The 72,089-nt window shown below is 43.8% G+C and overlaps 1 protein-coding gene across 3 annotated transcripts; it reads right to left on the bottom strand.

Moving 5' to 3' along the window:
• Window positions 1–27,179: 27,179 nt before the first annotated feature.
• On the bottom strand, window positions 27,180–64,188 carry LOC142768479 (uncharacterized). Of its 3 annotated transcripts, none has more exons than XM_075870465.1 (7): window positions 63,837–64,188; window positions 42,946–43,038; window positions 39,716–39,839; window positions 38,875–38,931; window positions 34,427–34,560; window positions 29,515–29,586; window positions 27,180–27,414 (listed from the first exon to the last, which is right to left on the bottom strand). In XM_075870465.1, the coding sequence occupies exons 1-7, from the start codon at window positions 63,924–63,926 to the stop codon at window positions 27,232–27,234; spliced, it is 753 nt and encodes a 250-aa protein (XP_075726580.1). In that variant the 5' UTR covers window positions 63,927–64,188; the 3' UTR covers window positions 27,180–27,231. The 3 variants fall into 3 exon arrangements, with proteins under 3 accessions (XP_075726580.1, XP_075726582.1, XP_075726581.1); XM_075870467.1 differs by lacking the exon at window positions 63,837–64,188 and adding an exon at window positions 57,405–57,559; XM_075870466.1 differs by lacking the exon at window positions 29,515–29,586.
• Window positions 64,189–72,089: the final 7,901 nt, after the last annotated feature.

Here is a 72,089-nt window from a genome sequence, read left to right as displayed (position 1 = left end):
TAATAACTTCGTTCGTGTTTTTTTTTTTTGGTTGCAACAGAGACTATTTAAAGTAATAAAGTTATACCTCGATCGTTTTGTTCTCATGCCAGTAAACATTACGTCTGTTTTTTTACAACTGCGTGTTGGTGAAACTGTTGGGAAAAGTAGTATAATGAATAAATAAAATTACCAGACATATTCTTGAATAGCCTTCTTAGTGCAGGATGATAGCTTCGATTTGTTTTGGGCACCTTTGTTCAAAGTGCTCATAAGGTTGCCATGATTCTTAGAACAATTCTCTGCTTCTTCTTCTCCATCATGTACTGCTCCCAAACTGAAAAAAGCATTTAAATGCGTCTTTAAAGCGAATCAAACAGTTTAATTCTCTCAAGCAGCGGGAAAACGCGCGAGAGAGAGAAGTAAACGTTTATTTTGAAACAGGGTTCCGAGCAATGCCCGATGTCACCCTGAGGTGGGAGGGCTCCTTAGTCCAGGAACCCTCTGGCTTCTACTGTCCTCTTGGCCCTGGCGACGATTTGTTGTTCGGGAACTAGACCAACAGGGCGGCTTAAGCGAAGATTGCGCAAATGAAGTTTCACACCATGAGATTTCCATTGGGTTTAGTACGTTGCCCAGGTATCTACAAGTAAAAGAATGTGGGATGTGCCTCCATGGTCACACAATCTTCTATTCTTTGGAATCACTACTTTATCGAAGCTGTTAATTCGAATGAATGTGAGAGCACCACAGGTAAAAAAAAAGTGTATCTTTATAACACGGCCACGATTGATGCCTCCTCAAGTAGTCACTTCCTATATAAAGCGCTCTTTGTTTTTTTTTTTCAAAGAACGCAGTAATTTTTTTGCTATTACTTGGTCTTAGAGCCTCAGATAAGTGAAGTGTAAATGAACATCATAAATATATTTGCTCACCAGTACATATTGTATAAGCAAAAATACACTTCTGCCAACAGAATATTGATAGAACAATTGAGTCAGTGAGTATAATTAGAAACGTCAAGCTTTCCGGGTTTTATTTGGGGGGGGGGGGGGTTGTAGCTACTAGCCGAGCTTGTTTAGTAGAGTTCACCTACTACGAGAGCAGCTTCAGAGAATGAAAGCTGCCCAAAGGTCAAAATACATGCTTCATTTTGTTGCTGATGTCTGTTTTTGTCAAGATTACACAAGAAAAGACACTGCACATCCCAGTTATTTGTACAAACCTGCATGCATGGTCAGCAGAGATTGTGGGTAGCATGAGAAGTGTTCTACACCCGTGGGTTTTCAGCCATGCACTTATTGCACGTGCTCTAAGTTTTGTGAAAGGGTGCCTAGTCACCTAAGGCTTCTTTGAGGGGAGGAGGAGGCTGCATGCTGTGGTTAGCATCATCCCAAGCTATATGTGCTGACAAAACCTAAAGAGAAGCTAGTGCAAGTTCGGATATTTATTTATTTATTTATTTATTTATTTATTTATTTATTTATTTCAGCGTACTGTTCTCTTTCCCCCCTTTAAAGGGATGGGTTACAGTTGTTTTGCTATACAAAACCATACCAACAACAGTTAAAGCAAAATGTGTATAACACGTCGCAATTTTTAAGCAATGCAACACAATAAGATTAGATACAAACAATACAAAATATTACATTACACCTGTGCACTGTTTACAAGGTTTTTGTTTAGCGTTAACATAGCTGAACTTCGAACATAGCAAAATTACCATAAAAAAGTCAAAGCTTCAAAACTTTACAGTACATTTTGTATTTTTAGTTCAGGCTCAGCGAAATCTTGCTGGAGCCTTTCCTCGAAGTTCTCCTCTGCAGCGCATACGAGTAGTCATGAAAATAGCGAATTTCATTGCCGCATAGTTTTAGGGAATAATGAAGGGGCATATATATTGAGGCGTTGCAGAGATTTTTTCTTTGTATATTCGTTAGTTTCTCAAAGATTCCTTGCTCTGCGCGACTTTAAATAGTGATTTATATCAACGTTTAGTGAATTTTTCATCGTGGTAATCGAATTATACAGTGACGCATACCTATAAAATATCACATAGATATGCCTCTAGAATCCGCAAACCGAGATTGAACTGCCTGTGAAGTAATCCTTCTGTCACGCAGTGTCGCCTGCCGCTAACTCCATATTTCTGAAGTGAAAAAAAAAATAGCTTATATGTTTCTTTTCAAAATAGTAAAGGAATGAAGTACTGGTGACTCCAATCAACGTGAGCAGTTGCCAGTAATTAGCAGGTGTAATGCGCTACAAAAGAGGCTACGTATTCCGTTCCTGTCAGCATGTGTGGAGGCACAGTTAAATTTGTTTACCACCCTGAAGTTGTCAAGTTTCATTACGACAGGACTAGTCGAAAATTGCAAAGTAAGCACTGGGCCTTTTTTTCTGTGTTTTGATAAGTAGCGTAGACATCACCTGCGAAAATTGGGTCAAGTCAGAGTTGCGGTAACAGTTGATGACGTAACACTGCAACATCAATTTTTAGTGCTTCCTCGGTCACCTCCCGAGGGAGTTCTTCTTGGCGACGACTTCTTGCAGACCTCAAGAACCATCATCAACTGTGGTTCACAAAACTTTCATTATTCTGTTCCTGTCAGGCTACAAAAGTTATATCTGGTCAAGAAGCATGCATCAAGCAGATTGCAATGAGTACCACGAGGGGAAAAAAGTAGTTCAATCTTGCTGCATGTGTTATATTCTGCTACAACCCCGAATACCACGACGCAGTTCAGCAAACTCGATTCTTCTATTTATTTATTTATTTATTTATTTATTTATTTATTTATTTATTTATTTACAGTTTACTGCTAGCCTGGGTGCCAGGCTTTGAGCAGGTGTGGGCGATACAAAAGAAGAAAACAGGATAACATACAAGCATAACAATACACTTCTAAGGGTACACTTTGAACCGGAAAAAAAAAACCGGAACCGGAGTAGAGATCTGTGTAGAGATCCAGTCGTGCTACAAGACGCGGTCTACAACCAGAGGGAACTTAAGCACCCCAAAAGAAGAATCAAGCTGTTTTGCAGTAGTGCCTGAACGACTGTAATAATCTAGAAAGCTCGCTGCCAGGGACAACAGGCCGCCTGAATAAAGCAAAAGCGCCCTTTCACAAGAACCAAAAAAAAAAAAATTCCCCCACCTTCTCGAAGGGAATCCTCAGGAAATTCGAATGCATTGTGTAGCGTCTACAGCGGCATTTCGCACGTGAGATCCCAGCGGTAGAAGAATGTTGTTTTTTTTTTCTTACACCGTGCAGCCAATAGAGCCGTTCGCCGCGCGGGACGTTTTTCTGTTTCAAGAAATGCGGTATGCGTACCCACCTCTAGTACCTAGCGTGCGTGGTTAAAAATACTATGAAGTGAACAAAATAAACAGTGTTCTCAGCTCGACTTTGGCATCTACCAGTGGAGTCTTGAGCACACATTTCCGGATATTTTTGAGAGGCTCCAAGCCAGCGAGGGGACGAGAAAGTAGGATCGGCGAAGCATTGCACCTACTTTTACTACATTTTCTAGTACCACATGCTGCAGTTGCTAGGGGCGAGGATAAGCGCGCGTACCCGTAACTGTTACTATGAGAGAGAGAGCGGCCCCACGGACGCCGCAGACAACGCCAGATGCCTGACATGTCCAGACTAAGAAATCGGTTCGCAATGAAAAACATTCTGCTTGAGAGGGCAACTAGTGCTCCTCAAAAACCCAGCCTCAGCCCCATTGGTCAGATCAATCGACTTTACGTTTCGAACTAAACACAGCGAGTGGTCCACTCAGTGTGAATTATTCACAGCATTCGTATGTACTTTTCGTGCGTGAAAGGAAAAATACAAAGTTTTTCCTTTTCGTAAATAGCAATAACAAGCAGTTGTGTTTAAGTTAGTTTACCTATATTACAGCTACCTTCTGTTTTAGTATTACCCCTTGGGTTTTGTAATGCTACGCTATGTAGTGCATTATATTCACTCAGGACAACTAGTTTCAGAAGCTGGGCATGTTTAGAGCAATAGCAGATGACGCTCGTAACATACTCGGTGCATGTCTCGTTTTGACGTGTAGAGTACGTAGAAGATCGGCACCTAGCATACACACGTTCGCACAGCTGCGAGAACAAAGGAAAAAAAAGGAAAAAGGTCACATGCTAACAAATGCGCACGCGTGCGTGAGGTTTCACATTATATATATATATATATATATATATATATATATATATATATATATATATATATATATATATATATATATATATATATGAGTATGCGTGTGCGATATAATCATAGATTGCAAGAGGTCGAATTTAGGCATGTTTTTGAATGTGCTTCTTCGGCATTGAGCCTGTAGCAAAGTTATACTCGCCTTCGTTTGCAGCGTATAGTTTTGTAAGATGCACCTTGAAATGGCTTTTAATAATTGACCTTCATTAGAAAGAACATATCATGCCTGTTTTCAATTCTGAAGGTTAAGTTGCAACCAAAGCATTAGCGCAACCCGGCAGCATTCACTTTTCGAACATAATATAAAGACCGGGTTATTTTGGTACCATATTTCTAGACATGCCTAGGGTCCTATTTATTTTTGAACTATGAAGCTGCAGCATAAATATAGGTGATCTCTAATACCGCAGCTGTAACATACAAATCATCTTATTTACATGCTGTCATTCCCTATCAGACTTCACCTTGACCAAAATACTCCAGGGATATAAGTGTGTCGTTATTCTTGAATATACTTACAGATGGCCGAATTCATGTGCCATCGTAAAAATTCCGAGGAATGTTCCAGGTTTATCTTCTCCAATGGCATACTTTAGTTCATTGCAGACGGCACCTATTCTGGCATAACCTGAAAATTTCGCGAAGTTTTGTGTAATTATTTCACCGCAATCAACTAGCAAACGAATTGCAATCACATAATTATTGGGTCACGCTAGATACTGCAAGAAAGGTGCGTGACGGTGAAATCTTTTTAACACTATTTATTTATTTATTTATTTATTTTGGGCACTTTCATGGCCCAAAGACACTACAAGAAAGAGTGGTGTAAACAAAGTGCAGTTTAAATAAAATAAAAAGACAAACAAACAAAAAACAGGGAAAACATTTACAGGGCATCATGTACGGCCAGCTTGCAGTCTTTTAGTTCCGTTATACAGGTGACACAGAGTTTGTGAAAAATGTTGAGGCGAGAAGATTTGCGGCGCAATGAAAGATCAAGCAAGTTTAGGGTGCTCTTCATGGTTGTGACACTGGAATGAAGTGAATAATTCGATGAGACGGAACGTCCTGCGCGATTCTGAGGGGCTTCGAGAGATTGAGCGATAATGGCATGAGTTGTGTCCAATAAAGCGCGTGGATACTCTAACTTCGATCTTACCAATGTTTTACATAATGTTAATTTGAGTAATGATAGAGCAGAGGAAAAGTTACGGCGCAGATAACCAAGCTTGCGGTCAGCGTCGTTAATTACATATTCCGCTTGTTTATTCTAGAAAAGATTAGGAGATATGTGAATGCCAAGGTATTTATAAGTGCCCATGAATGTTAATGAATTGTTGTTTAGAGAATAACTACGCAGACAGAGGGTGATAGTGCGACGTCAAACTTGCATGCGCTTGCATTTCGATACATTATGTGTCCTTAACCATGTGTTACGCCATGAAATTATAGTGTCTAGGTCACGTTGAAGGTCACATTGATCCACATGACTGGTTATTTTGTGGTAGAGGACACAGTCGTCTGCGAAGAGTCGGACAGCGGAGAAAGAAACACAAGAAGGGAGACCATTATAGTTAATTAGGAAAAGCAACGAGCCTAAAACTTATCCTTGCGGTACACAAGATGTTACTGCACAATTAGGTGAACAGAAATGATGAGCTGTCTTGTACTGGCTGCGGTTAGAGAGGAATTCTTAATCTATGTAAGTACATTGGGGTTGATGTTCAGCTGAGTAAGTTTGAAAATGAGTAATTCATATGAAACACAGTCAAATTCTTTCTCGAAATATAGAAATATGCAGTCAGTATCAAATTCAATATATGCGTTAATCAACAAGTCGGTAGTAAAAAACAGCAACTGTGTTTCACATAAAACTGTTTTTCGGAAGGCATGCTTATAAATGCTAAAGAAGGAACTAGATTCAAGAAATTCAATTAGGTGTATGACATGCTCTAAGATCTTTACTGAAATGAATGTCAACGATATAGGCTGGCAGTTATTGGGGGTATGTACATCACCAAATTTATGCACAGGGACCACCTTCCCAGCATTCCAGTCAGATGGCAGCGTGGACGTGTGTAATGACTCTTCAAAATTTTTTTACAATAGTAAAGAACAGACTGGAGTACACTTCAACATTTTTGACAAAATTCAATCTGGACCAGCCGATGATGACACTTTCAAGTTTACAACGAGGCTTTGGACACCAACTGCATAAAAGATAAGAGGGTCCATTGACAAGAAATTGGCGCTTCTTGAATGTAGAAACATAGTGAGGATGCTGCTCTGAAAGTGTGCAGCAAAGGCATTACTTAGAATGTTGCAGCATTCGGTAGAAGTTACTGGAACATCAGACTGGGATACTTGAAAATCTCGCGTTTTTTTTTTGGCCTATTGATGCTCCAAAACCTACCTGGATTAGAGCGCAGCAACGGAGGAAGAATTTCATTGAAAAATACTTTATCAGCTTTCGAAAGCACAATGCAGAAATCTCTGTTATTTGTCTAATAGAAAGACCAAATTTCTGTTTTGGCTGTTGATTTTGCGTGTATGAATAGCCGCTTTTTTTTTATTGCGCATGCGTTTCAACGTGCTATAGAACCACGGAAAACGATGGTTAGAGAAAACTGCTTTATCAGGTACCAATTTGTCAAATAAAGCTAGCAGTTTCTTCTTACAATCTAACCAGTTCTGTTCAACTGATCGCTGCTTAAAACCAGCAAAAAATAGGTCAACAAAAGATTGTACGTTTGTATTCATTCCATCAAAGTCTGCTTTTCTATAGCCTCGAACAATTTTCTTTGTTTTCTTGATGAAAACCCATGCTTTTATTGTGAAGGTATTTATACAATAACTCACTAATTCCCGGTACATGAGTCGACACCTATCATTCACATGTGGTCACATGAGCCCGCCTCATCTGCTATGTGTCTCTGAATAACGTTAGCTAGAAAAAAATTCTAGCTGATTCCACCAACCGTGCGACACGGTGTGTTACGAAGGACTCAGCGACGAACTGACATAATGTTTGACTTTGAGCCGACTGTTATAATCTGAATAGTGAGACATGTTTCTGTAAATGAATGAGTGGTGTTTATGAGAATATGCGAATTGCGTTGACCAGACTCTGACACCAAGCTAATGACAAAACTTCAACACAAGGTTTCGTATTAACGTTCATAGTCTGACGCAGTTTTTGCACTGCATCGTTCAAGTGAAGACGTCATTTTCACCAAGCAGAGAGGCGCACTTGTGTGCACGTCATAAGAATGTTTATTAGGCCAATGTTTTTTTTGTGAAATTGCAGCTTTATACGATATGCCCCGCCGTGGTGGTCTAGTGGCTAAAGTACTCGGCTGCTGACCCGTAGGTTGCGGGTTCGAATCGCGGCTGCGGCGGCTGCATTTCTGATGGAGGCGGAAATGTTGTAGGCCCGTGTGCTCAGATTTGGGTGCACGTTAAAGAACCCCAGGTGGTCGAAATTTCCGGAGCCCTCTGCTACGGCGTCTCCCATAATCATATGGTGGTTTTGGGACGTTAGACCCCACATATCAATCAATCAATCAAAGCTTTATACGATATAGTCTCTAATATATTTTGACGCAGCGTGCGTGCTTGATCAATATTTGATCCTGACTACTATGGACACGGTCACTGGGCTCTGGCGTGCACATCGCATCCGGTGAACGCCAAGTCGCGGTTAAAAACAACCCATCCAATCACCAGCTTACCTTCGCCAAAGCGAGGCGAGACCACGTGATCCAACCCTGCACGTCAGATTGATTGCAGCGCTCGCGCGTCTTGTGGTGGACTTCGCACCTGATATGGCAGGCAGATCGGCGCTGGCGTGACGTCACCGGCGAGACGCCATACGCGACGAAACGAGCGCTGACGCGCAGGCTCGCCCGGTCACGTCGATGTGTATTGGCGTCTTAAGTGTGGCATGTAATTATGTTCTTACGTGACACTCATCTGATGATTATCATGTTCGCATCAGTCACATACCTTCGTCATCCATTCACGTGACGTGATACCAAATTTGGCTGTTGTGAAGCTAGCGAAATGGCCACGAGCGGATCAGGAGTGTGGCATGTAGTCACGTTGTTACATTACACGCATGTCATAATTATTATGATTGGATGTGTTATTTACCTATGTCGTCCATTCGCGTCACGAAATACCGCCTTTGGTACATTTGAAACTAGCGAAACGGCCGCGAGTGCATAATGAGCGTAGCATGTAAGCATGTTGTTACATGACACGCACCTGATGACGAATATGTTTCCCCAGTGGCATACCTTTGTCGTCTATTCACGTCCCGTAATACCAAATCTGGTATATGTGATGCTAGCGTAACGGCCGTGAGCACATCGTGAGCATAGCATGTAGTTATGTTCTTACATGACACACATCTGATGATTATCATGTTTGCATCGGTCACATACCTTCGTCGTCCATTCACGTCCCGTAATACCCAATTTCGTATATGCGAAGCTAGCGAAACAGCAGCGAGCGCATCATGAGTGTGGCATGTAGTCATGTTGTTACATGATACGCATGTCAATATTTTCATGTTAGGGTTGATCACTTTTTTTGCCATGCAGTAATGTCATACCATAAAATTTTTGCAACATGTCATTTGAACGAAACCACCGCAAGAGGAGCAAGACCATGAAAACTAAATCATGAAATTCTTGACATAATTATCAATAATTTTATGTAATGACTAGTCAATTATTCTCGTGATACAGTCATGTTATGCCATACCAATTTTGATATCTATACCCTTATCGAACCCACCAGGAGTGCTAAAAGTGGTAGGCGGTTAGATAAGTAGATAGATAGATACGCTCAAAATCGCCGAAGTTCACTAAGAAATGATTCGCATTTAAAAATAATTCACCAAGCAGTCAAGCGACAGTGCCAGCACTGTGTCGAGCTGGTTGACATCTACCAAATGGGTGGGGCTTGTCAAATCAACACCGATATTACTCTTCACCTCAAACAAACACTAAAGAACCGAGAGGCAACCCTGTTTGTACTTTCAAACCAAAAAGGCCTTGCTTTAGGATAAGAGCAGGTTTGACGACTTCGAAGAAAGGGATCTCATAATATTGAGCCTACCTAGTGCGTAGAGACCTCTAAAGATGCTCCGCATCCTTTTTTGTTAATAAAGTCGTTCATCACTGCTACCTGTACGTTCACCCGATCAGTGCGCATACACTCTCTTTTTCAGCTGTGACAACTTCACCACATCGGAAACATTTCGACCATAGTGTAGCTTTACTTGTTTTAGGAAAGAGAATAAATATAGTAAAGGTAGGGTGTTTGTAGAGAAGACGTGTAGTTAACAAATTTAGCACTCTGACGCACGGTTTAGCAAAGCGTAAAGCAGTTTACTCTTACTTGCACGTGACACTTGCGTGATATTACGCCGAAGCACAGGCGCAGTTCTTTGGAGCTCACGAATAACGAGAAAACCCACACTACAGGGCTCACAAAAGGCCCTGTATTTAAAAGCATTACCTTCGCACACACGGTGCTGAACAACTTTAAAACGAAGACACAAATACTACAGTGGGACGCCAAAGAACTGCGGAAAAACCTCGATGATATCCAGGAAGAAACCCACAACGAAATTGCTGTGTGTACAAAGACACATGTAAACCAGAACACTCAAACTTTCTACGCCATCGCGTTATATTTCGGAAGGACCAGAATGATACTGTCCTCTATTCCGGTGGTGCTGCCTTTAAAGTTATTTAAGAACAGCCTACACACATTTACCTCTTCAAACATCTCTTGAGTCAGTAGCTGTTCGAGCTGTTATTTTCAACAAGCTAGAGACAATTAGCAGTGTAAACATATCAACGCGCCATAAGCTGAGTAAACGTGAATTCAATTTTCTTATTTATTATCTTCCAGAGCCATCTCTTCTCTCTGGAGGCTTTGATGCACATAGCAGTTTATGGAGAGACTCCCGCAATGATTCGCTAGGCCGTCTAATCGAACAATTTGTGTTCTTTTCTAGCACATATCTCTTGAATCACAAAACGCCAACATATCACAACATGGCTAACAACGCATACTCATACATAGACCTTAGCATTTCATCTACATCGCTTTTCGCGCTCCTCAAATGGAAAGTAATCAACAATCAATATGGAAGAAATTATTTTCTTAGTTTTGAGCACCTCAACTGCAAATGAATGTCCTCCTTAGGTTTCCAAATGGCTGACCCAAAAAGCTGATTGGGAACAGTTTCAGAAAATGACTCTTTTAACCTGGACTGAGACCAGTGAGTTAAGCATAGAGGCTGCTGTGAAGTGCTTCACTGCTTTTTTGGTTGATGCTGCCACCAAATGTATTCCACAAATAAGTGGACTGTCCGACAAACGACGTGTCGCATGGTACAGTAATTAGTGCTGTAATGTGCGGAAAAAACAAAACAAAGTACGGAAATTCTATTGAGACTCGCTGACGTCTGAGAATTTTATACACTTCAAAAATATTAGGTCTCGCCCACAAGCTAAAAGAAAAGTTTTCAAACATTTCTGTCAGGAATTACCTCATATGCACGAAAGGGTAAAGTATGCAACATGGTGAGAAAAGTAGAAGGAAAACACACACATCCACGCCCTCTAATAAATACATAAGGCAACGGTTTGGAAAACCAGGCGCACTACTTGGCGCACACTTCGAAAAATTTTCCAGCTCTTCACACTACTTTTAAGAGTTCCAACGGTACAAGACAAGAGTGGAGAAACAGAAACTAGAGACTAAATGTACAAAATAGGGGGTGATTAATCAACCATTACGCCCAGCTAAGTTACGGGCATATGTTCTTTGCTACATCAATTTCGCTCCACAATATGACCTTGTAATCTATGAAATGTTGATAAACCTACCTCTCGAACCTAAAAAAACCTCCCTTTCTCGGTGAAATGCCATATATAATTTTCGGGCAATGTAGCTCTCTCCAGGAAAGAGGTCATCATCATTCCTATTATAAAACAATGCAAGACTTTCCTCTGTTATGATACGAGCTACTGGCTTATCGCACTAACAAGTTGTCTATGTAAACTTTTCGAAAAGAAGCTAAATCGCCGACTCATATCCTACCTTGAAATAAGCAGCCTACTTGACCCCTACCAGAACGGTTTTCGAGAAGCTGAATCCACCAGTGACGACTTGGTGCGTAACGAGGCACAGATCTGAGACTCTATTATCCATCTACAATTCTTCCTCTTTGTGTTCCTACGTATTGAAAAGGCTTATGACACAGCATTGTGCTTTGACATAGTCCGAGACTTCTCAGATTTTGGTATGCAGGGTAGAATGCTGACAACGATTCAAAGCCACCTCTCAAATCGGACGTTCCGTGTTCGAGTAGGCCTTGTCTTGTCCGAACATTTGTTCAGGAGACAGGGGCGCCTCAAGGAAGTGTACGGAGTGGTACTCTTTTTGTTATTAGCATGAATTTGCTGCGCTCCTCGGTTCCTCGCAACATGTTTTACTGCGCCTTTGCGAATGATGCTCAAGTCGTCTTCAAGTCTTCTATCCTGACGATGTGTGAGTGGCAGGTTTAGCTAGGCTCGAAAAGGATTTGCAAATGGGAAGACAAAAACGGGTTCTGACTGAATCCATAAAAAGCACGTGTGTCTTATTTCCTAGATAGAGATGCATTCATTCCAAACATGAAATTGAGCTACATGGCAAGTGTGTTTTCGTGCACACTGAACATAGAATATTAGACCTACTCTTGGACACCAAGCTGACCTTTATACTGTTTTAAATATAATTAAAAAACAAGTGCCTTAAGACGATGAAGCTTTTAAGAGTCATATTACGCTCTACCTGGGGTCAAAATGTGTTTGATCAATTTGTTTGGAAGCCACGTGCGGAAACGCCTAAATCATGTGCCATTACCTATCAGGCTGCGATACCAACGACTGTAAGAATACTTCATCCTGCCCATCTCCTAGGCGTTTATCTTTTTACAGGTACTTTTTGTACTAGCCCCTTGGACAGCCTGTACATTGATTCGAACGAGTGGTCTCTGTATCTCCTGTACCGAAGCATAGTGGCGCCAGCTCTGTGCCAGCGTGAAAGAAGACGTTGACGTCCGTGGGTGGCTCGTGCTTGCCGGATTCCTGCCTGTACCAGCTTGTTGCGGCTAACGTTTCTGGAATAATAATCTGTGTTTTTACGCAACCTTGCTCGTTGCATTTGGTGGAAACGTGCTGGGTAACGTCCTGGAGCTCCGCAGCCGTAAGCTACCATCTCAGTCCGCGATGACCGAGCGCGTCGATCCCCCACAAGGCTCTTCCACGCTGCCACCTGTCATGTGTTCTGGTGTACTTCGTCTGCGTGACCCACCAGTATACAACGGCACTGAAAATCAAGATGTCAAGGACTGGCTGGCAGAGTACGAGCATGCCAGCGCGATTAACAAGTGGGATGACCCTGCGAAGCTGATTCACGTCATCTTCTACTTGACGGATTTGGCCAACTTATGGTTCACCAACCACCAAGCCGACATCCCCACCTGGTCGGTTTTCAAAGAGGCCGTCACCTCGTTTTCCGGTCGTCCAGCCATGCGCAAGCTTCGCGCTGAACTGGGACTGCGGGGACGATTTCAGCGAAATGGTGAGAGCTTCGCGAGCTACATTGAGGATGTGATCAGCCTCTGTAAACGAGTTGATGCCAGGGTGACGGAGGCTGACAGAATAAAGAATATAATGAAAGGCATTGATGACGATGCTTTTCATATGCTTGTGGCCAAAGACCCACAGACCGTCACGGCCGTGATTCAGTTATGTCAAAGTTTCAATGAGCTGGGCAAGCAACGAGTTTCTACACGTCGCGCTAATACGCAAACAGCTGATATTTCGGCCTTGGAGTGCAAAAGCAGTGGCCCCGACTACAGCGTGTTATTGCCTCAAATTCAGCAGTACATCCGGGAGGAAGTTGCTCGACAGCTCTCTCTTGTCGCCACCATCAACGAGACCCCCACAACACTGGACCACTCATTTCGCCGTGCTATTCAGACGCAAGTTGCCGAGGCTCTCCCTTCGCCTGCATCCCCAATATCAGTGGCTGCACCGCTGACTTATGCAGAAGCCGTCCGCCGACCTCCTGCCCAACCGCCGCTTCCTTCATACAGTCCAGCCACCAACTACTACAGGTCACCAGTTTCAGTTTATCCGGTAAATCGGCCCTTTCCACCACCTCGAGCACCTGTAAACTCTGTAAACTCTTGGCGTACTCCGGATAATCGGCCCGTTTGCTACAACTGCGGTATTCCAGGACATGTCGCGCGCTACTGTCGTCGCCGTGGATTCTATTTTAATGATGTGCAGCATTCCGGCAACATACCTCGGCAATCAGAATCGCATGTGACACCCGATTCACATGACCCCCGTTCACGTCGACCAGACTTCAGCCGACGTCGATCTCCTTCTCTTTCCCCCATGCTTCGCCATTCCAACCACGCCCAGGAGGAAAACTAACAGTCGCAGTTCCTGAGGCAAGAGCTGCGCCACCGACGAAATTTCCAAGGCCTCATCTTTCGCCCCCTAACAAGATTGCCGTGTTTGTGGACGGTTTCGCCACAACTGCTCTTGTCGACACAGGTGCCGCTATTTGTATAATCAGTGAAGTGTTTTGCCGCAAACTGAACAAAGTGACGACTCCACTGGTTGAAATTTCTTTACGCACAGCGAGTTCGCAACACGTCCAACCTTCTGCCACATGCACTGCTCGTGTTGTGATTCAAGGAGTGCTCTACATCGTTGAATTTGTCGTCCTTCCGCATGCGTCTCATGAAATCATCCTGGGATGGAACTTTCTTTCCGCTAATCATGCGGTTGTTGACTGCGCTCGTGCTCAACTCGTTTTGTTTCCATTCAGCACGACATTCATAGATCTCCCTCGCTCACCCAAAAAGGTGATCGTCGCCGCTGACGTCGTCATTTCTGCTTTTTCGGTTGCCGCGGTATCTCTTTTGTGCGACTCCGTTTCCGATTCAACTGCCCTATTTATGCCGTCACAAGAATGCGCTCGTCGCCGGAACCTTGTCGTCCCGTTTGCCGTCATAACACTTGCAGATGGCTCCAGTGCCGTGTACGTGTGCAATCCGTTCCCTTGTCCCGCTACCTTATTGCATGGCGAATGCATTGGGAGTCTTGACACTTATGATGACATCTTTCCTTTCGATGCCCGTTCTGATACGACACCGATGTCCGTGGATGCTGTCACAGCTGGCACCGCGCCCTCACTACCTGACGAAGACGTTCTGTTGCGCAGCGTAGACACCGGCCTTACGCAAGTCCAGCGCAATCAGCTCATTCAACTACTTGATCGTTTCCGCGCCTCCTTCGACCACGGACAACCTCCCTTGGGACGCACGTCAGTTGTCGCTCACCATATCGACACCGGTCATCATACTCCACTTCGTCAGCGCCCCTACTGCGTCTCGCAGGCTGAGCGTGACGTCATCACTCAACACGACGGCGAGATGCTGCAACGTGGTGTTATTCAGCACTCACACAGGCCTTGGGCTTCGCCAGTGGTCCTCGTGCGAAAAAAGGATGGCTCCATCAGGTTTTGCGTGGATTATCGTCGACTAAACAACATCACACGCAAGGATGTTTATCCCCTGCCACGCATTGATGACGCCTTGGATTGCCTTCAAGGTGCGGAGTTTTTCTCTTCACTGTATCTGCGCTCTGGATATTGGCAAGTGCCAATGGCTGAACCAGACCGTCCAAAAACGGCGTTTGTGACCCCTGACGGCTTATACGAATTTAATGTAATGTCGTTTGGTCTTTGCAATGCGCCTGCGACTTTTGAAAGAATGATGAACAGTGTCCTCAGGGGACTTAAATGGCACATCTGTCTTTGCTATTTAGACGACATAGTTGTATTCTCGGCGAAGTTTGAAACTCATCTTTCCCGTCTGGAACAAGTTCTCCAGTGCCTTACGGCAGCCGGGTTGCAATTAAACTTCAAGAAATGTCGTTTTGGCGCCCGCAAACTCACAATTCTCGGCCATGTCGTTTCAAAAGAAGGAATATTGCCAGACCCTGCCAAACTGCGTGCCGTTGCCGAGTACCCCAAGCCTACTACTCTAAAGGAGCTTCGTAGTTTCGTAGGCTTGTGTTCCTATTTTCGGCGTTTCATTCGCAATTTTGCCTCTATAATTGCCCCTCTGACTCAGCTTCTCTCCCGTAGCGCGGACCTCTCAGGCTGGAATTCCCACTGCGATGAGGCATTCACGGCGCTACGCCAGCTACTCACCTCTCCGCCAGTTCTCCGCCACTTCGATCCCAATGCACCCACTGAAATTCATACGGATGCAAGCGGTGTCGGCCTCGGTGCCATTCTCGCTCAACGCAAGGATGGCTGCGACGAGTACGTTGTCGTTTATGCCAGCCGTACACTAACGAAGGCAGAGTCCAACTATTCCGTCACGGAAAAGGAGTGCTTGGCTATAATTTGGGCTATAGGAAAATTTCGCACCTACCTTTACGGACGCCAGTTTGATGTTGTCACAGGTCACCATGCCCTATGCTGGTTAGCGTCCATGAAAGATCCTTCTGGCCGCCTCGCTCGTTGGGCTTTACGCCTTCAGGAATACGATATCCGTGTTGTTTATCGCTCAGGACGCAGACATTCCGACGCCGATGCACTATCCCGTTCTCCACTGCCTCCTGACCTTGCCTGCTTATCAACTGCTATTTGCGATTCGTCATCGTTGAGCATCACCGACATGCCATCCGAACAGCGCAAGGATCCTTGGATCAATTCTTTGCTCGACGTCCTCTCTCACAGTTCGTCAGAAACGACTTCACGCTCCCTCTCTCGTCAAGCAAGACGCTTTGCTGTCCGTGAAGGCTTGTTGTATCGCCGCAATTACGTGACGGACGGCCGTAGGTGGCTCCTTGTCATCCCTCGTCATTTGCGTTCGGACATCTGCGCTCCCTTTCACGATGACCCCCAGTGTGGCCACGCTGGAGTATTTAAGACTTACTCTCGCCTTCGTCTAAGATACTACTGGCGCGGCATGTATCGGCACGTTGGCCAGTACGTTCGGTCATGCACCACGTGTCAACGACGCAAGACGCCTTCTCACAGCACTGCTGGCCCTTTGCAACCCTTAACCTGCCCAGCGAGACCATTCGACCGCGTCGGAATTGATATTTATGGTCCTCTACCCAACTCTCTTCGAGGCAACTGGTGGATTATCGTCGCCGTGGATCATTTGACACGCTACGCTGAAACATCTGCGCTGCCTGCTACCACTGCGAAAGACGTTGCGTCCTTTCTTCTTCACCATCTCATTTTGCGACACGGTGCACCTCGTGAATTACTGAGTGACCGTGGACGCCTGTTTCTCTCGAACGCCGTCGACGAGCTACTCAAGGCATGTCGTGCGGTCCATCGGAAATCCTCGGCATACCATCCTCAAACCAACGGCATGACGGAACGCTTTAACCGTACCCTTGGAGATATGCTTGCCATGTACGCCTCTGACGACCACACTAATTGGGACCAAGTGCTCCCTTTTGTCACGTACGCATACAACTCTGCGCCACAAACAACCACTGGCTTTTCTCCTTTCTTCCTCCTGTACGGACGTGAGCCATCATGCTCCATGGACACCATTCTCCCTTACAGGCCTGATGTTTCCGAAGCGACGCCTGTTTCCGAAGCAGCTGCTTATGCCGAAGAGTGTCGTCAACTCGTTCGCTCATTTACCGCACCAGCCCAGTGGCGCCAGAAAACTGACCACGATTCCTCTGCGTCTACTGTACGCTATAACCCAGGAATGCTGGTTTGGCTCTGGGTCCCGTCTACCCCTCCCGGTCTTTCCCCGAAGCTTTCGTCGAAATATCATGGCCCCTACCGTGTGTTGTGGCAAACATCTCCTGTCAACTATGAAGTTGAGCCCATTGATCCACCTTCGGACCAATTCTGCCGTGGGCGTGAAACAGTACACGTATCACTCCTCAAACCGTGCTATGACCCCCTTGTCGTGTCCTTTCCCTAGGATCGCCAGGTTGGCTCCTTTCTGCGCGGGGAGTAATTGTACCGAAGCATAGTGGCGCCAGCTCTGTGCCAGCGTGAAAGAAGACGTTGACGTCCGAGGGTGGCTCGTGCTTGCCGGATTCCTGCCTGTACCAGCTTGTTGCGGCTAACGTTTCTGGAATAATAACCTGTGTTTTTACGCAACCTTGCTCGTTGCACTCCAAAGAACCTACCAATCATTTGTCAACTTCCACAGGGTGAACGTGAACAAAGAACATCTCGTACGCTCCACTATCAACGATTTTTCGAGTTCTGCCCTGTTTGGCAACCACCCACCCATCAGACAGCCCCACGCACTTTCTGTGACGGGATTAGCCCAAATACTGGCGTGCCGCTTCTTCAACACCGCTTGGCTGCTCCCGCTTCATATGTCCCGCCTTTGCAGTGGCAGTTAAAAGGCTGCATTATACCTTTCTCATAAGTTACCAATCATTTGCTCATTGCACGTATCTGTACACACTTATTAGAGCTGCGGCAAAAATAGCCATGCCCAAAATTTCATAATAATGCTTTATAAACTCGTGGTTCTGTATCTTACGCAGTGATTGGTCAATCCCGGCATCCAAACACCGGCATTTTTCAAGCAGAAGTTTATGCTATACTAGTGGCGGTAAACAAAAAATAACTAAAATTACAAAGTATAGGTAAATACATTGATTCCCTGAACATCATTAAAGCCTCCAAAACTTGCAAAACAAAAAAAATATATTTTCTCTCTTTACTCAGTAATTTGCAAAGTGTACAGACTCTAAACACATTTCGTAGTGTTCTGAGTGTCAGGGCACGCCAATTACAAGGGAACGTTTTTGTGGACCAGCAGGCTGCATCCACCATTCAAACTGCTATCAATTCCAATCCTTACACTTGACATGAAACCTTTTCTGAAACAGAAGCTCAGGGGCTATTCGCAGAGCATGTAAGATAGATAGATTATAAACACCATGTTATGAAGCCAGCCCCAACTGGTTTATTGGCCGCCGCTATTACCATAACTACATACAGAAGTAACCCTTACAAGCCTGAGAAAGGGGACAAACACACCTCACACATTCATCCCTTTGTCGGCTGGCTAATCTACCTCTGTGTGAAAGATGGGGAGAAGCACTCACGGCTCTGAACATCCTTGTTCAGTGAAATGAGCTTGCTGTTATAAAAAAAGCACTTTTTAATATGCTACTGACAGCAGCTCCCACGACTTGCTGCCATGCGCATCGGTAGGGATCCGCTTTTAAAACCTCGGTGTCTGATCACGTTTCTAACTGAGGTACAAAGCTTTTACTCCGTATTTCTAGGTGGTCCGTAGCGCGACCTATATAAAGAGGTCGAGTTTGCGATAGCAACATGTTCACCATGTTTTTGTTTACGACCTTTCGCCATTAGCTCTCGCTGCACGCATTTCGCGTCACTGTCATTATTTTAATACTTCCATATTTTCACCTGCGCTAGCATTAGAAATTTTGAGGCCCTTTTACAGCCACTTTCCATCAACTTTGTTCGCACCCCTCTTCCCTCGACCTCACACTCTTTGGCCACCAAGTGGCTCTTGGGCCATAAAATACCTCAAATCGTTATCATAATCAACTGTATATAATCATTATCGATGTGAGCACCTCCTTCGTCTGAAGAATTGATCTGGTGGCTTCGCAGAATAAACGGTGTTAAGAACAGAATATTGCGTCTGTTTCGAAGTGTGGTGGAGGCTGCTCACCATCCTCACGTCAACTCTGAGGCCGAGTTCTGCTGGAGCTTCCTTCAGGTCACCGATAGCTACGCTTGTCTGCTGTCATGCCTTTATCGACTCAGCCTGGACGATCCGCCAGCCCCTCCTAACCAGCCATCTTAGCCTCGACTGTAATCACCCGGCAGCCGCATCCACCTTCTTCACCCTTCTTCTTCGCGACGATGTCGAAATATGGGTGGAGGAGTATAGCATGGCGAGTGTGTAAAACCACAGAACACACCCAAAAACTAAATCACGCCGCCTTCTATATCTCAGTCGTCACAGAAAGGTGGTATTTTAGCGACTCGATCAACTTTCCTAAGCAATTGGTATTCGCTCAACAAATCTGCAGGATTTTTAGTACATCAAATGTCCACCCTGAAGCCTCGAAGAGTAAGCTCGACGGCCGCGAACAACAACCCAGGAGAGACGTAGATCTCGTACATCGAAGGCGTTCTTGCCATTTGCTGCCACGTAGGCTGAAATATGATCGAAGCTGATCACATTAAAAACAACCTCCAACGAATCGGCCAGGTCACTTTCAAAGCTTTTGTCGTCAAAACCCGAGCATTGTTGAGGATGCCACCACGACCTGCCAGCATCTCGATGAGCTGCAGGCTATCTGGTAGCACCAAGACACCGGCGACATCCGGCCTTCCTCATAGAACAGATTTACGTACGTTTATTCGAACTTTGATTCGAAAAGAGCGCCAAGCACAAGGACTGTTATATCAGCCTGCCCCTGAGTGTCGCTCCTCATCTGCTAGTCTACGCGACATCTTCAAAGAGGAGCTGCCTTCCATGACTTGGTCCCTCACGCCTGAAAATCCTACATCACTGCCACGAAGTCCGCCCGCGACGTATGCGCAAATTAATACCTTGCAACCTGTATTGGTCCAGTCTTTACATCCTGTTTCTGCTCAAACAAGCATAGCAGCATTGGCACCACGTTCGACTGTGTCCCATCCTCCAGCATTCTGCGCCCCCTTGGCAACTATTCTCACCCAAGGTGTATTATTCTACCAATCGAGGCTATATCTCACAATATTATCGCAAACGCCAGCTGGACGAACGCCGCAGCTATGAAATTTCAGAAAAGAAACGGACGTATTCTCCTGGTGAGTGTTAGTAGCATTGCCCTTCATCCGGTTCGCTTTCCCTATCTTCGCCACCCGACGCACCTTCAACCTACCACTCAGGGTGCGCACGTTTCCATTCTGCTCTTCACTTATTCTCCGCACTTATACCTCCTTTGAAGCAGCTCCCCAGTACCAGGTCATGTCTCAAGTAGCGCACGAGAGAAGTCTTTCACACAGCCATACATATGAAATCGGAGGAGAAACAGGGAGTAAGATAGAAGCAGAATCAAAGAAAAAAAGAAAAATATTCCAAACAGACACACACTGCAGGTTTAAGAGACAGCTGCTAATGGTTGTACTGCATGTACAACAGGGGGCATCTATAGTTTTTGGGTCTGATGTGCTGTCAAAACAGGTTCTTAAAATCTTTCTTTCAGCAAAGAGCTCATATTCAAAACTTCTCCAAGCACTCTGGAGAGTCCAGCAATTTCGTTCTCATATGTTACAGTCGCAGCGTGTCCAAACGTAGTGGCCAAATTTGCACGGACCGACAACATCACTCCATAAAAGAGCTTTAAGTGGCACTGATGTTAGTTCACGTGCGAAATCTAATGCACTGTTTTAAATACAGATATCAAACAATTTGTCTATGTAATCAACATTCGTCAGCGTTTGCGAACGTTGACATACGCTAGCCAACAGACAACCAATATTGACGGATGGTGCCAGCGGGGGCTCAGAAGCTTACTTAAAATTTCCGCCTGCCACCCAGTGTTCCCCTAAGCACAAAAATGACCAAAACACAACGTCTGCGTCAACAGTCTGCCCGCCCCCTAAAAGAGCGCTATCTTGTCTCCCTTCCTCCCTCTATTATTTTAATGACGGCTCCATAACCATAATCTACTGCAAGGCAGCAAGACTGCACTGAGAGTTAGCTATGTAATATGATAGAAACCACCACTAGTACTCAATAGCGAACATTAGGTAGGGCTAGTCATCCATAGCCGCCATTAGCCAATAGCATGCCTTAGCCAGCTGCAACCAATAAATAGTGAATATCAGACAGTACTTAGCCAACACCAGCAACACTCGCCACCATTATCATAAACTCATAGAACATTTACAAAGATAACCGGAAGTATAAACAACTGGCTAACACTATCCAGGATTGGTCATAAGTTCGCAAACATTACCCAGCACTAGCCACAATTCATTAACAAACAATGTTATCAAATTGAAGCCCACATCATCAGGTGGTTAGCCGCCACCAGACTAATTTCGCGCATACTAGCGAGCACCGCGCTACAGTTGGCTACCACTCCCTGTTATGCCAATTTCATTAAAGACGCAAATCACTCTAGATAATTGCATCGAGATCTTCACGTGTGATAGTTCGCGAGAAGAGGCTAAGGCAGGCCCATCCCGTAAATCATATCTCTGATAATATTCAACTGCTACATAAACGCATGTGCGTTGGAGCATGTGCTGGTTTGACTATGAGCCGATATGACGCTTACTTCATTGCTCAATTCCAGTAGATAAGGCTATGTGACGGCAACAAACGTAGAACTCACTTAATTCATCAAAGAAGTATAGTACACGTTCAGAACACAACAAGCCTCACACACATGAATATATGAGACAAAATGGCTCACTCAAACGCCTACATTGATTAGAGAGGAGTAATTGGACTCAAGAGGAAGTTTGTAGACCATGATGACAAGTAAATTAGAATTAATACGAGGTATTTCTGACATTTGATGGACAAATAATTTGATGGACAAACACTGACAAAATAGTTTTACTGTCTTTGCAAACACTGCACTGATACTTTGTTGTAGTTCCAGAAGCGTCGCAATATCCATTAGAGCGAGCATGTTGAATATGCAACCCATGCTAAAAACCTACCAAAAGCAGTAAGCAGGTGCTTCCATAAGCAGAAATATTTAAAGCAAGGAAACCCGGCCTTATTCTGACTCAACCTTTGATGCACCGGCACTGAACATCACAACCATTAGTCGTTCTACCATTCAGTAGAGATACGATGATTATACAATTAGCCTTTGACAAGCTAAGACAGAGCAACTCTTTTTGTTTGGATGAACACACTGCTATCTGCCAGCACAACTGTTGAGTTCATGTACTGTCACTTTCATACATTCATTCACCCTAAGGGCCCAGTATTGGACATTAGATAGTGAGCAATAATAATCAATTTTTCGTTACATTATTATCAAACATAAAAGGAAGTGATAAATGAGTATATACTACATAAATCAAGAATGTGCCCTGAAAAATAAATAATGCGAGTGCGAAATATTAATGTGCATGATAATGAGGTGGTTATACTTTACATCACAAAGTCGACCTGCAGGACAGTTAGAATCAATACTACAAAAGCAGTACAAGATTTAAAGTTAGAGGAATCATACTTAGACGCAGCATTACCAAGAGGTTCCTATTAGTTCCTCTAGTATGCCAAGTACACAAGTTTAGGCATGTTTGCAGAACCTTTTGAAATGAAGCTGTTTTCTTAACATTAGCAATGAATAGCAGTGACTCTGCTCTCAACAATTCATGACGCAAGTGGGGACTATCAATATGTCTTCGTCCGAAAATATTTTGGGCTAACATTGTGCTCATAGTCAGAACAGTTTTAGGGTGGCGAATGAAGGCATTTGCGTTGAAGTGGACTGTTATTAGGTATTTCTATCAAAAAACGTCAATCATCTGTATTTTCTATGTATTCGAAAAGTTAGAATGCAAAAAAAAGATTTTTTTTTATTCCTGAGACGCTGTGATACCCAAGCTGGGAGCAGAAGATCGTTCAGGTTGCCTTACTTCAAAGGATTATAGCAACAGAGTAAGGTAAGCTTGATAGAGCTCCCTGATTTAAAAGCTTAACATAATGATGGTTTAGTTGGCGAAACAAATTCTTCATCTTGAGTACCACAGTTCACGAGGCAACGGGGACATTTTATAACATTGATGATAAGTAATAATTGTAACATTATATTGCTTGAGATATTTTGCGTGCAAGTAGTAGTGCTGTTCATTGCAATATTTTCCGCTCATTACTTGCTTACCCTATGTGCTTAGCAAAAACGATTTGTTTCCAATAATATTAGTTATAATTTTCGTATATTAATTATGAAAAAATTAAGTTCAATGTAATGTTAGGCTTCTGTGAAGCATTGCTCCTTGACATGCAGGCACGTTGAGCCATGGATTTTATTTACGTTTCTATCTAGCTAGCCCTCTATGATGACAAGTTTTCATAATTATCATTTAAAGTGGATGTAGACCAAATTAAAATGCCAGAGTAAGACGGTTTAAAGCATATATCTGACTGCCCATGAAACTAACAACGTGAAATTTCTGCCACGAACATCGTAAAACCCTTACAAGCCAAGTTGTATTGAAGTTGTAATGATTGAATTTCCGATCGAGGCGGTAATGTTGTAGGCCCGTGTGCTCAGATTTGGTTGCACGTTAAAGAACCCCGGGTGATCGAAATTTCCGGCGCCCTCCACTACGGCGTCTCTCATAATCATATGGTGGCTTTGAGACGTTAAACCCCGCATATCAATCGAAGTTTTAATGAAGTAATCAAGAAAAAGTGCAAAGCATTTCCTAGAGAACCTCTCCTAGAGCATTGATTACTTCGAGCGATGGTGAAGTGTGCTTTTTAGAAAATATGCTGCAGTCTGAACGTCATTGTAGCACGTGGTACACCGTCATGTTGTATAAGAGCCTCAGTGACTTTGCGTGTTTCTATCTATCTATCTATCTATCTATCTATCTATCTATCTATCTATCTATCTATCTATCTATCTATCTATCTATCTATCTATTGTCTGTCTGTCTGTCTGTCTGTCTGTCTGTCTGTCTGTCTGTCTGTCTGTCTGTCTACGCCTGGGTTCTCTCCAAATAAGCTGCTTAGCTTAGTGCAAACCAAGACTGCTATTGGAGGGTAAAACAGTGTGACACATATGTCTGACTAGGCAGAATGTGAATAACATGAAAATCACCTCACGTGCGTGTTCACTTTTTCATTCAGACACGTACTGCACATGTCCGTATACCAGGTACCATAGCATGCCAGCATGTGCCACAGGTTACTCAAAGTTTACATCTACCCAGGGACAATGAGAACATACACTGGTGATATAAATGCAATAACGATAAAAAAGGAATCGCATCAGTAGCACTGAACTGACGAATACCAGTAATAGGTATCAAAGTCCCACCAGAAATGGAACTAAATAGTCTGCATGAGCATCCAGTATTCTACCACAGAGTCACGCCAGGTCTCGCAACTATTTCAAAACAAGACCGTATGTAGAGTTAACGTTCGCGAAATGTCGTTTATGGTTCCAGTGCTGCTCCTGTAAGCTTATAAGTATTACACATGTACCACTATAATACAGGCATCACGTCGGTTTAACGTCAGTTGTGGTTAGGTGCCATTTACTAAAATCCATCAGTGGAGCACTATTGAGGACTATTATACTCGAAAGCATAGCACTACCACTTCTGGTGCTTGTATAGTGTACATGTTCCCGAGGACGTCGTTGTGCAACTATAAACAATTGATTAGATAAACCGTGTGTGACTGTTGAAGATATATCGGTGCGTGCAACATTTGCACAGACCTCTAGCATCATTTCTTGACAATTTCCTCAATGTAATTACACCACAGTCACGTTTGGTTCCATGATTGGCATTATGTCGATTGTCATGGTATGTTGGGACTGCCGAATTATTTGCCGTTCGAGCAAAGCCAATGATACACATAAAAGTTGTTATGAGTCTAGCAGATCTCAGCATAGCACATCAGTGATGTGGGAAAGGGAATAGATACTAAGGAATTAGCGAATGATAAGGGGAGATGTGAAAGGTTGACATAGTGTTGCACAGTATGGCGTGCAAGAACCCCAAGCAGGTGGTATGTGCCGAACAGCTCCTAACATAGCAATGGTGTGAGAAAGGGAAGTGAGAGAGATATAAAGTGTAATATGGAACGGAAAGAGGAAATAGAAGTGAGAGTGATAAAGTTTGTAGGGACAAGAAGGGGTAAACGTGCCATAGCTTCCTGTGGTATAGCGCCGTAAGCTGTGGTAAGAGGGAGGAAAGGAGGAGGGAAACTCATAAGAAACTGGTAAAGAATACTCAAAGAATACAGCATAAGAACAACTGAAGAATTGAAAGAAATAATTGCACAATCAAGAATCTGCGCACGCCAGGTGGTGCTGCTTGTTGTCAGCTTGTCTGCTTACTGAAGTTTGCCGTGCGCATAACTGACTTTTGTATTAAGTACTTCAGTTACATATGAAGTCAAAATTTGACATTAGCTCACTCTAGCATTCAATAATAGCATAACAATGTCGACAACACTGCTAGTTGGTGTACTTCTTCTCCGTTCATGCGCTGCTTTAATATCAATGGTAATCATATTGTACCACTGCACAACTGCTTTGGCTTACCTGAGGCTCCAGGGGTAAACGTGCCATTGATATATAAAGTAAGGTCTTTTTTTTTTCTTAGATGTGAAAGTGTCAACTGTAATGCCTTATTCATAAGCAAATTTAGCATGGATATATTCGAATTTTGATTTCAAAGTAAAGTAAGATTATTGTTATTATTGAAGATATGGAAACACCACATATAGCTGCTGCAGCACAGATAACACTTGCGCTTTCCGAATAAATCTTCAGTTTACATTTGTCAGTGATTTCGTGTTTCAGCTACTGTCTCAAGTTATTCAAAGAAGTACAATATTATTTGAGTTTAGCATGGTTCAACGGGCGCGAGAAATGGCAAAGGCGCGCGGCTACCTGGAATAAGGAGGCGCCCAACTTTGGCGCACAATGCGTTTGCTCAAATGAGAGTTTATTCTGTCTTTATCTGTCTTACTACGTTAATTACGATGAAAGTGATTTGAAATTTAAAAAATTAGGTGAATGAATGAAAGGGTAAAGAATACCATTGAATGCTTTTTCTTCTGGTAACTAAATAAAGACTACTCTGGGTTAAATCAAGACTATTGCAAAATACATTGTTTCAAAGAACAAATATATACAGCGTTGGAAATGGTGTACTTTATATATTGCTTAAGTCTTTGTTCACCATCCTTTTCCGGCACGTATTCTGGGTGATGAAATATTTATTGCAGGACAAGAGACCATGCATGGCTGCCAAATGTTGGGTCATTAGATCCTAAATCTGTTTTCCTATTTTTTATTTTTTACATTTCTGCCAAAATATCTGAAGAGAAGCCGCAAGCTAAATTCGTATTGCCAGGATAACATTGAAATAGACAGAAATTCCGCTTCACACGTACCAGTGAAATCTATACAGTGCAACCAAGAATGTCTGGACTACTTCCCTTAATTCTTATTCTGCTTTGAGCAGTCCTGTAATAAGGGTATCTGTAGAGACGTACTGGAAGGAGATGTAAACTGCCTTCGCAGGTGGCTGCGTCACTAGGAGTCACTTGGTGAAGTTAATTGTTAGCACAAACTGCTTATAATGTATACCTCAACTGCAACGTTCTCTGGTACACAAGTGATGATGTAAAGGAATGATTATATACTTGCCCTCAGCTATATATAGTAAGTGGAAATTATAATATAAAAAGAGTGGTTATTTGTTTCTCTGAAAGCATGAAACCAGAGTATTCAAGGTGCAGTTAAAGAGACAGACGTACTCATTAGCTTCATTCGGTAATTGAAGTGACGATATTATTGGAGTTACTGTGCCATCCAGTGATTCGCTTTCGTTACAACATAACATTCTTCGCCAATAGTATATATACCCACTACCGTGTTTCGGTGAATAATTCGGAGTGGAAATACAGGTGAAGGTATGGTCGTCTAATACAAACTGAGCCAAAAATTATTTTTCTAGTTTTGAAATGTTGACCATAAAGTCATCATGTAGAACCTAGCAAAGTCATATTGCCAACTTCAACTTCTGATATTCCCACATCGATCTCTAAATATTCTTTCGGGATGACGTGTTCAGAAAATGATTTTGATTGAAGCGTGAAATTTCTGACGACGTTTAATAGTTAAAACTTCCGTGAATTATACCTAAACAAAGAAGCACATTACAAAGAACACGTACATAAAAGTTATACACACTGGGTTATGTGGTACACAATATCACAAGGAGAAGGTTCACACAGATTCACGTAATCCCTGGTCGTGTTTAACGTTTCTTCGGCGTCATAGCCGCAAACGGTGATATGCTCTTCTTTGTTGAACCTACTTTTAGGTAAACTACCACAACTTGTCTCGCCGAAAAGTTTATGGTCCTAGAATCAAAAGAAAAAAGCAACTATCAAACCAGCAGCATTTGCATGACCGTGTACTTTGTGAATTTTACAAAAATAGAGTAATCTATACCTTACTGACAAGAAAACATTCGCTATGGGCAAGATGCTAGGAATGCGTAATGTCAAAGCAAAATTGCACTACCCAATATTGCAATAAGTATTTCAGATTGATTATACACGCACACTAAAACATTTTAGGGTGATGAAAACATTACAATAGAATTACGACGGCAAGTGTGCGAGATCATTCGTCATTCAACTACTTTGTTTTTCGTATTCATATTCATTCATCAAATGCAATCATGCGAACAAACAGAGATGAAAAAATATTATATTGGATTTCAGCCATAACACTTAGGAAAAATGATATTTAAGAAATTTACGGTACTTATGCTTTTTAAAGATGTTGCCGCTAAGCCATCTCTCGGCAACATTTCTATGCTGTTTCAGGTGTACTATTCTCGCATCTTGAAGCAACACTCAGTGCCAGTCGTAGTACACGTGGCAGATAAAGACATTTTATAGTGCTGGCGTTAGGAAGTGTTGCTACCTACTAAAAAGTTTGTCAAATATACAGCGTTTACTATTCTATGATTACAAAGGTACTTCTAGTGCCGAGTTTTGGGTTGTGTTCTTTTGTGCTCAAAATTTCGGAGGCACGCAAAATGAATGTTCACCAGCAGCCATCATCAGTAAAACCCACGGCTGTAGTAATACCTTACTGCGCTCTAAAAGAGTTACACCACCAGCTCAATGAGTGGCGACGAAAGGTTTCTCACTATTTTCTTGTGTCAGAATCGGTGACGTGCGATTGGAGGAAACGGAATATAGACACTCCAAGACTCGGCAATAGCGTGCTCTTAGATTATATAATAGTTTATTCGAGTTGCTTTTACAGTGAGTACTGCTCACTTTGGGATCAACTATGACGTTTGGTCATACATGATGGTATAGTTTATTTACATAACTTATTTTCTGCAAAATATGTATGTAGGAACGTACATGAACTTGAAAAAAAAACAACAGCAGTCGTAGAAAAAACGACAAAGAAAACAGCGCCTTGCTGCGTCAGGAAGTGTATATTGTTTAGGGGTGAAGATTTTTATGACCTAGCCTTGTCTTCCTAAGTGTTCATGACATAGAACCATTGATACAGTCGAAACATGTGTGAGACACAAAAAAAAAGTTTTACAATAGGCTTCAACGTAAATACAGGCCACGGACGCAAATACATGATATAAGATGAAAAATTGTGGTTTCCGGCGACAATGATCTACCAGGATGAGTATGGAGGAGTCAATTTATACTAAATTTGCCTATATGTTGAGGCTGTTCAGACTATCCTTACATTATGTTGCCAACGCTCGAGTTACGTACAGTTACTCAACACTGCGATCCCCAGAGCTGCACCTACACGTCATGACTCACTCCATAGAGCTTCGTGGATTAGTTTTTTTATGTTGAATGCTCCTGTGAATAATCTTAGCAATGCTGGTATTCTTGGATATTTATTGCCTTAATGTTTGATGGGCTGCTCTTATTGACTATTGGTTAGAGTTCATTTTGCGGTTCAGTTTGCAGCCCCTTTTTCATAGGCAATTCGTGCACCCGAATTTTCGGCGAAACTGACAAGGAATTCAGATTCACTTAACACGGAAAATCAATGCGTAAAAAGCAACTGAAATATTTTCTGCTGTTATATGAACGAAACGAGTACTATGTGCTCCGTCATTTTAACTATGTCAGTAAAACAAAATAAAGCCTACATAAATGTTGTTTCAAACATATCTGGAAATTGTGGTTTATTAATTTCTAAAGGATGTTGATGAAAGTTCTCGGTTCAATTTATGTGTACTTTATTTGCTCGGAAGCAGTTTGTCGGCACTATAAACAATTATCTTGAAAAAAGTGTTTGCGTGCCGCAAATTTATGTAGACCCAAATGCGTTGATCGAATGGCAGTGTGCATCATACATTGAAGTCTGGAAGCTTTCGTGAAGTTTATATTCCGAAGTTGGCCTTCTAAGCTCGTATATGGAAGTAGCAACCAGAACTACTATTTTAATTGAATGTAGCTTACTGAAATGCTCATAACGCTGTTAAGCTGGAACAATATCGTCGGACAAACCATGTCAGCAAACACGAGCGCCACCTTAAACAGAGAGAAAGAGATTTATTAGATTTCGTGTGCTTGTATACTTTTCAGGCTGGATTTCTAGGAATTGGTGTTATTGCCAAAAAAAACCTAAATAGTGCGAAAATCACCCAGAATAGTAACAACTGCATGTAGGTAAAATAATCATTATTGTTTTCCAACGCACGTGAGAATGTGCGAAATAATTAAAAAATACAGCTACACACGTGGCTGCTGCACATGATCTTCGTAATTTGACCTAACTGTCACGCATCATGCATGCGTTCTGATAAATATGCTTTATAATTGCGCAGAGAGTATACTTTCATTGGTAATGTACTCAACTTGTAAAATTTGAGAGGTAACAAATGTTAAATAAATGAAAAACATTCCTCCCGCATCTTCTCACGGAGAAACTCGAGTAAATTCATCACAGTGTGGTGGGGGTGTCGTGTGAATGTTGCGTAATTAGGTATAGTTCGGGCATGCCTAAATGTTAAATCGTCTTCATTACTCTCTTTTATTTAATGAAGGAAATGCGTTGCCTACACCGAGTAGTGGAACTCTGGTATGCGATCCAGTGCCTACATATGCACTCTAAAAACTAAGAAAGTGCTTGGCACTCTTCTTGGGAAAGTACTTTCTTGTCCCATATTGCACTCTCTTTACCAGAGTAAATCACCTCTTCTAGAAGCAGAGTACAGTGATTCTCCCGCAACGGGTCCAAGCACACCCTCAACAGAGTAACACAACGCTGCCCGAAGCAGAGTAGCGTGACCCCACCGAAGAGAGTAACAATACACCTCAAGAAAAGAAATAGCAGAACTTGAGCCAGAATTGGGTTTTTTAATTGTTTTTGACGGATATTCATTGTAAGGATAGCTAAGTACGAACACTACGACAAAAAAAGTAAGTAAACGAGAAAACAAAAGGACTGAATTGGACTCAAGGCTTTAACCTCTAGACGCACTACGGATTGCTAGCTTTCCACGCCAACCACTACACCACATAAACTTTTTTTTCTTTATTGCAGTTCTTCATCAATCTTCAGCAGAGCGAATTTTCTAGAATTGTTTCCTGCAAAATTGTGATTCCATGCAAGGTTCCATCCAATGGGGCACATCGTATTGCATTTTTTTCCAGTTTTAGAAACGAAGCTAAGGACTCTAGAAAGTATTCTATACCTCGTCGAGCAACTACATCAGCATGACGTACAGCCATGCGGGACCTCGAAATACTATGCAGAGCTAATAGCATGATTATGTTATACGGAAATCCATCCAGCGAAAAATCTTTCTTTAATGTGCTCTGTAGGGCATTCCAGAAGAACACCACGTCCCGAACAATCAAGGAAAACATGCTTAACTGTCTCGGGCTTCCGACACACAAAGGAGTTATCACCCCATGGAACGAATAAACCTTTGTCAGACATCCACGTCTTAACTGAAAAGACACCAGCATGAAGCTTGAGCAAGGATGTTTTAACCCCCGGACGGCTCGACATTATTTTAACGCGCTTCAACGCGTTGCTCCATGTTCCAGAAAAGTACTGAGCCCGGTACAGTAAAACTGAAAGTACCACATTCTATAAATCCTTTTAGAATTTTTATGGGAAACTGTGCTTAAGTATTTAAATCAAAAACGTTCCTTTAAAAAGTGAAAGGACTTGATGATTTCCTTAAAGTAGCCTCGTGTTCTACCTTCCAATATAACAGAAGGCACTACAAACTCGGGCAAAGCACAAATCGCATTTGAGAGACAGTGCGCTAAAAAGGCTTCTTAACATCGATAAGGTACAAGAAACGGTGTACAATCTGTAGCAGAAACAAGTGCAACAAACCCAGACCTTCATCACGCACACGCCGAAACAGGTTCGTCCGGCTTGTTTTCTCCCACGTGGATCCCCATATAAATACGGCAAAAATACTATGAAATTTCTGCACATTTCTTCGAGAGCAGTTCAATGCTTGAAACATACCACAACTTCATAATGAAGAACAGGTTGCAAATGGTCGTGCGAGCAAAAATGGGCGAATATTCTCCCGTGCATTTCACAGCCTTTTCACGGATTTCAACCGCCTGCTTGTGCCAGTAAGGATCAGTGTCACTGTAGTTTTCCTAGTGTACGCCCGAGTATTTCAAATACACCCTCCCTGCGCTCCGCTTTCCCGTTCACTCGCATCTCACTTCGACCATTCCCTGGCTGGGCGCCTCTCAAGGCGATGGCAGAAGTCAATGAAGGTGATTCCTATGACAAGCGGCGGGTAGGGCATTGAGGCGACCGGCAGGGGGTTCCACGGGTCAATGAATGGTGAGTCAAGCCTGGCTTGGGTAGCCGCAGGCGGGCCTCTTGACGAGGGTGCAGTCCATTTTGGGGTCTATGGTAGCTTAGGTTTCCGATACCTTCTGGGGCATCTTCGAGCTCCGTATTCATGTGGACCGGAGCGGAAAAAGCATGTCGGTTTGCATTCATGTTGAGCTGGGCCTTCAGGAATCACTTGAAACTGAGTGCCACAGCCCAAACAGCCACCAGGAGTAGGTCGCAGGCAAGCCGAATGTCGGTGAGAAAGTGCTGCAGAGGTAGCAGGCAAGATGGTCTTGTACGGGCGCACGTACGCCACGGATCTGTAGTGGAAAATGAAGAAGGGAGGTTTCATGCCCTCCAAGGTCACCACCACTGAAGTAGTCACCTATTCCGTGAACCACTAGGGAAGTGCCTTGCGGCTATTCGTGTTCAGATTTGCTGCGCGGCAAGGTTTCAGAGTAGTCGCCCGACGGGTGTCAACGGCATGAGGTTCAGCGCAACGAGGACACAGTCGTGAGTTGGGGCATACGCCCTTGACATGTCCTAGCCTGAAGCACTGATGACATTGAAGTGGCTTTTGGATGAATGCTCGAACCGGATGTCGGAAATGTCCAACTTTAACGTGGGACGATATGCATCTTCCTTGAAAAACACTTTTACGCAGTGCGTGTTTCCAAAGCACCGCACTTGCGTAACGACAGCTCCCTCGTTTGCAGGTTTGATGAGGGTAGGGAAGTCAACATTAGGAATGGCAATGTCGATATCATAAATTATCGGCAATTGATTCATCTTCTATCGGGATAAAGGGGCGCAGTTTAATGCCGCCTAGCTCAGTCATTTGCTGCAGCTGTCCTATGGCACTCACATCGTGCACGTCTATGGCGAGAAAAGTCGTCTTTGGGTTTACTCTTACGTCCTTAATTTGATCTGGCACCGCACATTTCAGAGCAACAGAAAGGGCTTGCCTGTTCAGCAGTCATAGGTTGCTTGAAGGATCTTCCGGCATGAAGATGATGACGTGCGGCAAGCGTGCAGGCTTTGACTGTACAGTCGCTGTACTTGCAGGAGATAATGCTGATGTATTCGCAGTCCTTCTCGTCACCGTCTTGCCCCAGACAGGTATAAAGCTGTCATCGAATGTGCCGTCTTCCGACATAGAATATAAATTAGTGTCTTCAGTGTCACTGGGGGAGCCAGCTCACTTCCTTGTGGTTGACGGGTGTGAGGACCTCTGACCAGGCAAGCCTCTGGCATGCTCCGTGGCCATCACCGCAAGATGGGGAGGCGAGGCACCTCGAAAAATGCTAAATGAAATCAGTTTAACCACAAGAAATGAGTGCTAGGGAACCAGGTAAGTGGCTGTAATTAAAAAAAGAGATTGTCCCGCATGTTAGCCTCGCTACTTTTGTCGGAGGCAGAGTAAATTTACGGGCTGAATATTTCGTTAAGGCCACAGTGGTATTGCGGTTACCAGTGATATTGGCTGTACTGTATGTCACGCGATTCCAAATCTTCTATTCATGCTTTTCTTTTCTTCTTGTTTAATATGCGATGCTTCTTAAGGCGGAGCTCAATCCTAAGGTGCGGCATGACCACACGGAGCATACGCCCTCCTTCCCGTCTCTCCTCTCCTATGCTCGCTCCCCTTTCTCTCTTCTTTAGGCCTCCCATCCAGCGGTGTTTACACCCCACCTCCACTGCCCATTTCTTTGGCAGGAGTTTGTGTGACTTTCTTGTTTTGTTCACAAATTATGATGTGTGGGCATGCCGTTTGCAGTTTCGTTGTGAATTTTCCACCAGCTATAAACAGCGGGTTTCCTTTTCAGTAAACTGCACTTTTGAACTTAGAAGTGTGCAGCTTGGGCTAGTTGGTATGGCATGACGGTAGATATAGCGCGAAAACAAAACGACGACGCAGTGACAAGAAGGACACGAAAAACATGAGCGCTAACTACCAACAGTTGGAAGTTAGCGCTCGCGTCTTTCGTGTTCTTCTTGTCTCTGTGTCGTTGTTTTGCTTTCGCGCTATAACTATCGTCCACTTTTGAGTTACGATGGCGCAGAGAGGACGGACAAATCGCTAAGAATAGCCGCCAAGGCTGGAGCCGGCCGCACACTCCACCCCGAAAGAAGCGTAGGGCCTCTTTTCAATTTACATAATAATAATGTTCACTAAAGATGGCTGGAGAGTCTCTTTGTATACCATTTTACCCAGCCAGACAGATCGGTGTAAAATATGTTTCCCTTTAGACAAGTTTGATCGTGAGAGAATTTGCCAGACAACGATTACTTATGACTAGACGCAAGAATAAAAATACAAAAGATGTTCCTATTTGAAGAGTACCATATTTAAGCAAAAAAAAAAGGAATGTTATTTAGATACTTTCGAAAGCCCGACTATAAAAAAATATTTGACCGTAGGTATCACATGCTCATTTCACAAGTATATACGCTTCACTAGTTTGATAGCAGTGATTCAGAACGATAAAATATATAAAATTAACCAAAAATATAACGCGACAAGTTTTTACTAAGCAAACGAAGTCAGCTCACCGAATTCAGCATAGATGCAAGATAGGTCAAAAGAGATTCAGTTGTGGTGAAATGACTGCTGTAGTTCGTGCTCACAACAATGCAAACCTCCACCCAAAATACTTGAAGCTGATTTTTTGTTGCAGCGTTTTCTCCTGAAAAATTGGTGAAAGGTTCAGTGCATTTATTACCAAATATTCTATTCCTAAAAGAATTATTCTTGTAGTCATGTCAATATTTCAAGCTTCTCATATTGAATAATGAGCTGCCGATTATGTCATGGAACATGTCATATAATCCCATATCAAATCATGGAACATGTCATACACTCCCACATCAACTTTTTTAAATTCAATACACTTCTTTCAGCCCTGTCAACATGACTTCTAATAAGGTTATTCTTGTGAGACACAGCTGGTCATTTTCTTAACGACCTACATTCTAACCTCGACTGTAACATTCAGGCTGATGCCATTTTCCTAGATTTTGCTAAAGCATTTCATACTGTCCCTCACAAACGCCTCATTCTAAAATTATCTTTGTTAAACCTAGACCCCAACGTAGTTGCATAGATCACATCTTTCCTGACTAACCGCTCCCAGTTCGTCCTTATTGACAATCATCGTCCTAACTGACAGCCTGTAGGGTCAGGTGTCCCGCAGGGGTCTGTCCTATGACCATTTTTTTCATTTATATTAAGGATCTACCAACGCATGTATCATGTAGTTTCGCATGTTTGCAGATGACTGTGTTTTTTACCGTTCAGTGACCAACACTCATGACCTTAACAACATACAAACATGGTGTAATCATTGGCTAATGAAACTAAATCCTAATAAATGTAAGCTTCTTTCCTTTTCTCGCCACCAAACCCTCTTATGTTCACCTATTCAATCGCTTATATTCCACTAGAATTAGTTCAGTTGTTCAAATACATCCGTGTCACTTTGACTCATGATCTTTGTTGGCGTCATCACACCACTAACATCATTTCAGCCGCTAATAAATCGCTAGGATTTTTTAGACGACACTTACATCATACTCCACCACATGTAAAAGTGCTTGCTTATAAATCATTGTTCAGATGAAAGCACAACTATGCATCTTCCATCTGGAGCCCCTCCCCCAAATATATATCATATATATAATAAATGAACTTGCCCCGCCATGGTGGTCTAGTGGCTAAGGTACTTGGCTGCTGACCCACAGGTCGCGGGATCAAATCGTGACGCCATTTTTGTCATGACCGACCCATCCATGTTTTCTGAAGTCATTAAAAACACCATTGTATAGTTTTTTTTAAACACCGCCCCTTATTTATTACCTCTGAAGGGGGACATTAAAGAAATAAAGTGAAGTACTCGGCTGCTGACGCGCAGGTCGCGGGATCGAATCCCAGCTGCGGCAGCTGCATTTCCTATGTAGGCGGAAATGCTGTAGGCCCGCGTGCTCAGATTTGGGTGCACGTTAAAGAACCCCAGGTGGTCGAAATTTCTGGATCCCTCTCTACGGCGCCTCTCATAATCATATAGTGGTTTTGGGACGTTAAAACCCACATATCAATCAAATCATCATTCTGTGCAACTGCATGCATTGTATCTGATTAAGTTTCAGGATACGAAACACTGGAATGAAGACACTCGCTCTAGTCAGCTGTGCAGGTACACTGTACCAGTTTACTACTGTTCGAAGACGATAGCTTGTAATCTTGAAAGCGTCGATCAACTCAAGCATGTACGAAAAGCTCACAGTGACAAATAATACAATAACACTAGCATGGTTTGAACGTGCCACTTTCTCATCGCAAATCGATTTTCTTTGCACAGCGCCGCACCGCAACACGCTCAGTCTTCCCTAACAAGACGGACCAAGCCATAACACACCATTAAGTTCTATGTTTACATGTGGAATATTGAAGACAGGTGCGATCTTCCTGTCAATTCATCACGTTTCCAACTGACTTTACTCTTCATGAGACGCAAGCTCCTGCTGACAGCGAATGTTATGTCATTATGCCAGCAGCACCAACTTTGCTTTAACATTCACAACTCAGAAAACAACGCATCGCATTTCCATGCAGGCGAAATGGTGGAATCGAATTGGGACTGTGCTATGTCAGTGCACAGTAAAGAATAGCTGGATTGTCAAATCTTTCAGAGCACTCCACTACGTTGTCCCCCGTAATTATATCGTGAACTTGGTACGTAAAAATCCAGATAATATTAATAAAGAAAAATAGGTAGGATTGTAATAAATTTTGTTTAACTCGTGAAGAAGTCTTTACAAACTTTTCATTAAGGAAGGAATACGGGCCGCCTCCACATCAGGAGGAAAAGAAAACATGAAGATGATGGGGAGAAGGGGCAGTTTATTGGTTGTCAGTGCTGAGTTTCACAGCCATTTTCGCTCTTTTCACTGATAGATACACACTTAAAACTTAAGTTGGCTGAAATCAAGTTCAATAAGTACCCGTGTACTTGATCTAACAACGCGTATTTTCTACGTAAACGCCTATATGTTGGTACAGCGGCCATTCAGCGAACTGATTTGCAGTTCAGTCGATACCCACAACTACAAGACCAATGCGAAAAAAAAAGAAAAACAGGAAATGAGCATGCAGCAAATTATGCTAATATCTTAGCTCAATTATCCGTACCAATTGACTAGTACGTCACTGAACTGCCAGTGAGTGCGCCCGGCGGCTTTCACTAGCTGCCTGTATTCGTAAGGCTGCTCGCACGGGCACCATACACCAGAAAAAATATAGCAGTTGTGTTAACCAATACCAAAGCTCTGCTGTACAGCCACTGGTACACGTTCAAATTTCTGCGTGTCATTATGAACCCAGCAGTGCCGATGATATGTACATATACTTGTCCGATACGCCCGGGCAACTTTCTCAGAGAGACTTACGGGTCATTTCGAGCGGAACTGGTTTAGGCCCTTGTGGTATGCAAAGGTTGATTTTTTGGCATTTTAACGCTGCAAGCGTGTCACGTTTGCTTGAAAATGCACTCGAGGTAAGTGAAATGGCCATCGATCAGTGTCCATTGTAGTTCTGTCGAGCTGCGTTGTTTGTCTGGCGCTCAAAATGTGCCGCCACATATCTTATAATTCATTAGCTGGCGGGGCTGAAGGCTTTCTGCAACTGCATCTGTAAGCGCTTCGCTACGACCTTGAGCCTTGGGCGTGAGCGCCTATACTCCAATGAGCCTTAGGTGCTGATTAGAATTTCCAAATACTATCATCTGTTGGCAGCATTGGAGCACCTCCGGCGTCTCTACTTCTGCCCCATGTGGAGCAAGTCTCTTTCATTGGCAGATTGATAGTACTGCCTGTGCATTTCATTAGAATTTTTGAAGTTTTGAAGCACCTGCATTGCGGAATCCGCTCCAAGGATCAACGTTTTCGTGAGGAGCGACGAATTCGAACGGAACTTGCTAGCGCCCCGTGGCCTGAAACGGTGCCAAATGTGGGCGTGCTAATTGACGCTCGTCACGTGGGTCGTGCCTCGCGTTGAACTATACAGCACTGGTGTTTTGGTTGCGCATCGTTGCTGTGCCGAGCAAAAAAGGATACGCGTGCATCGCGTTCCGTTGTGACCCTGCGATTTGCTCCAGTGGGAGCGAATCTGTTCCATTGGTAGATTCCCTTTCGTTGCCCTCCGCCAGACTGAAGTACTCCCGTGGAGAATTCGTCGTTCAATTCCAATGCGTCAACGAATAACACCATAATGGTGTCATCCATTCGCAGATTTAGAATGACTGAAGAACACTGCGCCAGAGCTCTCTGGTGGAGAATTCTGTGAAGCCCACATTGATACATCTCGTAATATACTTTGGGCGCCTTTATGTGCATGTATTGTTAGTTTCTTTTTGCTCTTTTTTATTGTAAACTTATTTTTTCTACGTCAGTTTACATTATGATTGTTTTACTTTATGGAGCAGCATTGCTCTTACTCAATTTTTTATTTGTATTTTACCACTTTCTTTCTTTTTCTTTTTTGGTCTTTCTTCCGGCAGAAGTGCATTGTTTTTTGTTTACAATTTTCATTGTATAGCCCTAATGTTCTTAATTACAGGTTTGTATCAGCAACCAAAACCCTTATGTATTGCTCAGCGCATTTAGATGAAATGTCCTTGAACAGCGGTTCTAGTCCTAAGAGACTTATCCGCTTTTCAAAACGTCGCTCGACACTACCCCTGTTTAAGTAGTTTTACACAAGCTTCCATCGACCCCTTCCTATTGCTTTCTTGGCCTTTAGGGCATATGAATAAAACAAACTGGTCAGATTCGCTATTGTGCGTTTTCAAGTGCAAGATCTTTTATAACATGCTATTTACATTGCAGTAAAAAATTGGACGATGCAAAACGGTTACTATTTCGGTAAACAAAAAAACTACACTGACCACAATCAGGTTTTATTACGTTTGGGTTATATCAGAAAGCTAAACAAAAACAACACTTACCAGCAATAAGAGGCCCAACACGTGTAGTATCACCTGTACCATCATGGTTTTTATTGTCTGTTACAATACACAGAAAAAATGAGACCAGTCATAGATTTAAGATCACGTCTGTACCTGAGGGATCTGATTGTTTGCGCCTTAGTATTATCATACAAGAATTTGCACACATGTTTTTATGTGATCGATGTAGCCAAAACAGCGGTCGCAATGAGAACGTTAATAAAGACGGCACGAGTTTATAGTTCAGGCATGAAATACTTGTATTGGAATTAACTCTACTATTGAATTAAGCGCACATAATATTGAACTGCTCCCGCAAGTCTCTCATATTTTCATGTTACTCTCAAGACAAACTATTTTTTTAACAAGTTGTTAATTTTAGAGAATATGGGCCAGAGATCTCGAATAACACACCTTTCGTTTCTACCTGTCAGAGGGTTTCTTGTTAATAGGTTCTAAATAATGGTACGTAATCGAAGTTTTCTACGTGTCGCGGCGTTATATGAATGCACCCAGACGATGCCTCTGGCCCTTCACCCTATTTTATGCTCCTCTTAGTGAACAGTATGCTGAATATAACACCTCAAAGTTCTGTTAGGTTGCTGTATATGAGCCGTAATATCAATGTAATGCAATCTAATTATTTTGTTAGTTCTGGGTGACGTTTCCAAGTTCATCTTGTACGGGCAGCAACGCATTAGTTTTTATCAGAGGAAATCTATATTTCTATCACAGTAAACTGGTTCAAACTAGGATACCATCAAGCTGTTGTAGAAATAAAGGGTAGAAATTTTTAGCTGAAGCAACAAACAAGACCCGATGCGAAGCTTTTCAAGCTCACCTGTTATGGACGGTGAAAAAGAGCTGTCTTCGATTTCAAATATCTGGTGTGGAATACCTTCTTTAATGGTACGATATGTTGTAGCGACTGAAGCGATTCTTTGCTGATGATTGAGAATGCCTTGCTGAGGAAATCAGGGAAAATGGTTGCGCGAATGTGAGATAACGCAATCAGCTTGAATGCAGCGTAAGAGTATTCATTCATTCACAAAACTATATTTGTGTCTTGAAGCCCGGTATTTTCAGACCGAGGCGTGCCGCGTCCATGTCGGTACCGCCAGGCCGAGCCTTGTGGCGTCATCATGGACCTTCTGGACTGCCCTGACAGTGAAATTCAAGACAAGTGTGACGCGTGCGATGGCATCATTGGGATCAGACACATGCTGGCGGGCTGTCCAGTGACTCTCGCCCACCCCGAAGAATAATGGCTTTACTGACAGACGATGGTGCGAAGCGCGTCTTATTACGGCCAACTAAGGGCAGTGTGTGCAATAGTCTAAAAACAAAATTCTACAACACGTAGTACTTACGCCTTTTAAATGAGCGCTGTTGCTTGCCTAAACCAGCATGCGAGATGACAGTGTTACGCTTTACAAATACTGAATGATGTGGCCCGCATGTTTCCTCACGCTCTTGTTTTAGAAAGATGATATGCGTCTCTCATAATCATATAGTGATTTTGGGACGTTAAATCCCACAAATCAATCAATTAGAAAGAGGATTTACTCTGGAGCCAAAAAGTGCTACCTGTACTATTTGATCAGGAGATCGCAGGCCCATGAACTTATTTCAATGCCAATACTTCTGTAAATGCATTAAAAGATTGTTAGTAGAAAGTAGTGAAATCCTGAAAAAGATCTCCCACCTTGTCCATAAAGTTAACGATGGAGAATAGGCGAAGCTGTGAAAGTAAAATTCGTGAATCGTGACTGGTCGTTCCAATTATTTACCCTATCGGGCATCATGTAAGGACGTGACAAACACGGGAGTGCAATGGTATATACACAACTTAGTCTTTTGTTCGTCACCGTGCCCCCCCCCCCCCCCCCCGCGGTGGTCTAGTGGCTAAGGTACTCGGCTGCTGACCCGCAGGTCACGGGATCAAATCCCGGCTGCGGCGGCTCTATTTCAGATGGAGGTGGAAATTTTGTAGGCCCATGCATGTACTCAGATTTGGGTGCACGTTAAAGAACCCCAGGTGGTCGAAATTTTTTAAGCCCTCCACTACGGCGTCTCTCATAATCACATTGTGGTTTTAGGACGTTAAACTCCACAAATCAATCAATCCGTCACCGTATATCGTAGTAAGGCATGGCAGGGCGAAAAAAAGTTTAGTGCCAAAGACGCAGTGGGGCTCGAACCTGAATCCACTGGGTGCCAGCCCTGTGTTGTACCACTGAGCCAAGCTGATGCTAGGAATGTCTTGGCAGACTTGCGTTATGGAGGCTTGTTGTCGAGTAAGCAATCACGCTGATACGACTTTAAAGTGTTTTAAAACAGCAAAAGAACAAGCAGTAGTCGCACAATGCGAATAACGTAACGAGTGGGTTGTCCATTGCTCCAACACATTACAAAAGCTTGTCCTTGTTTACCTAATAATTGTGGCGCATACCCACTTAAGGCGCAATTCCTCATTGTCGTGAGCCACTGCATGAACGATTGGCACAAAGTTTCTCGCGAGTATTTAGCGGATATCATGCTTCTCAAAGAAATGATGAAAAATAACATAACGAATGCCGGCGTACTACCCAAACATTTTTATTATGAATGCCGTAGTGCGTATCAAGCAAGTGTGCCTGCAGCAGTAATCCAATGTGTGGTTAGGAAAAGCTATGAAAAGCCACTCTTCCAGTTTTCGCTGTGACTGGCCTGCGCCTTCCGCGCAGGCCTGGCGTTTTTTTTTTTTTACTACCTCTGTTGAACGGCGATGGCGTTGCTGTGGAGTTGCTCTGTAGGATGCTAGAGATAGTGGTCAAATTGTTATCGAACCTCATGCGGGTGCAAATATAGCAGCTGTGGCCGGAATTGCGATCTCGAAATTCGCACTTAAAGCGCACATTGGCGCTACCAAGCACAAGTAGTGATCGCTTCCGGCACTTGGCTGCACCATACCTCGCCCGCACCGCGTCAAGAGTGGAGGTGGTGCGGGCGAGAGATGTTCAATCCACTTCCGCTCGTGGGAATGGAGCAAACACCGCACAGCCATCTAGTGGGCCCTCGAGTATTAGCGGTTGGCTGCGACGTGACAACAGACAAGCCTTCACTTTAAGAGCTTCGTTCCTAAAAAAAAAACAACTGTACGAATTTCCCCCGTCAAGAATGGCGTTACTGCACTCTATTGAACTTTAAAAGCCAAGTGTTTGTCAACCATGGCTTTGAATTCAACACACTGGCTTTTTTGTGACCTCAGTTCTTTTTTTTTACCCTTAAGTTGCATGTAAATCTACAGTCTACTTTCGCTGAATTCGCCACAGCCGAAAAAGTTGTGCAAATTTTGACCTCACGCCTTGCTACGCGCATATTATTTCTTCCCAGCGGCGCCTTCATCGTTACATCTGAAGAATAGTAGAACCTGGTGGATCCCGTTAGAGACGAGGCCTATCCCAACTGGCCTAACAAGCAGCAGGAAGACAGAGCGCACAGCAAGAAGCAGCCCAAATGTCGCAAAAGCAAGTTTGGACATTTCTCTAACAAGATTCTACTTGTGATGGAGAAACCACCATGATTACCCAAAACATAGACTTTGTTGACGATTTAATAAACGGAACAGTGGAAAATGCGAAGGCGAATCCCTGGGTAGGTGTGCCACGCAATTCCTCAGATTTGACAGTAGTAGATCTGATTTCGCGTAGGACCTTCACTAGCCGCTACACAGTGTTATTTTCTAGTCCTATTGTAGTGTTGAAATGAGAGAAAGGAGAGGTAAATAAGCGAGAAATATTCCCTTGCCACCTTGTAGCAATGAACGAGTGTTTTCCACGTGACATGTGGAGTACTGTACCTGTAATAATCTCTACCTGTAGGCACCTTCATCTCTACCTGCAGGCACTCTACTTGTAGGCATTCATCACGACTGACTTGTTAGTTGATTGTACAATTATTCATTCGAACTTAAGATAACCTCACAGTTCAGACATCAAGAACGCCAGCATAAAATGTACTCATAAGAAAGTTGAAGTGGTGCCTTGCACCGGTTACACAATATTTTTAAATACATTTGTCAAATCTTACCACTTTTATGCCACTTTCTGTCCTTTCAATGATGAGAGATGACATACGTTCTTTGTTGTGGTACAGGTTTTTCTCAAGTTCTCTTCCATCATACTGAAATGGAAATATACGTGTTAACATACCCTCGCGAATCTATTCATATTAGTAACGACAAATACACAAACATTCACTCTAAGCCAAAAATGGCCAAAATGGGAGCAACGGCTGTTTTTACTCCTTCAGACCGACTGTTACTCTCCGAAAAGACCAAGCGAAACAAGATGGCCGACTTGTTCGAGAATGGGGGAGCAACTGTATTAATCTTAAGTTTGTAAGGGAGCAACGGAAGGAGGAACCGCAGTAAATGCTCTCGTCCCGCAACGGTTACTCCCCGACAGGACACCGCACACAAATATGCATGCCGCCCACATTGATATTCATGGGCCAGATTATTGTTTGTTCTGTGTGCCAAACTTCACCAAACCAAAACAGTGATTTATTTTAGCATCCGTAGATAATAAGATAGCAGCGCTGGCTGAACACAGAAGGCCTGAGAATACAGTACGGCAAATACCTAACACACGCAGCAGCAGAATGGAGAGTTGGCACGTCAAAGCGGACCGAACGCCGAAACACGTGCAAAACAACGATAAAAAAAGCCTTGACACGCCGTTCGTCCGCGAAGTAAGGGCGTCAAAGTCGATCCGAAACACGTGCCTAAGGAGCCCCCCCCCCCCCCCGCCCAGATATATCCGAGAAAAAAAAAGCGGACCCAGACGCGCTTCTCATCAGCCATTCACTTAGTAGCACGCTTCACCGTGTAGTTTGAGGGCAGAATGACAAATCTGCGCCATCTGCGCCCGCACGACAAGTGTGGCGCTAGTGTAGCAAACGATGTAAGTTACAAAGTAATTTTTATTCAGTGTTTATGTTGACTAGCACTAAATAAAAATTACACTCAACTTTTTATATTTATTTATGAGTTTTAGTGTACCTCAGTTTTTTTTTATAATTGTATTAGGAGAACACACTGAAATTATTGCGCTGACGCCTGTGCTGCCACTGCTCGACGTTTTTTTTTTTTTCGGCGCAACTAGGTTCGCGTTCGCACTACTTACTCATTTTCATATGGTCTGTGGTTGGCGAGCACATGGACGTGCCAGCTTGTGAGCTATGTTTTGATCGTGTGTGTGTGTCGCAGATTTGCGTTTCTACTTATTCGTGGTGAAGGTTAGTGTATATTTATCTTTATGGAGCGCGAAGTAGTTGTGGATTTTGCTGCTGGGTGGAACAAACACATCGTAAACACGTCTTCAGCTATCTGCAAGCCTGTTCGCTCGTCGGACAAAGGACTGTGCATGCATCAGCGTGCAGGTGAGTGGCATTTCCAGCAACATTTAATGCTCTTACAATACATTGTTGAGTGGTTGCGCTATTGAAAGAGAAATGATTTGCTCTTATTCACCGTATCTATTGCTAGCCGTATCGGACTAAATTACCTCTATTACCGCCTGCATACCCTCTTGCTTCCCCTGTCACCACTGCAGTGCCAGTGTACTTTTGCAGTTAAAAGTTCATTTCCGCAACACTACCTCGCTTGAAAAAATATTGGGGTGGGGTTGTAGCTGCATTCATACTGGCACTTTTCTACCATTGGCTTTATGTAATGTTAACGGCTGAGTGTTGTGGCCTTGGGCCGCATTTTTTAGAGATGTAAAGTGTATGTAAATCAGTAAGTGAACAAATCATTGTTGTATCACTTCACTGGCATAGCCAGGCGGTTGCGCACAGAATTTTTTTAGGCCGGGCGTAGGGAGCCCAAATTGACGACCATATTCGCTTGCCCAGCCTATTCAGATAAGCGGACCCCCCCCCCCCCCCTCCCCGCACGCCTAAAAAAAAAAATCTGCCCACATCACTGCGTCACTTGCTTCACCTCTGCGCTGAACGTACTATTTTATAAGCGCACCATCAAACGAGCAGTTTACATAATGACAGAACAATTGGAGGAGGAATGACCCAAATCTTTCAGATTTCTTTAGTGATGCAAAACCTTAGCAAAACTGAATATTGTAAAAGACAATCATAAATGCTGTATGTTCTCGTTAGCGCTGTCATTATTCTGCATCATGAAATCTTTATGCGCTGTGAAAACTTGGCATGCCGTTGAAGTCACATATCGACGTTAATACCAATCGACGAAAATTTCGACAACCTCAATAATGCCGTTTGGGATTTGCCGCATGCACATAATTAGGCTGATTCCCACTTGGCTGTTCTTAACCTGACTTCACTGCTACCAAATGAAACAATATTTGATGCATGTCTTTTACTTTTTTCTCAGGGATATGACACAAATTTGGTTATACTGCAGATAAAGATGCTCCCAACGATGCTAAAGTACAGAAAGCAAGTGAATTTTGGTAAGTGCAGACTTTTTGTACTACGTATATGAAAGCATCGCTTTTTAGGGGCAAACTGTGCATGTGTTGGCCAGAGAATAGTTCATTATGCCACATGGTTACACTGGCACTGACAATTCGACATGACTCCGCTGGCCCGTGTGTGTGCTCACACTGTTACCGTTAAGATAAAATGTTTATGTTTTCATTGCAGGGATTGCTATTTGTACTAAAAAGCCAACTGCCAAGATTTGTTTACGCTGGTACTCTTAAAAGTATGCTTTCCCTATTTACATGGATTTTGGCTTGCACAAAGCATAACACTTGGGCCTAGATTCACAAAGCTGTCCATGCGCAGGCCTTCATAACAGCGTTTCTTGACTTGCCTTTACCCTGTTTTCTGCAGATGTTTCGTGGGTTTAAAAGTGCCACAGCATGTTGACCTCCCCCACTCTGAAATATTCGCGTTCAAAGTTACGCAAGAGTGGGCTTAACTTTCTTGTGCACCTCTTTGCTAGTCCAAGATACTGAAGTGTTATGCTCTTACTAGAGGTGGCAGTGTTTCTAATGTTTGTATTTCCATCACATTGACCAAGTATGCGATCTTGGCTTGACTGGTAGCACATTCTCAACAAATGTCTTTGTGGCACATGTAGAAGGCAGTACAAAATAAATAGGCAGACATTCACACCGGGAGCTAACTTCTAATAATGCTTTTTTTTGTGGAAACCATGGTGTGCTTATTCCAATTTGTCTAACAAGCAGTAACCTGTTTGGCTGTGAACCAACAAGACGTTGAACTAATAAAAGCTTCACATCTTGTTGCTCTCAAATATATATGTATTGGCAAGCTATCTGTGACACTGTCAAACAAAGAATCAGAATATCTGTGCATGCCTTAAGATATATTGCTTCGTTTACATATCTCGTGGCTGTGACTCGTCAACCGAGTGAACAAATGCACCCTAGTTTTCTAAATTTAAAGCATTTTTGAAGGTAGCACGGTCTACATTTATTTGTCTATAGTTTTGTCCAGCCGTTTGCATCAGGTACAAAGAAATATACTGAAGATTATCATGTAGCCTCTGCAAATGGTTGCTTTCAAGCAGGCTTTGCATGCTTGGCTTGTGCCTACAGGTATTGCACAATTCAAGACGCAGCAGCGTATGATAGAACAGTAGAATCGAGAGCAACTATGTGCACGAGCTAAATAAGTATTTTAACATGAGCGGACAGTACGTGTTATTTGCCACACACATGACCTCATTTAGAATGCCCATTGGTGAATGGGCTCATAGAAATGTCACTCAGCTGTGTATAGGAAACAAGTTAACTGAACCTAAGGGTATCTTTAACTGCTACAAATATGCCTTGTTGAGGTGCTGCACATTTTCTTCCAGAATATTGGTGTCTGAGACATCATGTGAAGAGCGTCTACCACATCAGCATTTATATGGCTTGCCAAGTAACGTTTGGCCGAACCTTCCTTCTTTTCACATTTCGTTTTGCAGTAGACATCCTAGAATGTAAGCGCTGCTGCAGTGTGTGCGACTCATTATTATGAATTGATTCCGGCATGTTTAATCTCACACTTCTATTTTTTTCTTGCAGCAATGAGATGCTTCACATATGCCTGCGGTGACGTTCTGCTGCGCTAGTCTGATGGAAACACCAGCTGCGAAACTTGAGTTCTTCAGAATTGGAGAAGTTGCCCTTCTCTCACCAATGATGACACAGACTGCCCTATGCTAGAAATTAAAGATTGTTTTTCCACGGATGACGCAGAAAACCTTTGATGTATTATGGTGTTTGTTTAGTGCTGGCTGTGGTGTGGCGAAGTCTACTTTTACGTGTGGTCACACGTCACCTCATAAAAAGAACAATAAAGCATTTATTTTCCTTTCAATATTGTCCACTTTTTGTGTTAGAAGCACCCAAGCAGTGCTCTTCCAAGGAGCTCTCGCCATGTGTTAAGTGTGTGACAAGCATACTCGAGATAAATACTCATTTCCCCAAGGAGTAACTGGAAGCATGTGCAGTTGGTTTTCAGAGAGTAACTGCGAACACGTGGGAGGAACGGTAAAGAGTAACTTTTGCTCTGAGAAGAGCAACTGGTGGGAGTAATGGTTGGTCGGCAGGGAGCAACTGGTGGGAGTAACTGTTGGTCTGCAGGGAGGAACTGGAGGGAGTAACTGTTCATCCCCCGAAGGAGGAACTGAAAGGAGAGCAACGGTTCCTCCCTCTGCAGTTACTCCTTTTAGGAGAGTAATGGGAGTGGCAATGCAATTGCTCCCTGAAAGGAGCAACCCCTATACCCCTGTTGCTCCGTTTTGGCTTAGAGTGTAGAATGGGATACTATACAACAAAATTATTTGGTTTATACCATAAGCGCAGAAGATTCTTAATGACATGTTCAGCATAAAGAATATATAAAGTGTGCGTGCGTGCAGAGTCTATTCGCAGAGTGCATTGTTCTGGACATGTAAGTCAGGAAGCTTGCCTCAGGGCGCATAGACAAAGGCACCTCTAATACGCGCTATGGTTAATAGAAACAACGAGCTATGTGAGTTTATATAAGAACGTATCATCATAGAGTTTGAACGCAAGCTTCAACAACTATGACGTCTTTGATGAGCCAAAACAGTCTCGAAGAGCAACAGCTAAGATCGCAAAGGTACGGGCACCTTGAATGCACATTTTTTAGCTTATGTGACTACTGGCATTAACTCTTGCAGCATTTCGACGTCAGGCATGATTACTGATAAACATGGCGTTATCTCAATTTTCTGAGAGATGCGCTGTATAGGAAACACCAAGCAAATTTTCACCATTGTCTGAGTGAGGTAGTATTGTGATTTCTTTTTCGCTCGTACTACTTCTACTGTGCGCGCGTCGTAGTGTAAGAACATCGATTATGATAACCGGAATAAGTGCATGTATTATACTATACAAATCATGTGTAAACATAGCGCGAGGAAAACAGAACAAAGTGAAGAACACAAAGTAGAGAGGTGCTTTTTCTCACGCTGCGCTTCGAGATGAACATTTACCACCTTGCCCAGTGCTGTAATATCGTAAGCAATATGAGCTGGCACACACGATAGCGTGGCAATAAGCCTCAAAACCAAGATGACGTGTTTCGTGGCTGGCGCTGCGGAAACCGGAGGGTAAAGAGGAACGCTGTTCCACTGTCTGTCGGCACTCCCCCTTCGCTATAGCATTGCGGGCAAAAAGCAGATCATGGCGTGATATCTGTCGCTAGTGATAATAACACTAAGAAAACCGCGCGGAAAACAAAGTGAGTGAAAGACGGGTATCAAAATGCGCAGCCACCACCTAAACCCGACTTGTTCGAATGGAGCTCTAGGGGGCGGCACCGGATGTAATCGCCCTAAAGGAGCACTTGTTGGGCGCTTATGACGTTGACACTCGTTACAGCTAGACACGTATTGTTCCGTCGTCTGGCGCATTTTGGGCCAGTAGAATCTTTCTTGAAGACGGCACAGAGTTTTCGGTGTGCCTAGATGACCGGATGTTGGGTAATCATACATAGCCTGCAAAACATAAACGCGAAGACTCTTCTGAACAACCAGAACATATCGTGAGCCGGTGTTGGTGTAGCTCTTTTTGTACACTAGCCCGTCTCGGATGCAGAAGCGCGTAGGCGATGATTTTGGTTTGGTAGCAAGAAGCTGTTGTACGGTGCTGTCCCTTTGTTGCTCATCCTGAAAGGTCTTGTTATCGGGAAATGGGTGGTCGAGTGATGCAATGTAGGTATCGAAGGTGTCCGCGTCACATTCAATCGTTGGAAGCGGCAGTCGCGAAAGACAATCTGCGTCAGCGTGACGTCGGCCGCTTTTATAGGAAACCGTGAAGTCATATTCTTGTAGACGAAGTGCCCAGCGCGCCAGCCGACCAGATGGGTCACGAAGGTTGACCAACCAGCAGAGAGAATGATGGTCTGTCACGACGGTAAAGAAGCGTCCGTACAGGTAGGACCGGAAGCGCTGCACTGCAAAGACTACTGCAAGGCATTCTTGCTCTGTGACAGTGTAGTTACGCTCGGACTTGCTGAGCGAGCGACTTGCATACGCTACGACGTGTTCTTGATTATCCAAGCGTTGAACCAGGACAGCACCTACACCAATACCACTGGCGTCTGTGTGAATCTCAGTGGGAGCGAGAGGATTGAAGTGGCGAAGAATCGGATGGGACGTCAAAAGAAACTTCAACTCCGAAAAAGCAGACTCGCATTCCGGGGTCCAGTCAAACTGCGCACCTTTCTGAAGCAGACACGTGAGCGGGTATGCGATATTGGCAAAGCCAGGAATGAATCGGCGAAAGTATGAACAAAGCCCCAAAAAGCTTCGCTGTTCTTTCACCGAGCTTGGCTGCTTAAATGCCTCCACTGCGGCCGTCTTGGCGGGATCCGGTCTTATGCCTTCTTTGTTTACTAAGTGTCCAAGGACGAGTGTTTGGCGCTCTCTAAAACGACATTTCTTTGAGTTCAGCACCAAGCGTGCTTTGCTTAGACAGTCCAGTACGAGACCAAGGCGTGTGTTGTGCTCACAAAAGGTGCGCCCAAAAATTACAACGCCGTCCAAGTAACACATACACACTTCCCACTTCAATTCACGTAGAATGTTGTCCATAAATCGCTCAAAAGTTGCGGGCGCGTTGCAGAGTCCGAACGGCATCACATTGAATTCAAATAGTCCGTCTGTTGTAACAAATGCCGTCTTCTCTTTGTCTTCCTCGTGCATAGGAATCTGCCAGTAGCCTGACCTCAGATCCACAGACGAAAAGTAAGAGGCCGATGATAGACAGTCGATAGCATCATCAATCCGCGGGAGTGGGTATACGTCTTTTTAGTGATGGCGTTGAGATGGCGGTAATCCACACAAAATCGCCATATCCCATCTTTCTTCTTCACTAGAATTACTGGAGCGGCCCACGGACTACATGATTCTTGAATTACATTTTGCTTGAGCATCTCGCAAACCTGTTCATTGATCACTGCGCGTTCGGAAGGTGATACACGATATGGTTTCTGTCGGAGAGGTCTCTGAGATGTCGTGTCGATTCGGTGCTTTATACGAGAAGCAGGGAATGACGGTGAATCTTGCTGTGCGAAATCAAAAATACCAGCATGTTTGCGCAGAATACTCGCCAGTTCATTACGTTCCTTGGTGCTGAGTGACTTATCAATCATAGCCATAATGGTGGCGTCCCTGACGTGCAGATTATCGCAACGGGTCTTATCCGGGGAATCATTGCTTTCTGCGAGGGTGGCAAGCGACAATACTTGGTGTTCACGAATCTCTGCAAGTTTCAGACCCTTCGGCAGCACTGTAGGTTCATTAGAGCAGTTAATCGCCCATAAACCAGTATGCCCTTGCGCAACCGATAATGTACAGTAGGGTATTAAAACTGGCTTCTTTATGCAACTGAGATGCACGGGCTCCACAGTTGCGTCAAATGTTTTCTCGCTTGCAGGTGAACAGGCAACAGGGACACATTTTGCAGACAACGGCGGCACAGTTGTGTCCACAGACACGCAAAGAGCACTTTCTTGAGAGGGCGAGTTTTCCATAAACGAAACTGGGATATCAGAATCTACTGTAATTTGTCCTGTGCGGCAATCAACAGTAGCACCACATAGCTTCAAGAAATCGAGTCCCAGAATGACGTCGTGCGTAGTATGAGGGAGAACAGCAAACTCCGCGACAAAGTTCTGGCATGCCAAACTAACAGTCACAGTGCAGACACCAACAGGTTGTAACACCTCTCCGCTCACTCCACGAAACGTATCAGGACGATCCCAACGAAACATAACCTTTCGTCCAAGAAGGCGGGTGAAAACTAAACTCATCACTGACACGCTTGCACCTGTGTCCACCAACGCCATCGTCGGTACACCATCGATAAGCACTCGAACCTTATTTCTAAGCATGGAAGCTAACGGAGGTATATCTGTTGAAATCGAGGAATGTCCGGCGACCTCACCTCCAACGGCCGCGCCGGCTAGTTTTCCGCAAGAGGCGAGGAGTGGCGGTGCCGAGGAGACGGTGATCGGTTGGCACGAGGGGCAGGTGGTGGTGTCACACTGCGGTCAGAGGCCGGAGATTGGTTTCGTCGAACCTACCACCTTGTCGCTGCAGCTCTTCACGCACAATTGCCCGAATAGTAGCCGCAAGGTCGGTGGGCGGGCTCACGTCGACGCTGGCAACCATTGTCACATTTGCCAGCCTACCAAATTTCGGGGCGATGCGACGAGTCTTCAATTTTTCAAACGTGCGGCATTGGCGTTGGACGTCGGAGGCAGAGGTGAGGTCATCCCTGCCTATCAGAAAATTGTAAACGTCTTCCGCTATGCCTTTCAATAGGTGTCCGACCCTGTCTTCTTCGGACATCTGCGGGTTTATAATCTTGCAAAGCTTAAGGACGTCCTCTATATAAGCAGTGCAGGTTTCTCCAGGAGTCTGGGCTCTTCCAGCAAGAGTCCGCTCCGCGCTTTTCTTTTTTGAGTCGGAGTCACCAAAACACTTCTTGAGTTCTTGAGCAAGAAGAGCCCATGTTGTCAAGGACTCTTCGTGGTTTTCATACCACATCAGTGCAGTGTCCGTGAGAAACAGCGCGACGTTTTCCAGCTGATCGATAGAGTTCCAGTGATTGTACCGGCTCACCCTTTTGTAGTGCGTTAGCCACGCGTCCACATCTTCTCCTGCCATTCCCGCGAACGGGCGGGGTTCCATGTAGTGATGCCGAGGTGTAGTCAGTGTAGATTGACGCGAAGTCGAGGCGGTTGATTCCTGACCTTCGCTCTGGGTCATGACGACTGTTGTCGGCGGCAGACCGGCAAGACGACGGCTCCGGCGAACTCCGAACAGCTGTGGCTCCGTGGTACGTCGACGTGTCGTACCCCGCACCTCCACCACTCTGTTACGCCTACGAGGGGTTTATTCGAAGCAGACGTAACGGTCGACTCGACGGTATACCGCAGTGAACGCGAAGTAGCGAGCTCTTGCCACGAACCGAACGTCCTCTTCTTCTGCTACCACCATGTTCCCCGCTACACAGGTGCACATACCTAAATTACACATGTGGTAACACTATTACAGGCAAAGCATCACGGCAGCGTGTTCGTCAAAGCCAATATGTCAGCAGCTACATGGCCTAGTGGGTCGTTAGGTGTGGCTGGGCGCATTACGTGTGTTCATATTACCAGTGGCAGCCACTGACACGCTATAAGCTGCCGTTTTGCAGCACCAATCTGGAGTGTTCTTAGCTGAGGATTGAGTGGTTTTATCTTTCTATTTTAGAGTCCGATTCTATAGATTATCTGTTTCTGAGTCTAACCATATCTCTAGTGCTCATGTCAACTACTTCTCCTGGCCAGGCGCAATCCGCCTGATCAGTGTCCCTGCCGTATAATGAATTGCCGCTAGACTCCTTTTTACGCAGTGGTATCGACAGCATTCCCATGGCACTGGTACCTACAAATGGAGGCTTCATCAGACTTACAAACCCTCAGGCGGTCCAAAAGGAACTTAAAACAACTTCAAACCATTTCCAGACCATCACAGATGTGCGCCCATTTGGGCGAGGAGGTATCGTGTGTAGGTCGCTGGATCAGACCTGCGTGCAGGATCTTCTCAAATGCACCTCGTTTGCTGCTACCCCGGTGAGTGCTTTCATTCCGCCTCACCTTGCATGTACCAAATGCCTTGTACAGCTTGTACTCCAAGCTGAGTCCAGATGAGACCCTAGACAGGTTTTCTGGAACAGGCGTAATTTCTATTTACCAGTGTAATCGCCTTGTCGACAAAGAGAGAGTACAACCGAATCTGTCATCGCGACATTTGGGGGCACAAAGTGCCGGTCAGAAATAAAATAATAGCCACTGATCTTCCGAGTAGAACCCCTCGCTTCTCGTCCGATTCAGCGCAAAAACTGCTGGTGATTCGGCCACAGTGCAGGAAGATGTAAATGTAACGTTCGTTGTAGCACCTGTGGAGAGAGCCATCCTTCAAGCAAGTGTACAGCAACAGCGGAAAAATTTTGTCTCTGTGGGGGAGTCACGGCGCCGACAACTCTGACTGTTCGGCTCGTTCCCAGGAGGTTGAAATCCTAGAAGTTATTCACCGCCGCCGCTGTTCTCGAAGGGAAGCCATTGACATAGTAAGAGACAGGGCTTTTGGATACTCTGGCATTAGAGCGCGCTACACTTCCACCATAGACTCCAATCTATCGCAGGCTATTGAAACTGCTCTGGAAAAGGCAGTGAGTGAGGCATCGGATAAACTCATATCTATCCTTTCCGACTGTTTGGTGCAATTTTTTTTTCAAATCAGATTGGGCAAAGAGTACAGACTAGTACAGAACTTGCCGTATCGGACATTACCAGTGATGCCACTGAACTACGCAATGTAGTGTTGGATGAAATTTCTACATCTGCAGACAGGTCTAAGCAGTCAGGAACACAGGTGCACTTGGACCGACATACGCCTCAGCCGAGCACAAGTGCTGCAACGGATATGAATCTCCATATGCAAACTAACAAACGTACTAGTTCCCCTAACTTTACTGATCTCAAGTCCAAAACTAAATGGAATGAATCAGCTATTTTGCGTAAAGATGCTGAGAAGGGCCTGGCTTGCGCCTCTGCGGTGTGCCCAACACCAAAGATCAGTTGAGGGTACTACAGTGGAACTGCCGTTCTATATTCTCACCCTCAACCGACTTACATTACTTTTGCAATAATTTTAATCTTGATATTATAATTCTTTAAGAAACTTGGCTTTCACCAGATAAAAACTTCAATCTTGCAGGTTTTCGTTCTCTTCGATTAGATCACCCATCACGTAATGGTGGTTTGATTATCCTTGTACGAAGTAAATTATGCCATAGGGCAAAAATTTCTTTCAGAATGTCTGACTCGAATTGCGAATTATTAGCATTAGATTTGTGTCTCTGCGGATACCAGTTTTTTCAACTATAAATTGTTACTTCCTTTCCAGTGTGCAAAGTACGCGTTATCTTCACAGTGTTTTGGTAGCATGTAGAAAGAAAATTGTACTCACAGGAGACTTTAATTCAGATCATTTGTCTTGGGGCTTAAGGATATATTCTCGTGGTAGGTGACTGTGCACATGTGAATGGAATATTGAACACAACCTCACTGCCTGAATAAAGGCCATGTAACATTTGTCCGAGGTCAGACTTGCTCAGTATTAGATTTAACGTTTTGCTCAAATGCAAAGAAGGTTTTTTCATAGGCTGTTCTGGATTCGGCAACAATAGCAACCATCTTCCTGTAGTTTTTTATATTACTTATCTACTAATAACTTTAGACCAGCGAAAACGCACATACATCATCACCTCACATAATCATCTACTCATACACAAATGAGGGGAGTACCGCAAGGCTCATTGCTTTCCCCGGTGCTATTTAATTTACTAATGAGCGCCTTTTCACGTAAAGAGGATATAGCAACTTAAGTTTATGCAGACGATATTGCGTTTTAGGGGCGAAGCTCCTTAGGGCGTGGGCTGTGCGTCCCCTGTAGCCTGTATGTAGCCACCTCTAGTTTAGTTCTTGCAGTGTTCACTAGATGGCGGTACCGTCCCCTGTATGTAACCACCTCTAGTTTAGTTCTTGCAGTGTTCACTAGATGGCGGTACCGTCTCCTGTATGTAGCCACCTCTCGTTTAGTTCTTGTAGTGTTTACTACATGGTGGTACTTGTAGCTGATGATGAAAAGATGCAAGATGTTATAAACTAGAAAGCGGTACTTGTAGTTGATGAAAGACGCGAGGTCTTATAAAATAGGAATGATGTCACATATGGCGCGTGTCATTGGTTGAAGGCAATCGTTCGATTTAGTGCGGCGACGTACGCTAGGGGGAGCGATGTAATAAAATCGAGTGGGCAAAATGCACAGAGGATTCATGGTTTACCCGGTTTACCTCTGGAGCTTCGCCCACTCATCATCATTCACTTCGTGGATATGGCGGAATTTTTTTTTCAATGACAGCAAAACATTCAGACCTTATATCAACGGCAGCAGACTTAACATATTGGAGAGCTGGCTCGATGGCAATTGCTTTCTACTTATTCCGAGTAAATGAGCCCTCCTTGTTTTCCCGCTGCAATGCCCGTGCACATCTCTCTGTATTACCATCATGAGGATATACCACAGGTGAAATCTGTTAGAAAACCTTGGAGTAATTCATCATACATCGCTTAGCTGATGACCTCATATTGAATATATCACCGGAAAAGGTGTGCGGGCCATTGACATATTACGTAGGCTAAACATCTATCGCATTGGTATGAGAAGAGACACACTGGTAATGATATAACGCATGTACGTTCGTCCAATTTTAGAATTTGGTTGTGTACTTTTCTCTGGAGTTTCAGTGTACAAGTTGCGGCCTCTAATTCTTCTGGAAAGAGAAGCTTTACGCTTATGCCTTGGCCTGTCCAAAACAGTTGCTAACAATGCGTTGTATCTCGAATCGAGGGTCCCTCCTCTTTCTTGTAGAATTCCCTCTCTGACTGTTCCGACATTCTTCAGAATTTATGAATCACCATTACGACATTCAGAAACAGCCTTTATTTCTACTGCGGAATCATTTTTCGGTGCTAGATGGCCGCGATTTCCCATGCCACAAATTATATTTGTGCAAAATTCACTGGAGCTTCTAAACGCACGTATATGTGACATCATGCCGAGTCGTGATAATTCATACCCTGTGGGAATTCAATTAGACGATATTTTTCCGAATAACGCCAGATTACTTTCTCATAATATTTCGGATGGCATACTACAAGATCACTTGCGCAGTATTACAACAAACGTTATTATTGCTACAGATGCATCGCAATGTGACGAAATGTCAGGGGGTGGTATTTTCAGCCCGATTTTAGATTGCAATTATTCCCTTCGACTACCTGAGTACGTACCCGTTTTATGGCTGAATTTTTGGCAGTAGTGTTCAATTTACGCAACTTAGATACAGCAATTACATTAGCTGTCATAATAACAGATTCCCTTTCTCTCTGTGCAGCACTTTTTGTTGGGTGCTGATAATCAAGTAACAAAGGCGTTCTATGCATTAGTGCCTCTGCATTTGAGAAAAGTCCGATTAGTTTGGGCGCCTGGATATAAAGGCTTATTTCTGAATGAAATAGCCGATTCCTTAGCTAAGTGGTCAATTAGCGAACCAACTCTACCGCACTGTTTATCATCCGCTTATGTGACTGCTGCTCGATTCCCCAGATTTAAGCTTATGAAAGTCTTTAGAGGTACAGCACTTACAAACTCTATATACTGAATAACGCCATTTATTATATCCCTGGAGAAAAGACTTTTGCCGCACTCGTAAACAAAAAGTAGCAATCACAAGGTTGCGTTGCCGGGTACCAAATATAAATTTCTATAAACACAGGTCTGCTCAGGCACCTTCGCCACTGCGCGCGTTCTGTGATGAACTTGAAACAATATATCATTTCTTTTTGACCTGCAGGCGTTTCAACACAGTATAAAAAACTCTTTTAGAAATACCTTTACGTGGTATTGGTATGGACCTATCTGTGCTTGTCATTTTGTCTTTTGGAGCTTCCATTTCTGGTTTTTCTGAGGCGACAGTATGCATGGCTGTCCAGAACTATATTGATAAAACTAATAGGTTGCCTAATTAATCTGTTTGATTATTCTAACTTGTCTACAAAATTATATACGTGTAAAAATCAGATTATTGCTCTATTCTAAGAACAAATTCGTTTCTTTATTTACTTAATTGTATGCATTAGATCAAAAATATTCGGACGCCCAGCTGATAGCTTGTCTGATCAAGAACTGAATAAGCTCGTGTCTTTAATTTCTTCTCTATTCAGTTTGTGCCACTAGGTATTTATGCGTATGAATACAGGCAGCTTAGGTCAATAATGATGTGCTAATCCGCAATTCACACCCCAGCCATGCAAATTTACACTTCGTGAATTAATGAAGTCATCAGCGTAAATAATGATAATAGAAAGGTGTGCCACAAGGATGCGTTCAGCCAACTTACAACAGCTGCAGTGGGTTCTTGCACTGACAGTGATCGAAAATGTACGTTCTTTGCCAGAATTTTACTCTTTTGAAGAGCGATAGTCAAACCCGGATGTACATGAAGAACTAGACCTCCATCATTTTTTCTGCTTTCTAAAAGCTTTGGGTACAAGAAAATGTCTGAAAAAACAAAACATACCCACAGCTCGATATTACTGTCAAAGTAATCAATATAAAATTTCAGAAGTATACTTTTGTTGGGCTAAACTTACTTGCGCAAGTACCAGTTATGATGAAAAATGCAATAACAAGGATTATTACTGCGAATTTCGTTATACTTCGATCGCAAATAGCAGCCATCATAGGTGCAAATAAATTAAATACTCCTTGCCCACACTATCGCCCCTGTTGAAAGAAAAAATTACAAAAGTGTGGTTCAATTTGATTTAAGAAAACGGTCATGCACTATACAGTTAGTAAATAGGAAAGTAGTGCGTGCTCTGAAAACATTTCGCAAACTAATATTCTCAGGAAACGTTCAATACGGATTTTCCTTCTAATTTTTTTCGAACCACCTGTACAACTCTTTTATATATTTGTGTGTATCCACATTCAGCAAGATTCGGTGTTCACTCTAGGGACATGGCTTCGTAGATTTTACGTTCAGCACTGCTGAAAATTTATTCACGTAAAGCCTGAAGACGCTGGTCCATGAATGCCATCAACAACGTGAGGCTCTAGTCACGTGGCCTCGGAAACTGTCAAGACAGTGATGGTAACCATTGAATAGCCACGCCAGATTGTTTTAGGCAAGGACATGAAGCTACTCTGCAAAATCTGATTTGCATGCCGCGTTTACGGTGCCTCAAATGCAATAGGGAGTGGTCGCGATGATTGTTTGCTACGCGGTTCCCAACAAATTGCATGTGACATTGAAAATCGTGGATGTGAGCTTCGGGGCGAAAGCATGACTAACTATCGAGCTTTTCGATACGTGACAAGCTAAGCTTCGTTTATGTAAACACAGAGAATAATACACTTTTAGAAATAAAAAGCACGACACGCTTATTGAAAGAAAGTTCTGCTGACTGAAGCATTAAACATTTGCGATGCGCGACAGACGATTGCTTTGAGTTTGTGTTTGTGAGACTAAAAGGCTTTTGATGAATTTCCTTTAGGGAAAGAGTGAAAGGAGCATTGACGCTGCTACGAAAAAATGCGCTTGTACAGATAGCCTCTTATGAAATGCCTCCTTGAATTGTTGTGATGATCGCTCCACCACGTGTTTACTCGAATACGTTCCGCCAACCCTTTCACTTTGAACAAGTTATTTTTCCGAAGTCTGCCACGTTGTGAGTGGGCGCATCAATTTAAAATTGTGGTCAGGTAATGACAAGAAATAAGCGTCGGCTTCACCTGTCTTCATGCGCACGAATGTGGTGACCTTAGCGACGTTGAAACTGACCTCGGACTCTGATAGTGAATATTTCACTATACTCGAACGTATGCGTACCAGTGGCGGACGCTCCGCCCATAATAATTAGTTTCTTTGCAAATTCATGAACGCCCCGCCACGGTGGCGCAGTGGCTAATGTACCAGGCTGCTTACCCGTAGGTCGGGCGATCGAGTCCCGGCTGCGGCGGCTGCATTTTTGGTGGAGGCGAAAACGTTAAGGCTGAGGTGCTCAGATTCGGGTGCAAATTAAAGAACGCCAGGTGGTAGAAATTTTCGGAGCTTTTCGCTACGGCATCTCTCATATCATACGGTGGTTCGGAACGCTAAATCCTACATATTCATCAAATCAACAAATTCATGAACAAATCGATTGGAATATTTGAAACCTGAAATTGTAGCACATGTACCCAAGCTTTCTCATAACATTAAGAATGTTGCCAATAGACATAAGGTCCCGCTTGTTTTTTCGAGCCCTAGAGAGCTTCAAAGCGTTGCCTTCAAAAAAGAAAGGTTGCGATGAGAAAAGATGGTAAAAGAAGCATGCCTCGCATTCTGAAAATTAGGTGCAAGGAGTGGTGTGCGATATGCCACTGTCTCACAGAAAGTCGTTTACAGTGCAAGCAGTGCGCTGCCTTAATAACCGGATAAGGGAGCATGAGAGGAATATAAATAAAGCAGATGGTGCCCATCTTTTCTCCCACTGTCGAAAATGCACGTGTGAACCGATATTTCACGAGGCGAAGATGTTAGGCGGAAGTCGGAACAATCAGCTCGTGATCTAGGGGAGGCGTACCATATGAAGAAAAAAGGACGTAACTGTGCTAGCTACACTTCTGTCTACTTGTACAAGAACGAAATTAGGTTTTCCATATCACACGCTCGTATCTTGATATATGGTGTCATCGTGGTATATGCTCACTGCGTCTGCACACTCGTGCTCATATTTCATTGCAACGTTTGTAATTACCCAATTAGTTCCGGTGTGGTATCTCTCTCACATGTGATTGTCTTTGTAGAGCTAAAATCACTTTACTATAGGGGCTAAACGTTGATGATGGAGGAACTGTTATAGAAAAATTGTCCCTGTATCTGCATGTTTCTGCAAATGTAGTCGAAAGACGATAGTCTTGCGTGAGGAGAGAGTGAACAAGACATTTATTTGATGTTCTGTGCAAGAAAATCGGTGAATGATATTCTGGAGGTGCTGCGTTAGAGTGCCTCAAGCGTGCAGCGGAGGTGAACGAGCGCATCAAGTCACGTCACACGTGAGACATGAGCGCGATCTCGCAGTTTCTTTTGGAAAACAAAGCGCGTGGCCGTGCGCGCCCGTCTCAGAGGTGATAAGGTGTAGGACGCGAGGCGGCGGGTAGGTGCCACCACCGTCTCGTCTTAGCAAAGTGTTGGAAACTCTCCCCGTTCCGTGCAAGCGTTGCATGGTCAGCGCAGCGTGATAAGCGCTATGGTCCTTAAAATTACTTAGGTATGCCTTTTCTAGTAAAAGACGCACACGCAGAATATATACGTGTTGTCATGGTGCCCCAGACATGCGCAATAGTTGCTTTTCAATCGACAATTTGCACAAGCAAGAATGGTCAACCTTGAGCAACACTAGTGGGCGCTGCAGTTGGTGTCGGCCGTTTCAAGTGCCCGATGCCGTTAAGAGTGTACTAACAAACAAATTTACAGACAGACAGACCAAAATTTTTGCGTTGAACGTCCTCGAAAAAGACTATCGTCTTCAATAATGCACAGTAAAAAATCAACTTCTGTGGATAAGAGCTTCCCTTGTGAGTAATACCGATTCCTATAACGCAGATATCAGCGTTGTTTTTTTTCTTGCTTTATTCAATCTATCCGTACTCCTCCACCCCCTCCGAAAGCTCTCTGCACCTAACGTGCTTTCGCACTGCTTCCAGAATTGGATGCATACTGAAGCTTTCTATAGAAAACGTGGTTTTATTGTGAGCGCTAAAGAGCTTGTTTTGTGGGAATTCCGGTGTCGGCGTCGGTATTGGTGTCATTGGTTGTAAACAAAAAATGAGCATGATTCATGAATGAAAACTTCGAGAAACATGGAAACACAATGTATGCTAAAACTCTTCGGTTGAAGAAAAAATTGGATTCAGGCCTTCAGCGCAACAAGCAGGCGTATCATTGTCAGGTGTTGTTTCAAAGAGATTCAGAAAAAACAAACACTGTGAGTATGTCTTGTAGTGGGAGGAGCCTACTAACGCGTGTAGGACTGCGTGGCAGAAGCTTGGCATCGCTTCATGCAGCAGCAGCAATCATAAGAGCCAGATAATACAGCAATGACATCACATATTATTAGATACAAAGAGAGGCAATTTTTACATTAACCTATATTCATAGATGACTGACTTCTCCCCTCAAGCTCAATAATGTTCAAGCAACCTATTGTTGCTTCTGTCTTAAGTTAATAATTTTTGAACAGTATAATAGTTAAATTGTTAACTCATTGGCTGCTGCAAGCAGTGGATGCCAAATGCTCGATAAACAGGCTTGCTTTCCTACAAAAAAAAAACAAAGCTGTAAACAAGACTACCTCTGGCCAGCTGAGCCAAGTAATATTAGTTGTTTACCTATTAGATGTAGATTGCAGAACGTGTGGGTGCATTAGTGGCCCATTCATTACAAAGCGCTAAAGCATAGTTCATCATCAGCAGCAGCAGAAGCAACAGTGAACTCAACAACGTGAGAAACTGTGTAAGTTCATATGCTGCTTTACGGAGGCGTGAAGGGCCTTCGCTGGTTCGCAAAACAAAAACATTTATATGGTGTTCTAGGCATTCCGCAACTGTACTTGCAGTAGCCATTCTAAAATAGTTTGAAACGACAACGACCAATGTTACGTACGCAATGTAGGTTTCCTGGCGCATGGGCTGAGACATGCACATTAAATAGAAGGCCAATTAGCAGTCCAGAAGGCGACGCGCACGGGGCTGCTCTTGAAACGGAAGCTCGAGTGTCCTCCAAGATAACGCGCTGACTACGTAATAAACCGACTTTCAAAGTACGATGTCATGTCATGACGTCTTTATTGACATCACGTGATGTGTATTCATAGCGGGTAGAGGCGTCATAGCCAACGCTGCTCTGGGGCACTAATGATCAGTAGTGGAGTTTGAAGACCAATTTAAAGGTTTCTTCTTGGTAAAAAAAAATTTGCTGATTTTGTGTGAGGCTATGCAAAATAGACTAGTGTGAATGTGTAGCGGGCTGTAACCTGCACAGAAGTTGATATTGTTTCAGGGTGGATAAGCACGATACACAAACAGCATCCTGACAACCAGCACAATGAAGAACGTAGAACCCCATAAGCTCAGTGATTCATGTTGGCTATTGAGATTAATGTTGAATATGTGTTCACTTACCTCCATTGCTTTCGCAGCGAGGTAAGTTGCATGTTGACGAAGGCAGCCACTCTCAAACCAATGTTGTACAACTCGCGACGCCGTGCAGCTCAAACACACGACCTAAATAACGCGTTATGTTCCCGCATTCAGCTCAAGCTACCATATATTTACGACAAGCAGTCAAGGACTTATTGATACCAAAAACAAACACGTGACCATTCCAATGTAATTTATTGATTTGTGGGGTGAATACCTCAAAATAACCGGAAAGCCATGCTTCATAGCACGTTGTCCCTGTCAGTTACTTGTGGACAAGGCCTGGATGTGCTAACACCCAGCATGCTTTGATTAGCTGCACTTCAATCTATTAAACTAGAGTTGTATGTTTTTAGGGTTAAAGCTACTTAATCCGTTGGCCTGTCCTTACATGTTTTTTGTGACCGGTTCGTAACCACCCTAGTTTACAACTCTTTCAGCAGGTGGCACGTGTGTGAGTGACAACCAAACGGACGGATGTCCCGCTCCTCTCCCCCACCCCCTCTCTCGCGTCCCAACATTGATGCAGGCAACGTCTGTTAGCGAGTTTCTCGATTGAAACAACTGCCCGCCCGCGTTTCGCAACCGTTCGCTGGCCACCCCATAAATATAGGCAGTGGATGCTGAGCTCAAAGTAGTGCTTGTGGGAGATTTCTTTTAAACGTTGAACAGTAGTGACACCAGCGTGAAGAAAATGTTATCTTTGTAACGCCTAAAAATTATTTATAACTCTGTGCTCACTTTTCACTCGTCAACAAATTAAAACTTTCGTGATGTAGAAAAATTGTGGTTACATGGTAACATATACGAAGGAAAGAATGGTGTAATTTCATGACCATTTTTCTAGTATTTTGGCTACAAAATAGTTTCATATCTCGGCATCCACTGAGAACAAATGTTCATTGCACTGCTGAACATGTTCTCTGCTTCTATGGACTATATTTGCATTTTAGAAAACTTGAATCAGAATCCTCAAACGTTCCCGATGAATATTGAATAATACGAACTTGACATGTCCTTTCACAAAGTCTCAGAGACGTCTTTTTGTACAACCAAAATTTTACTTCTCTGAATAACTCGTGATATTCTTTCTAATTGTTAAGACTTTGTGCCACCGTACGCTTTCAATAGTGATTTTGTATTTCAGTACATCTAAGAGGATATCACAATTTGCTGAAGAATCAGCCTACACCACAATACGAAGTGAAAATTTCATAATCCCCTATTGCGCCAGATACTTAGGCAAATGAACTTATTCCATGTCTCAACAATCAGTAATTTGGGAGCCCCATTACGAAAAACAAGTTTTTTCATCGGTCTCACGGATGCCTTTGTAATATCACGAATTCTTCATGCCTTCTCTGTCCTGAATTCTCGTAATGCAGAGGAGTGAATACCTCCGTACATATAGCAACGCGTTTATCAAAAGAAGAGAAAAAAACAAAACGTGCAGCATTTCGAACGATGTATTTATAAAAAAATGTCAGAAACACTAAACATCTACGACAGATACCAAATCACTGACAAGCCCTGCTTTCTTTGCTCTCTTAGACATGGCACGTGCTCATACTCGGGCAACACTCACGTTAGGTTCTCTGAAGCTTTGGTGTTTCTTACTTGACTCCTGGACGACCCTTTTCCTGGTAAAGCCTTGTCGGTGTCTCGTGTTGGCCATCCGTTGGTCTACACACCCGTTGTTGTCCACAATGCTTTCACCAGACTCGCTGTCCTCTCTGCTTTTTGATCGGTTGGTTGTTCTTAAACGACCGCACCCCTGGAGCGGCGTTATTTGTGTTAAGCTGTACTGCCCGTTATTTCAGCCCTTTGTCGACGTGGCTGTCCGACAATATTTTGTTTAGTACCCACTTTGTACTGTTGTGAGAGGTCTGTAAGTGCGCCGCTAATCGCTGTCAGTGGTGTCTTTTCCACAGCGTGGTCCTTTTGATTACAAAAGCCCCCCCCCCCCCGCCCCCTCAGGACACAAACACCGCAAGGTGCAGACCACATGCTAGCCATTGTCATGGGCAGAACACTTTTCACTTCTGAAAAAAAAACGTTTTTGTTCGTTCGACATTTGTAAAGAATGCCAGCCTCAAATGAATTCTTACTTGTTTTCGAATACAACAATATTGACGCTCTTTAAACACGTCAGGCACATCCCCATGACGCGCTCATTCTTTTCCTCGGCATTTCACCGACGTATTAATTCTTTAGGCAAGTATCCTACTCGTAAAAGCCTCGGCTACTTTAGATGTCCGGGGACTAGTTCGTGTTCTCGTGCTACACATTGCTGAATTTTTTGGTGAGCTAACGAGAGAGAGGCTGTGCGTTTGACACCCTGTTGCTTCCAGGCACTGTGAATTCCAGAAATGGAGGCACTGTAAAGTGTCTATTTCACTGACAATGCAATGCCTAGTTTGATAACCACAGAAGCATGTTTCTTGTACTGGTACCCCATACAGGTGGACACGTTAAAGTACACAGTGCATTGTTCTTGACTCTCAGACTTCTTTACGAGAAATAAGCACTATTCAAGCCAAATGTACTACCAGTCCATCTTCGTGTTGATAGTCCTCAGAGGACTACAATGTTATTTAAATTTAGATATATCAGATTTCTTGCGCAGCTTACAAGACAACAACTCACAGGATCTTTTATGCTGACACCTAAGACGACTCGAATGAGAAATCAACCTTCTTTCTCAATAAAACCTGCATTATTCTTCCCCCGCCCTACTTTCCCATGAAGGCTTTTTGCAGGTAACGTCATTTTGCACTGCCTCGTTGATTGGCCATCTGATCATAGGGACAGTGCAAAACGACGTGATGTGATAACGTCACCGAAATATGTGACGTCATAAGGAAGCCATACAGTTACGTTATCATGTCATAACGACTGCCCCGCCACCGTGGTCTAGTGGCTAAGGTACTCGGCTACTGACCAGTTGACTCATAGGTCACCCAAGGCAGCGATGCGCTGGGCACAGACGGCAATCAACCACGAGCGCAGAAAATGTGAAACAATAAATATATATTCTTTCTCGTGCATGACCTCAAATGGCACCTGAAAAAATATGTTAATTAACTTCTGGAAAACAGGATGCCTACGTGGGTGCGTGACTGAACTTAAATATGTTCAGGCCGACAGGACGCCGAAAGTGAGCGCGCGATGGCACTGAAACATTTTATTGATGTGAAGTGGTAGAAGACTGGAACGATGAACTCATTTGTGAGCCATTGCTTGCAACACCTTCCACGGCGAACCATCGTTTCCTCAAGCACCGATGTATAAATAAAGCCCCATCATTCGTAACGTCATACACCGAGACGAGAATCACGAGCGGTGTCTGGATGAAAACTTTTTTATTTTTTGCACACAGGTCATACAACGCATTTACGAGTAGTGACTCACTATCTGTTTACAACAATGCATTCTTAATAATTGGTCGCGCGTCCTTTTTTTGTCCCCAAGTAATGAGTTTTATAAATCACAAGCGCCCCACAGAACATTGGGCTGCAAGCCTGATGATGCGCCTGAGCTTCAGGTACTTCCTCTTTTTACGCGGAGATGCTCGCTTCTTGTGGAGTACCTTTGTGTAAAAATGCAAATAGGTGAGCAGAAAAACCTTGGTCACTTGATTGGTGAGGCTTGGACCATGTTGTGCGCAGCCCAATGTGACATTTTTTTTACTAAGCAAGAAACAAGCTTTTCCAAGCTGTCACTGTGAAGCTCGTTGTAGCTAAACCACTTTGAAGAAGTGACTTCAAGGGCGTTTACAAATTCGAAGAGCTACTCCGAAAGTGCTACCCGTAGGCATCCGCACGAGGGGGGCAAAGGGGCCTGGCCATATGGGAGGGGGGCACTAAATCAGTTCTATACATTGACTAGGCAGCGGGGCACTATTTCAGTCATCTAAAAGGGGGGCGTAAAATCTGCCTCACACACTCATTTGATAGGGAGAAGGTGCCCTGCAATGAACCTTCGGCCCCTCCCCCCTAACTTCAAGCAGCCTATGGGCCTACCCCTTTCAGTGCGGGCAATTTCCTCATTCACATTGTGCTTGAAGTGCAGGGAGATGTACCTCTCGCCGAATTGCAGCTCGCATACAACCAAGTTTTCTTGAAGCAGCTTGTCAGCGCGCGGGATCGCTCTCCGCTAGTGCGCTAACAGAGTTCGTCCTTTGGAACTCCGAACAACACATGCTTCTTTTTAGCTGACTTGTAGCCTGTAGTGAACCCCGGGACGAAACGATTACTTTGCTTTCGCGCCATGAGAGTGCTTACAGAAGCACTGGTGGCAGAGTGCCACCGCAATTAAGAAAAAGAGGACGAACGCACCCGACGCAACTGTTGGAAATGTGCAAACAACGTATAAACGACTGTGCGCACCCCCACGCGCCTCCTCCTCGGATGCTTCAGTGCTCTCCGTAGGCGCCGCTTGGCGCTCATCACACTTTCCTATTCTAGCCTCTGTACCTGCGCCCATTGCTCGCGCTAGCGACGCAGCTGTGCTCTTCTTTTCAAGAGCACTCTCTAGAGGGCGTGCCGCCGCTCAGGCGATGCTCGCTTCACTCTCGGGGCGTGCTTCTGATTGGCAGGAGACTGCTAGGTGGCCACGCCTATACATAACGCTCGCTCTTGGCGCACTTCCTTCACTTTTCGCCGGACAGCACTTCGGGCGCGTCGATACCGCTACCTGTTATGAACACAGCAGAAGCCAAAATGGCGGCGCGGATGGCCCGCAACGCGGCTGTAGCGTGGGCTCGCCGTCAGGACCCTTCTCGAACTTTCCACTACATCCTATATTTCTAGATCCTCTCGCTTTGTACATTACAAATCACTTTAAAGCCTGTATACTAACATAAAAAAAAAAACGTTTCTCCGAGCTTATGTGATCCGTAAATAAGCTCCTAAGGAAAATGTGTTTACTGTATCAGTATCTGAGTGTCTGTATATAGTAAATTGATACGTATCTAATAAACTTGTATATAACGTTTATATACAATCACAACACAACAACTCTGGTGTCACGTATTTACACCATCAGGATTGAGTATATGTACAGAGGATTCACGATTTACCCGATTTAACCTCTGGAACAAAATCCGTCATCATCATTCTCTTCGTGTTTATGCTGGAATATTTTTTTCATCCCTGAAATACAAGGGTCAATTTACTTCCGGTTTATAATGCATTGTTGAGACCCTGGCGCCTTTACCTCTGTCTGGAGGGGAAACTTTTGATAGATTTTTCACTCCACTGTCATTTTTGTGTAACCATTGCTGCCTCTATAGGACGGTTCTTTTCTTTCTTAGATGCCAAATATCATTCTTATTGTCTTTATTTGTTGATCACAGTTACGGGTCTATCTTTGGCTTTTATCTGTTTACCTATTCGATAAAACCTTTCTACCGACTTAGTGGCTTCCCCTAACTAGGTTCTGTAAATCTTTTCAACAACGGCATCTTGAAAATTTTCCTCCACTTCAATGCTGGCATCAAAGTCATCGAAAACGAGTTAGAGCCAATAATCAAAGCACCACATCACTAGCTTGGATAGGAGACTATCTCTCATGTAGACATCAAGTCGTAGCCAGTGAAAACGTAACTTCACGCTCCATTTCAGTCCTTTCAAAAATCTCGCAATGGTCTGTTCTTGATCCCCGTTTTTTCTTGTTAGCATTATACATTGCTCAGAACATTGGCTACCTGTTAAAAAGAAGGCTTTTTAATGATGAATGTATATTATATTGCGAAATACGACATCCAGAGACCACGCAAGTTAAATGAATTTTTTAACCTAACTCAAGCTTGGTGTACAAACTGGCAAAATACCTTCAAAAAGCCACTTAGGCATTGACTATTAGTCACAAAAAGCGCGCTATAGCATTTCCCTACTGTTTAGTTGTTGTAACATCTTGCTGTAGTAACTAACTAGAAGTAGCTGGGAGTCATTTTTCATAATCTTAATGGAAAAATCATATGCATTGACCGCATATAAAGGAAGGCGATGAAAAAACTGGAATACTTCAAGAGGCGTTTCAGTAAGTCTTCACCAGAACTTAAGCTACAAGCTTGTAAAACATTCATTTGGCCACAAGAAATATGCCAACATTAGAAAACTATAAAGTAAATCAATTAGGTCCATCTTTAGTGAAGACAGCTGGGATACATCAGTCACAATCTCTTGTAGAAACGGCTGAGCTTAAGAAATTAGCTATTCGGCGATATCGCGAGCAAATTAAAACATTTTATTTTTTTATCATGAACAGTTAGGTATAAAAAAATTGGCAGGTGCCACGTACAGTGGGAATCGATGATATGCGAAGCACGAATGAAGAAGGTTGATGTGCCTATATCAAATCACCACAACGTTAAGAGGTGGAGGTAAATTATGCCGTACGCGACTTCCGTGTCGTGATTATCATGTTTTGATGTGTCGTTTACCTTCGTCATCTACTCATATCACGTAATGCCGAATAGAGTATATGTATAGCTAGAGAAAGGGCCATGAGCACGCTATGAGCGTCGTATGTTCTCATGTTTTTACATGACACGCGTCTTATGGTTATCATGGTTGCACCAGTCATATGCATTCGTCATCCAATGACGTCACCTAATACCAAATTTGGTGTAAGTGGAGCTAGCGAAACGGCCTCGAGTGCACCATAAAGGGCCTAATATACTCCAACGTAACGTTGACGCGCGCGCACGCAGGGCAGAGCGACGCTACGTTAGCAAAACGCGAGCACTCTATAGTCTGACGTCAAGCGAGACAGAGGAGGATTAAAAAAATTGTTGGAGCGGAAATCACCGCTGAGGAGTGAAACCGTGCCTTTGGCAAGATGGCGGCTTAGGTGGCCATCTTACTAGGGGCATGATGAAGTATCATCGTTTTGCGATTAAAAACAGAGCGTTTCCCTCGCACACCCGACAAGTGTAATGTGGAAACGTGTTCGGGTCACATAGTGCTCCAAGTGCGTCTTAAAGTTACTAGTTTCTTTTTAGTGTGCCTGCAATTAGAGGCGAAGTAATTGGTAAATTAAGTCACCCATACTTGTTGCTGTGTGTTATTTCGTCGGGAACAACTATATTTTAACATAAAACTAACGTAGAATTTACACTGACATATTATAGCCACTTGATCTCTAAGTGGGCACTATGAGAAAAGAACATGTTCTCGACATTTTGGCAGTGGCAAAAGCTGGCTTCATTTCTGCTGGCAATGCATTGCGGGAGCTTCCACTCCAGCAATTTTTTTAATCCTCCTTGAGCGCGACCAGCGTTCGTCGTCGCGGTCCTACGGCGACCGGCGCGAAATGCGACATGCTTCATTTGGCGCCAATGCTTTACCCAGACAGCACGGCGTCTGGCTCTTTTCCAGGCGGAGGGCCGCTGGAAGCACTCAAACGCACTTGCGTTAATGCAACGCAGCGCGCGCCTGCGAGTGTATGGCAAGACCGGCGCCTGGCATGGCAACGCCGGCGTGATGCGACGAAACGAACGCTGGCGCGCACCCGCGCCGTGTCACGTCGAAGTGTATTGGCGCCTTGACTGTGGCATGGAGTCATGTTCTCACATGACATGCATCTCATGATTATTATGTTTGCACTAGTCACATACCTTCGTATCCGTTGACGTCACGTAATACCAAACTTGGCATGCATGAAGCTAGCGAAACAGCCGCGAGTGCATCATGAGTGTGGCATGTAGTCATGTTGTTACATGACACGCATCTCATGTTTATCGTGTTTGCACCAGTTTCATACCTTCGTCATCCATTCACGTTCCATAATACTGAATTTTGTATAAGGGAAGCTTGCGAAGCGGCCGCCAGCGCATCGTGAGCGTGGCATGTAGTCATGTTGCTACATGACACGCATATCATGATTAGCATGTTTGCACCAGCTAGATACCTTCAACATCTATTCACGTACTGTAATACCAAATTTGTTATATGTAACGCTAGCGAAATGGTCGAGAACGCATCATGAGCGTGGCCTGTAGTCATGTTGTTACATGACAGGCATATCATGCTTTTCGTGTTAGCGTCTGTCGCTTGTGTTCACCATGCAATCATGCCATACCATACCAGTTTTGCAGCATGTCATGTGCTCGAAACCACCGTACCAGCAGCGTGACTATGAAATGTAAATCATGACATTCATGACATACATATCATGAATTTCATTTTATGACTAATCAAATATGCTCGTTATATAGTCATGTTATGCCATACCAAGTTTGGTATGAATACCATTATTAAAACACCCAGGAGAGCTAAAAGTTGTAGGCGGCTAGATAGACAGATAGATAGATACGCTCAGTTGCTGAAGTTTGCTAAGAAATGCTTCGCATTTAAAAAATGCCGTCCGCATCTTCTCACGCGGAGAACTCGAGTGAATTTTTCGCAAAGTGGTGGGGTTATCGCGTAAATTTCGCGTAATCGGGTATGGTTTGGGAATGCCTAATTGCTATTTCGACGTTATTTTCCTAGTTGATCAATTAAGGAGGAGCGTTGCCTTCAACATCAAGCAAATTCCAAGTAAAGACGCTTTTGACTGAATTCCGAACGCACGATTCAGTGCGTACACATACGACAGTGGCCAGTGCACGGTTGTAAAGAGCGAGCAGTTGGTTTTTTACGTTAGACACTGTCTGCGTCGGCCTTGTGAGGTGAGAGAGGGAAGCAGAGAGACAGTTTTGCGGGTGTCTTCCGCGGCTAACACGAGACGTGAGCGTGCACGTCGAGGCACAAGACGCGAGCGTGCGCAGTGCGGCCTTGGACCAATACCTCCTTGGTTTGAACACAAGGCGGTTCAAACAATTGCTGGAGTGAAAATTCTTGCCCACGAGTGAAGCCCTGCCAACCGTAAGATGGCGGCAGCGGCAGGCATCTTACTGGGGGCATGATGAGCTGATTGATTGATTGATATGTGGGGTTTAACGTCCCAAAACCACTATATATTTATGAGAAACGCCGTAGTGGAGGGCTCCGGAAATTTAGACCACCTGGGGTTCTCTAACGTGCACCCAAATCTGAGCACACGGGCCTACAACATTTCCGCCTCCATCGGAAATGCAGCCGCCGCAGCCGGGATTCGAACCCGCGCCCTGCGGGTCAGCAGCCGAATACCTTAGCCACTAGACCACCGCGGCGGGGCCATGATGAGCTGATGAAGTTTGGTGATTAAGAAGGAGTGCTTTCCTCGCAAGCCCAACGAGTTTAACGAGGCAAACGTTTCGCGTCAGAGAGTGCTCAAAGTGCGTTCTTGTGTTACTAGCTTTCTTTAGTTAGCCTCGAAAGGCAAATTTATTGGAAATTAAGTCACCAATAATCGTCTCAATTGATTATTTCATCGGAAACAACTATCCCTTAATTTATAGTTAGCATAGCCTTTACACTAACAAATCAAAGCCACTTGATGTCTAAGTGGATACACCCAGAAAATAGCATGTTTCTGAGGTCTTTTGAGGGCAAAACCTGGCTTCACTACTCCTGGAAAAGCATTCCAGGAGCTTCCAATCCAGCAATTTTTTATACGTCTTTGATTAAGGAGTGATAAGCTCTTCATTTGTTTGTTGTTACGCAGAAACATGTTTATTTAACGCTTTAATCTTCTGCATCGATGTAAAATTCTACGAAGCGCAAGAAGTAACCAACAGCCGTTAAGCATTGAAGGCAGACGACAAAGCAAGCATTCCCTCCACCACGTTATGTCGTATGTTTCTTTCGCTGTTAGTTGTGCCGTCAAGGTGAGTGGACTTTGATTTTAGAATATAATACGCGTGGATGAGATCCACCAATAAAAATTTTGTTTATAAGAAGCTTTTTTACGC

This window comes from Rhipicephalus microplus, chromosome 8, assembly GCF_043290135.1.
Source record: "Rhipicephalus microplus isolate Deutch F79 chromosome 8, USDA_Rmic, whole genome shotgun sequence".
NCBI lineage: Eukaryota > Metazoa > Arthropoda > Arachnida > Ixodida > Ixodidae > Rhipicephalus > Rhipicephalus microplus.
Note: the sequence above shows the minus strand (reverse complement) of the source record. Positions and strands in the feature narration are given on the sequence as shown.

Coding starts and splice junctions, on each gene's coding strand:
- LOC142768479 (XM_075870465.1), bottom strand. CDS start 63,926: ATGGCCAACACGAGACACCGACAAGGCTTTACCAGGAAAAGGGTCGTC. Junction 38,932..39,715: donor TTTTTCACCGTCCATAACAG/GTGAGCTTGAAA, acceptor GTATTGTAACAG/ACAATAAAAACCATGATGGT. Junction 29,587..34,426: donor TTGCATCTATGCTGAATTCG/GTGAGCTGACTT, acceptor TCTCTGTTTAAG/GTGGCGCTCGTGTTTGCTGA.